We start from the raw sequence: 72,089 nt of genomic DNA, 5'->3' as shown, positions 1-72,089 counted from the left end.
CATTCTACGCTAACTGCTAACTCTGAAAGAGAAAAAATGTATGAAATTTGGTTCTCTATAGGTTAACACTCGGGTTTTTAGGAAACGAGTCATATACTCGGGTCCTGAAAACACTGGGCGTTACAGTTGTTATTAGAGCACTGACTAATTGGAAATGTTCTTATACAAACCCGAGTGTTAACCTATAAAGAACCAAATTTATAGTTAACTACTTGGAAATGATTCCTTACACATCAACACCCTGTACTTTTCAATACATGGGTGTTACCAAGAGGGTCTAAATCTGTTTACACGTGTGTGGAAACACACTTAGTTATCCTTACACATCAACACCTGGTAACTCTCGATCTATTCATCTCAACCGTCTTATACAACATTCAACCGTATAACAAGCCATCTATCTAATTGATTTTTAAATTAGTCCATCATATCTTTAGAACATTAGCCAACGAATCCACACGTTAGGAGTTGTCTTTGTTCACAGAGTAAGCTAATCAAACCATCCATCCTACGTCCTAAGGTCTGAATTAATAGATCCATCCTTCGTCTAACTTTAAAAACTCCCACAGATGTACATCACTTAATCATTTCGATTAGGCCACTTGATTACTAAACATTCTAATGACTTTCACCTAAACTAGTCTGAGAACCTTAAGAATCATCCCTGATTATATTTTGTAATAACCTTACCGTCAAATCTTCATAGATCGTAAAATAGCCTATGTATTTAGAAAATATGGCTCACTTACAAATTTAAAATAATCTAACCTTTCTTATCAAGCCCTACAGTAAATAAATGGCGTTGATCAAGATGTCAGCCATGATAAACAACTTAGACAATAATAATAATAATAATAATACTAATAATAATAATAATAATAATAATAAAGAATAGTAATATTAATAAAAATTAATATTGATATTAGTATATGGTTAGTATTATGTTATAAGGCTCCTACAAATGATCCACTAGGACCTTTTGACCGTTGATGCTCGGGTTGAAGTTGATCCGACTGTTGAATCAATGTAGTCGTCACTTAAAGGACGTAAATAAATTTGTATGGCCCACCTGATCTTTGGCCAAAGTTTCTTATAGGGCCCACCAAGTGGAATGAACGGTGTGGATCCACTAAAACATCACTATGGACCCCACTTTAGGGCAGTGCATGTACACAGTTCACACGCACTCGCTGTGCATTGGGCGGAGCATCTCGGTCAAGCAGCCGCTGACCGAGATTTCTCAAAAAAGAGAAATCCTCCCTCTCTTTCATGTTCGCAGCAAATGTAACTAACAACGTTCTTTTGATCGTGTTATGGCCCACTATCATCGACCGCTTCGCAGATCAGAACCATCTATCATGGCCAAATGATGATCCTGAACAAACCCTAGGTGGTCTCACATGCACACGAGAACCGGCGCAAATCGAACCTGGAAGCACAACATTTTCAAAAATGGAAACTGTTGCACAGTCAGCTCAGCAATCCGCGTGCCCTTGCACCCTTACATCTCAACCGTCCCTTGGAGGGTTATCTTAGCCGTCCATTCCATTTTCAGAGGCTAGGGTTTTGGGTAGAAAACCAACACCGGAAAAATAACTCTCCCCTGGCATTTTCTTCTCCCTTCAAAACCACCATACGAACCTCCTTCACACTTCAAAACCGCATTCCAGAAGCTCCCTACCACCAATCCAGAGCCTCCATTAGGATCGGATCTGAAGAAAACCCCTTCATTTGCAGCCTGCCATGATCGCCCTAGGCTTTCTTCCTCGATGGAGCAAGCTACTCTGCATCGAGTTTCGACCGAGTTCGGTCTGAGCCGGATGGGTCAAGACCAATTTCAGAGGTTGGCGAAAGTTTGAGAATAAAGAAAAAGGAGGAAAAGAAAAGGAGACGGTGCAGCGCCACACTACCTGCTGTTGTTGAGCTCGAGCCGAACCAACAGAGGTTGGGTCGGGTCAGTTCCTGGTCTGGTCCAGCAGTTGTTGGACTGTGCAAAAAAAAAAAGAGTAGAAGAAGAAGAAGAAAGGAGAGTGAATGAGAGAAAGAAAACGAGAAGGAAGAGAGGAGGAGAAACGAGGAAGAAAAGGAGAGGACGTTTGCCGTTGCACCACTTCGACTCGACTCGTTGGGTTGCAAGTTGGGTCTGATGCATCGGGGCTGAGTCTAGGCTGGCTCCAGCCACCCTAAAAAGGAGAAAAGGAAGAGAAGATAGATCGAAGAATGGGGTTGTTCAGCTCATGCAGATCTGCAGGGTCGGGCTTACCGAGTTCAAGGTGCATCAACTCGCTGGGTTGATTGAAATTCCTACGAGTTGAGTTGGGCCTTCACTGCTGATGCATGGTCTGTTGTTGGGTTAGATAAAAACTCAATCCCAACTGCATGCGTGAACACTGTTGTTAGTCTTGAGAATCTGACGAGTCGTGCAGCTGGTTCGGGCTAAGTTATGATTGTACAATTGTTGAGTCGTTGTTCCATAGACTCAGTGAGTTGTGTTGATTTTGTGCTGGCATGGGAAGTCTAGGGGTGGAAGAACCATGGAAGAGGGTTTCTGTGGAGTTTTTGTTGTGTTGAGATACCGGTATAGACCTTGGCTAGCTGTTTAGCAAGTCAGGGGTTGCTATATACACCGAGTTGGCTCGTGGACTCGGGATGAGTCACTGAGTCGTTCGGAGTTCCTTGGGCTTGGTCGAATCAGGGCAAGCTGATTGGACCCACCAGCAATGAACCAAAAAAACAGAATGAAAGAAAGAAAGAACGAAAGTAGGAGAACGAAGATAGAGAGAAAAGAGAGAGCGGTCAAGTTTACTTGGCCGAAACTCGACTGAATCGGAGGTCGAGCTGTGGGTCATTTCTGGTCCAGCAACCTTGCTGGATAGGTCAAGGGAGAAGAGAAGCGACGTGTTGGTTGTGCTGCACCACGCCTACCTGCCAAGTCAAACTAGATGGGTAAATCTCTAAACCTCCCCTTAGTTAAATCTATGTTCCATTGATCCAACCCACCTATGTTGCTAGTAGATTTGTAAGTTAATAATACGGTGTTTATTCTAATTTGTCCTTCAAGCTATCTAATGTGAATCGTTAGGGTCTAATGTAGGGGACTTGAGTTCTTCTAATCACCTCCAAGACCCATCTTGATTCGAGTTCAAGTGAACAATGAATCGATGGATGCAAGAAATTCTCACACCTAGGGTTCATTTAAGGAACCCCCAACTTGAAAAGTTGGGACATTGTTAACAATCGACCAGTCATGTGGGCTGAAGAGTTCAATCCTAAGGGCGCGCACACTTCATAGCAACACCAGTAGACGATTCAACTCTTAAGGTGATGATTTTTCCCCTTAAGCTTTCATTTTCCAAATTAGTTTAAGTTATAGTCTTTATTAAGAATCAAAATTGTTATCTCATAGCATGTGGCCTCTTACACTAGTATGAATTTTTAAGACATGATTTATACCTGATTTATGGTTGATATATAGTTGTGAACCATGATTGCATGTGAAAGTTACTTACATGATAACTCTCAATTTAATCGATTGTTCACATCATGACCTATTGTGATTATTATGCTTGACTTATGTCTGCCATGCCGTAACTATATGATTTCTCATGAATTGTTGTGAATCGTTTATGAATCTTTATTCACTACACTTACTAGTGGGCAACTCCCTCTTGTGTACATGAACCCATACTTAGGATGTAACAAGATGGGTTGTGGTGAGAAATGGACCCTCGATTTAGAGGTTACATGAGATATGAAACATTAATGTGGGATTTACCATCTATAGGGCATACGGATTTGACATTTGTCATATGTTTTGAGATTTGTCGACGTGACTTCAATGGCCTATACCATGCGATGGTGATCCCTTCTTATCGAATTTGAATGGCCACTGGTCGACAGGCGTCCATTAAGCATCCTAATATGGAGAAAACCTCGTGTGGGGATGGTGGTCACGGGACACTATACCTGAGCTGTCGGCCTACGCTGGGCGACGAGCACCGCTTGTGACCATTTTATTACTTAAATTGGCTGGTTGTAATTGGAATAATAATATTTTGGTTAATCATACATCCATAGCATATTGGCGATGACGGGTGGCTAATTCTTGATGCTATAGCACGTTCCCTTAGGATCATTGGGGTATCGTCTCGCTAGCTCCCAGACCACCGACTATCGACTTATTTGTCCGACTGGATGAGTATTCCCAGGTCAATGATTGCATGGGTGACGAGCCCAGTCCGACTGGATGAGCATTCCCAAGTCGATGATTGCATGGGTGATGAGCCCAAGTCCGACTGGATGAGCATTCCCAAGTCGATAATTGCATGGGTGACGAGCCCAAGTCCGACTGGATAAGCACCCTAGGTCGATGTGCATTCACGCATCCATGCATTTAAAAAGACCACATCATGAATTGTTTTAGTTGCCTTGTTGTTTTTTAAACTATGCACACTTAGTTGGCCACTCATCCATCAAATATATAACCGTACAGGTAGCGCATGTGACTTAAGTGACATTCGGGTTCAGACTTGATGAGGAGCACGGTACAAGTGCTAGGGATACATGGCTGTATTACCAAGAGAAGTTGCGTGATCTTGTGGCCCAAATTTTATACATTCTATTATTCTCTTGTGCAATTTATGTAATTCTTGTATTGGTTATTCCAGAGATATTGGTTTGTATAAGTCATTATGGGCAGCCTCTAGTTCATTCTAAATATAAATGCAAATTTTTCTTTATGTTGATTTGTCCATTCTACGCTAACTGTTAACTCTAAAAGGAAAAAAATGTATGGAATTTGGTTCTCTATAGGTTAACACTTGGGTTTTTAGGAAACGAGTCATATACTTGGGTCCTAAAAACATGGGGCATTACAAGTTCGTAAGAAGTCCAGAATCACCATCGTATCCAATGCCGATAATGAACTCGTGCCAACTAGAGTCACTACTAGTTGGAGAATGTGCATTAACTACAGGAAATTGAATACCGTCAGGAGGAAGGACCACTTTTCTTTGCCCTTCATTGATCAAATCTTAGAAAGGCTAGCTGGTCATTCTTACTACTGCTTCCTTGACGGGTATTCGGGCTACAACCAGATAGTGATAGCACTAGAAGATCAGGAAAAGACCACATTCACATGTCCCTTTGGCACCTTTGCTTACCGAAGGATGCCATTCGGACTGTGTAATGCCCCCACCACTTTTCAACAATGCATGATGAGTATTTTTTCTGACATGATGGGGCAATATTTAGAGGTCTTCATAGAAGATTTCTTTGTTTTTGGTCCATACTTCAGCGAATGCTTGAAAATTTAAAAAAATGTGCTAAAGCGATGTGAGGAAAAGAAGTTGGTACTGAATTGGGAGAAGTGTCACTTCATGGTTCGTAAGGGAATTGTCCTTGGACTATCATTTCGTCTAAGGGAATTGAGGTAGATAAGGCTAAAATTGATCTTATCTCTAACAAACCTCGATCCAAGAACATACGAGATGTGTGATCCTTTCTAGGACACACCGGGTATTACAGAAGATTCATAAAGGACTTTAGGAATCTCTATCATCCTTTATGTAATCTACTTCAAAAGGATGCACCATACGAGTGGACTGAGCATTGCCAGGAAGCTTAAGGGCATGTTAACCACTCCACCTATCATGCAGCCACCCGACTGGAACTTTCCTTTTAAACTTATGTGCGATGCGTCTGACTATGCTCTTAGGGTGATTTTAGGCCAGAGAAAAGAAAAGAAGCCCTATGTTATTCATTACGCAAGTGAAACGCTAAATCTTGCCCAAGTGAATTACTCTATTATGGAAAAAGAACTCTTGGCCGTAGTATTTGCTTTGGACAAATTGAGATCTTACTTGATCGGATCCAAGATCATTATCTATACTGATCATGCGGCCCTCAAGTACCTTCTTTCTAAGAATGATGCTAAGCCCTGCCTGATAAGATGGATCCTCCTACTCCAGGAATTTGACTTAGAAATTAAAGATAAGAAAGCAGTAGAAAACGTAGTGGCTAACCATCTTTCTAGACTTGACCACCGTGATTCCCTTGAGATGACACCAATAAATGACATGTTCCCTAATGAGCAATTGTTTAAAGTCTCCCAATCACCTTGGTTCACTGACATTGCTAATTATCTTGCCATAGGTTTCACGCCGACACATTGGACTACGCAAGATAAGAAGAAAATTTTCACTGAGGTGCACAAATTCTTCTGGGATGATCCTTATTTATTTAAATATTTCCCAGATCAGATTTTAAGGAGATGTGTGCAGACAATGAATACTAAAGTGTCATCTCCTTCTGTCACACTCAGGCTTGTGGTGGTCACTTTTCTGCCAAAAAGACCATGGCCAAAATCCTACAGTGTAGTTTTTATTGGCCCACTATGTTCAAGGACGCTCATGAGTTTTGCAAAGCTTATGAGAGTTGTTAGAAGTTGGGAGCATTGTCCTGTAGAAATATGATGCCTTTAAACCCCATTCTAATCATTGAAGCATTTGATTGTTAGGGCATCGATTTCATAGGACCATTACCCCAATCTCATGGAAATTTATGCATTCTATTAGCCGTAGACTATGTCACTAAATGGGTCAAAGTGATCCTGTGCTGAAATAATGACCATCAGACGGTCATTAAATTCTTAAAAGAGAACATCTTTTCCCAGTTCAGAATACCTCAAGCCATCATTAGTGATGGAAGTTCATATTTTTCTAACAGGCCATTCGCAAACTTAATGAAGAAATATGACATCTCTCACAAGGTGAGCACTCCATACCACCCACAGATAAGTGGACAAGCTGAGATTTCCAATAAAGAGATCAAACATATCTTAGAAAAGATGGTTAACCCTGACCGTATGGATTGGTCAATCCGCTTGACCGATGCTTTATGGGCTAACCGTACAACCTTTAAAACTCCCATTGGAATGTCTCCCTTTAGACTCATCTATGAGAAAGCTTGTCACTTACCAGTGGAACTAGAAATAGAGCCTACTGTGCTATAAAGAATTTAAACTTTGACTTGGACAACGCTAGCTCGCTATGCAAACTTCAATTGAATGAACTTGAGGAGATCCAGAATGATGCGTACGTGAACTTGAGAATTTACAAGGACAAGATGAAAGTATTTCATGACCAACATATTCTTCGAAAATCATTCATGCCAAGTCAAAAAGTCCTCTTGTATAATTCGCGGTTACATCTCTTTTCGGGAAAGCTCCGATCTCAATCGACCGGCCCATTCACTATTACAAAGGTATATCTTCATTTGGCAGCCGAGAAAATGAATCCAAACAATGGCAATGAATTCAAAGTAAATAGACATCGATTAAAGCTATTTGTTGAAACTTTCAATTCAGAGGACTTGTCCATACCTCTAAGTGATCTTGTTTACCAGGATTGATCTCCTAGTCTGATGGAGGTATAGGTAGGTTTAACGATTTCATAGGACTAGGGTAGTTTGCTTTATACTGTTTTAGGATAGTTTGCTTATACTTCGTTGAGTTTTGTTTCATGCTGACCCATTTTATGCTAAGATCCATAGAAAAGCTTCAAACTTCTTTCCTCCAGGTATTATCTTTCCATCACTATTCCCTTTCTTTTCATTGCCTCACTTGCATTACATCCCTATTTCTTATACATTGAGGACAACATAGATTTTTGTGGGGGGTGTGGGGGATTAGGTTACCTATTCAGTGTTTTTCTCAGTTTTGAACAAAATTTTTGCAAAATTTCTTAATATTTTAATTTGAACTCTGTTTAGAAGGCAATAAATTGTGTACTTAAGAATGCTTTAAATATGATGAGAAGTGAGACTAGATTTTAAATTGTTGGAGCTTGATCATCTAGGTAAAATATCACTCACAATTCTTACGTTGGAATTGATTAAGGATAAGTTCGAATATCATGTTAATTTAGATCGCAGGACATGTTCAATTTTCTTTATTGGAGTGTGCTTGAGTTTCTAATAGTTAATATGTGGATCATTGTTAGATAGTGAGAATTTAGTCTGGAGAACTTTGTCCACCTTAAGAGATAAAAAACCAGTTAAAAAAATAGGAGATCGGCAAAAAGGGCATAAAAAAAAAAAAGAATGACAACATCTTTGAGGGGAATGAAAAATGTCTTTGAAAAGGATGTAATGTCTGAAAAAAGAAATAAATAACAGTGACGGTCGATATAAAATAAAAAACTGGGAAAAAGAATGAAAAAGAGGATAAGTTTAGAATCAGTAATTGAGTTTTCAATTAATCTTAAGATGATGAACATGGCTAACATTATGAAACGAAAGTAGTCTTCTGAGAAGTAAATTGATTGTCGCCAAGCACATTGGAAAACTGGATATTTAAACTTCTATTCTGATTTAATTGATAAAGAACCTACTTGATTTATTGCCTAGTGGATTTGGCTGTAAGTTTTCAAATATCTCACTATCTCAATTAATGTTACTCATTCATACTTGATTGCACAAAAGATTGTTTTCTGAAAAAAGTTCTTAAACTTGAGATTGAAGATTTATTTTCGCATATTTTTCTCAGGACTAGCAAAATGCTGGTTGGGGGTTGTGTTAAGGGTCAAATATTGCATATTATTCCCCATCTATTTCTTGGTTTTAGAAACCTAATATTGCTTAATGGTCTATTTTACATGTGTTTGTGTTGCAAGGTGAATTCAAGAGCTTAGATTAAAAAGAATGCTAAAAGCATGGATTTAGTGCTCAAAAGTTACTAAAGCAAAGAATGGATCTATGGAGACCAAGATTAAAGATTTCAAGACTCCAAGATCCAAGAAAACCAAGTGGAGAAAGAAGTCGAAAGAACAAGCGCAGAAATCACAAAGACTGTGTCATTAAGAACCGTATCGACGATCTATTTGATGACATCGATGATCTATTCAATGACATTAAAACATGGTTGATGACATCGAATTTATGAAGGAAAATCGAGTTGGTTGCTGGACATATTGGGTGCTTTTATCGATCCATCGAAGACATGTTCGATGAATCGAAGGAAGGTGTTTAATGACATTGAAAATTGCTCGATGACATCGAATTTATTGAAGAAATTGAAGTAACTCGCTAGACTGTTTTGGACCCATTTTCGATGAATCGAAGACCTGTTTGATGGATTGAAGCTTAACTCGATGACATCGAAGGACGGTTCGATGACACAGAGGCTTACGCAGTGTGAAAGAAGAAAAAGTGCGACGTCTAGATTCAAACCCCTTTGATGACATCGAAGGTGTTACACGGTCTGCGTAAATTAAATCCAGTTTTGTGATTTTGCGGAACTTTGCCTATAAATAGGGGTTTCTCGAAACTTTTTAGGATATCTAGGGTTTGGAGGAGCAGAGTAAAAGGGGGGAGCCGCTTCCCAAGAATTCTTCTTCTCTTCTCCTTAGTTTTTAATGCTTTCTTCTAGGGTTTTTAATCCAATCATGTCTATGGTTGGTTAGATCCCTTAGCTAGGTTTAAGGGGTGAAGCTTGTTGCGTGATTGAGATATTTTTCCTGTTTAATTCTTATTATTATTGAACTCCTTTGATTCTAGTTTGATATTTAAGGAATACTTCTAGTGTTTAATGGTTTGTTGTAACTAAAATTACAATGGATCTGTGATAGCTTGAAGTATCTTCTTTTACTTGTTCGGAGTTTGTGAAAATAGAAAATCCTATTGTTCGCCATAGTCCCTTGGGCATGGCTGAGTGATGGAATCTTTTCTATCCTTCACAATTCTCCCATGGTGGTTATTGGATCGATATACCCTATTATCTACCATTGTCTCCTGGGCATGGTTAGGTGATGAAATCACTTCCAATCCTCACAACTTTCATCCGTTGAGAATTAGGTCAATGAAAGTTCAGATCAGATCTTATTGAATATCTTCCAATTGGATAGAATAGGACTCTAATTCCGATTGAGTGCCTTTAGTCAAATAAGGAAACATCCTAATAGCTGCAAGTGGATCCCTGGAAACCCTAGTTTCCTACCTTTAAATTCTTAATTTTCTATACTCATCATCTCATAATTAGTCTCTACTTTCCTGATTTAGGTTAGATCTTTTCCTAGTTTTGATTCTAATTACTTTCAAAATAGACACACAAGATTAGTTCTCATGTATTCGACCTCGGTCTCACCGAGATTATTACTACATCGTGACCCTACACTTGGGGTTGTGAACAATCTCTTCAAAAAGTTCGAAACCAAAGCCAATGTCGTAGCTGATGACTTCGAGTTAATAAATTTGGATAACCCCGAAGTCCCTAGGGAAGTATGAATCTGGAAATCCTTGCTGCCAGAATACAAGGAAAGTGGTAGAATTCCTTACTCCAAGACTGTCTAACTCTATGTTCTCCTATGAAGACATGACGGTGATCGATGAAGAACTCATTGTCCACCATTTTCCAATAAAGCCAAAAATGAAGCCAGTAAAATAGAAGCTCGGAAGAATGAAGCTAGAGCGGGCCCTGAAAGTTCACTACGAAGTCATCAAACAACACAACGTAGGATTCTTGGTAGTCTCTAACTATCCAGAATGGCTCGTTAACATCGTACCAGTACCAAAGTAAGATGGTAAGGTCTGGATGTGCATTGACTTCCGAGATATCAATAAAGCCAGTCTTAAAGATGACTTCCCCCTGCCATACATCAACACTTTGGTCGACAACACTACATGGCACAATATCTTCTCCTTCATTGATATTTCTTATGCTACAATCAAATCAAGATGGATGTTGAAGATCACGAGAAGACTTCATTTATCATGCCATGGGGAACATTTTGCTACAACGTTATGACGCTTGTTTTGAAGAATGTAGGAGCTATATACTAGTGAGCGATGATAGCCTTCTTGCATGATATGAACAACAAGGAAATGGAAGTATACGTTGATGACATGATCATTAAATCTAGGACAATTGAAGGACACTTTGAAGACCTGAAGAAGCTCTTCGACATGTTAGAAAAGTATGAACTCTGACTTAACCTTAAAAAATGTGTCTTTGGTGCAACCGGTGGTAAACTTCTTGGCTTCATAGTTAGTGAGGAAGGGATCAGGGACGATGAAAAAAAGACAAGCGCCATCATCGACACCTCCAAAGATAGAAAAAGAAATCCATGGTTTCCTCAACAAAACCCGGTACATCAGCTGCTTCATAGAACAACTCACTCCCATCTATGAGCCAATATTGAAGCTCCTTCGGAAGAATTCACATAAGGAATGGAACGATGAATGTCAAGCCACCTTCGATCATATCAAAAGATATCTTGTGATTTTCAAAATCTCAACTTTTCTGAAACATTATTATTATTTTATTCAAACTAAATCACTTGGTTTTTCAAAATCACAATTTTTTAAAACTTTTCAATTTTTTTTTTCAAAATCTCAATTTTTTTTTGTTTTTTATTTTTCCAAACTTTTGAACTTTTTTTTTTTTCAAAATCACATTTTTTCTAAACTTACCAATCTTATTTTTCAAGTGTTAAAATTTTGTCAAAATGTCAGTGTTTTTTAAATCTCATTATTTTTTTAATCAATATCAAAATTTTTAACCACTTAATTTGCTTTTTCAAAATATCAATTTTCCACCAAAATGTCCATTTTTTAATCTTAATTTAGTTTTTCCAAATTTTTAACAAAATCTCTCTTTTCTTCTTTTTATAAACCAAACTTTTTCAATTATTTTTTTCCAAAATACAAATTCTGATTATTATTTTTTTTCAAAATCTCATTTTTTTTCAAACTCGACAATTTATTCAAACTTCTCAAAATTTTCAACATGCCAAATTTTTATTTTTATTTCAAAAGCACCATTTTTTTTCAACCTTTCAAATTTTTATTTTTTATTTTTCAAAATGACATTTTTTTTTTCAAAATGTTGGTGGTTTTTTTTTTTTTAATAACTATTTTTTGTTTCTTAAAATCTCAATTTTTCTCAAACATTTTCAATTTTTGTTTTCAAATCATAAATTATTTTAACTTTTCAATTTTCTCTTTCAAAATGTCAAAAAAAAAAATTCTGTCAAAATATTGATTTTTAATCTCATTTTTTCTTCAAAATTTATATTCTTTCAAACTTTTCCATTTTCTTTTTTAAAATATTTTTTTTGAACTTCTCAATTCTTATAGAACTTTACAATATATATATATATATATATATATATATATATATATATATATATATATATATATAGGGAAAAGGTACTATGCACTCGACCTCACAAGACTGTCCCATGAGGTCGAGTTGTGTGGGCCCCACCGTGATGCGTTTCGAACATCTACCCCATCAGTCAGATGCACCATTCGATCATGGATCTAGGTCTCAAAAATCAAGTCAATCCATCACATGTGTGGGCCACACCACATACAGAAGTGGGGAGGGGCCGTGCACCATTAAAACATTCATAATCATTTTTTGGCCCACCGAGATGTGGTTTGCAAATCCAGCCCATCCATTATGTGTGTCCCACTTGGATGAGGGTTCAGACCAAGTTTCAGCAGCATTCAAAACTCCGGTGGGCCCCACCAAGTGCTTTTATATGTTTTTAGCATGTCTTCACGTGATTTTAGATGGTATGGCCCACCTGAGTTCCGTATATGGCTGATTTTTTAGATATCCCATAATTTAGAGGGGACCCATCAAATGCATGGTGTTGATGGTCGACACGCATCACGGTGGGGCCCACACAGCTCGACCTCATGGGAGCTTATCGTGAGGTCGAGCGCATATTACCTTTTCCCATATATATATATATATATATATATATATATATATTCAAAATACAAAATCTCAATTTGTTTTTCAAAAAATATATATTTTTTCAATGTTTTGAAAATTTTCACAGATCTTTTTAATCTTTTCAATTTTCTTTTTCAAAATATCATTTTTTTTAAATCAAAATTTTTTAAATGATCAACTTTATTAAAACTTTTTTTTTTTTTTTTTTTCATAATTGAGATTTTTCTTTTGATCACAATTTTTTAATATTCTCAATTTTGTTTTTCAAAATTTCAATTATTTAACAAAATATTGATTTTTTTTGTTGAACCTCAATTTTTATTTTTTTTTTGAACTTCATTTTCTAAAATCTCGATTTCTAATAAAATACTACAGATGTAGAGTGAGATTTTTCATGTGTATTACAAACCATTTAAATATCAATTTTAAAGCCAAAAAAATTATTAATAATTTCCACTCAATTGATATAAAAAGAAAAAGACCGATGTATTCAGTCAATTGGTGCAAAAATAATACTAGATATAAATAATTATGGTAAAACCATTGAAATTCTATTAGAAAACACTTTTGAGGCTACATTAAAACAAATTTCCACCATATTCTACAATAAATAAATAAATAAACAAAATCAGTGGGGGCAAATGTCAATTTACGACAGACCATGATCCGTCGCAAAAGCAAATAAAATCCGTCGGTAAACATTACAAGTTTGTTTTTTGGGAGGTATTTTGCAACGAACAAAAATCCGTCGTAAAATCTTAATTTATGACAAACTAAATCCGTTGCAAATTTGTGACGGACCACATCCATCCTAAAATCTCTCTTTTTTATTTTTTCTTCCATAGTTAAACCAAGCCTTTTTCTCCATCGCCAAATCTATAGCAAATTTGTGATTTTTACGATGGTACTAGCAAGTCTAGTCACCAAGTGGACATTGCAAGAACCCTTGAAAGTATACCTCTCTACTAGACATGCCGACATGTGATCTAAGCCGCTGTTAAGATGGGCCCTCGAAATTTTAATTCCTGGGCCAAATTTAAGGGTATTTTTGTTAACAAAAATAAATAAATAAATAAAATCACGGAATGTGGAAACTAGAAAGCGCTCTAGGTTAAGTGATGTTTGTTAATGTGGAACTTGGAAAGCCCTCCATGATTTTTTTAGAATTTTTTCGGTGAGAGAGGTCTAGCTTAATGGTGAATATGGAATGCACTCCGTGGATCCCTCAAAAAGAATATTGCTTCCAAATTTATCCTAGGCATGTTGCCAAAGATATTTTCTCTCTTCAGAATAGCTCACAACCCAACTTTTCACTTGTAAAACTTCTCTGGTCCCACCATGATTTTTTTATTAAATCCACACCATCCATCAACTTTTTCAAGATCATTCTAGAGCATGAGCCCAAAAAATGAGGCACATCCAAGGCTTAAGCGGACCACACAACAAAAAGCAGTAGGAATTGAACGACTACTATTGGAACCTTCCTAGGGTCCACTATGGGGTTTGATTTTCCATTTAACCTCTTCATCAGATTACACAGATGTAACGACCTTGGAATTTTTGTGCTAATCTTTCCTTAAGTAGTTGTTTTTGGGGTAATTAGCGCTTTACTCGATTGCTTGTGAAATTCGCATCAATCACTTTAAATTGTATCTGCATGGCTCTAAACGTGTAGATTAGTGAGCGCTACGTTACTCTGAAATCTGGGATCCATCGCTAAATCCAGTTGTTCTGGGGAATTTTTGGAAGATCTGGATCGGACCTAGACCGCGCGTCGAAAGTCCGATAGCGATGATCTTAGGCTGTTGCGGTCACCGAGTTGGGCTTGATCTTCACCTCGAAAATCAAGTCGATCTGATGTTCTGGGTCGATTTGGTTGAGCTCGGAGTGAAGAGTGTGAGAACGGTTGGAATTTAATAAGCTTTTTATGAAATCTGAGTCGTGTCGCTTGCGCGACGATTTTAAGCTATCTCAATCCGTTGGATTTCGACCCAATTTCACCCTCTGATCAGGATGGTTGGCCCAGGCATATCCTAGTGCTTGTGGACCTGATCGAGTTTCCGTGACCGTTGAATTGAGTGTGGTCCGCCACGGCTGATCTGAAGAGTCGGTCGGTACGAAAACTCAGCCTGACCCAGATCCATGGTCAGTGAGCTTAAGTCCGACCTTTCGTGGTTATAAGTCCACCAGAAGTGCTTCGTTGGATCGAGAAAGGCGTACTTTGGTTATAACCTAAGTATACCTTGACCCTGGGGTTATTTCCATCATTTTAAGGTCTATATATAGTCCTTAAACCCTAGCTCTCATTTCCATACGATTTTTCTCTAACCCTAGCTTGGAAAGAGAGTGGAAAAGAGAGAGTTAGTGAGAGAGATTGGTTGGTGAATCACCTTGATTCTTCCTTGTTCTTCTTCACCTTTGAATCTTCACTTTGAATCGTTCCTTTGGCGATTCTGAGTTCTTTTGGGGTAAGTTAACCTAACCCTAACCTGTGTTAGAGCTTAGACTAGACTTGGTATTGTTGTATCTCATTTCTATCCTTATTTTAGGGTATTCTTACGCCGTTGACGAAGACAACTCGTCTAAATCAGTTCGGCGGTTCTTTCTTTGCTTAAGGTGCGGACTTTAAGTGTATAGGTTATGGTTTTCAAGGCTTTCAATCCCAGTTAGTGATTTATTCTTGTTATGGATGAGATTTCACATGTAAAATGTTATGTTTACATTGCTTTCCTGATATGCATGTGCTATATTGAGATTTGTGTATTTTAAGTGTATTTATAAAGTACCGTATACGTATAAAATACGCACTTGTGTTTGCCATGATTATTGGTCATGTATGTATGCTAGATGCATGTATGACAACTCCTTGGGAAAAGGAATTGTCTAAGTGCACGTATTTCAACATGCGTCATGTATGTTGTTCCATGTATGCTAAGTGTTTGTAGAAATGCATGAATGATCTACGTGTAACTGATTACACTAAATGCAGGCGTTGAGAAGTGGTTCTCAATACTTCTATGGATGCGCATGATTTCCTTTATGCATTTACATTCCAAGTTATTTAAATTCAAGCATCTCCTATGCTTACATTTATGTTAAGTTGATATTCTTCAGATGTGTATGTAACATGATTTGAGTTATTGTTCCATTACTGTTTTACATTCCATATGAATATCTGTAGTAGTGTAGGATATTTGGGACTATGCCTTAGTCCAGGAGATCGGTAATTGACCCTATATTCCTGGTTGAGATTGCTTTCGCCACGTAGGACGTATTAGACGAACCCGAGCCGTATTAGAGTTGGCAGCAGTGGTTTGGCCACGCGGAGTGTTTGCGCACTCTATGTCGTTCAATTCAACGTGCGCTCGTGCTAGTCGAGTTCGTCAAGTAACCCGATTGTCCGATGTATGTTAACCATGTATGGACGCTACTGCTTGAATCTAGGGTACCGAACTTACCAGTGAAATCCTAATAACCATGGTACCTGATCCGTTAAGACTCATGAGCCGGACATGGTGGTATGGGACACCGTGGTCGAGCTGTCGGCCTACGTTGGGGTGACGAGCCTCCCGTAGTGACCAATGAGCAACTAAACTCGTGAGCCGATTATGGTGGTATGGGACACTATATTCGTCGTCGGCCTACATTGATTGGTGACGAGCCCTTTGTAGTGACCTCGAGCATACCTGGATACCGCAAGGAGGTGACGAGCCGATCGTGGTAGTAAGGGCATGAAAGGCGTGCATTGATTGGTGACGAGCCCTTTGCTACGACCTCAAACATAAAATCGTATGAGATGTCTAGGATTGACGACCCTAGTATGGATCATTGTTTGGATGGTGATATGAGGAAGGTATCTTAGCTTCCCAATCTGTTGTGTGAAACGGACTAATAACAACTAGGTAATCATATCCATGCACAGCATTGCATGTGCTTTGTAGATGTGGCGCACTTTGAGGCGATGTCATGCGTAACGTAAGATGAAGACGCTGAGGGTGTACGCGTGAGGGCACGCATCATATTGCATTCATACTTGCATTAACAAGAGTACTTAGGATTTAATTACTTATCCTGCTTTATCATTACTGTTTGATTGAACTGATAACATGTTAACCAGTGCCTTATTGTTCCACCGAGTTGATCACTCACTCCCACGTTCGGGCGGTGTTACACACCCACCGGACTCTGTTAGGCCCCGATGTTGCAGATGTGGATGCGACGTCCGAGGCAGAGCGGGAGATGACGATGAGGCTGGCTTCTCCTATATGCAGTTTTGAGACGGGTTCTAGCGAGCCTCGTGCTTGCGGGATCTATGGGATTACTATTTTGGGAATTGAAATGATGTAACTTGTACTTATAATTTTGATAAATAACACTTTTACACGATCTGGTTGTATATGTAATTCAGGGACTTACACTTATACACATATTTTACTATAAGTCTTCCGCTTGCTTTATTCACTTATCCCTGAATCATATCTGCGTTTTGGCTTAATCTATCCCATGTTTATGTGCTAATACAGTCAACATACATCATTCATTAATTATGTTGCATAAGTGATGTTTTGGAACTCGGGAGCTGAGTTATGCTCGACCCCCGAATTTCAGGGCGTTACAAGTTGGTATCAAAGCATGATCTGGATTAAACCGGACCTGGGTTATGGTCACACACCGCACGTTGTCGCCACTAGAGTGTATTTGGGTGCGGGTCTATCATCGCTTTGTGTTTGTGCTCCGTAGTTTCTATCGGCGAAAGTTTCCTGAAAACCTTTGCCGAGATCGAGTCTGTACTCCTACCTGATCACACACAGCGACCCGAAATCTTTCCTAGACCCTCTATTAATGAGTGTAGACGGTCTATCTTCCTTTTTTTCATCTTTAAATCTTCCAGAAATCGCTGTTTGAATCAGATTTCTGTCAGAATGACCCGATAGGCTTCAAACTACACAAGGGGCCAATCGGGGCATTTTCTGTGGGACCCAGGGGGGGAACCACATCATTTGGACCAAGGAGGACCAGGAGGACCTCGCCAAATCGGCGAGGCATCGTCGATATGTCCAGAGACCGGCGATGCCATCGCCGGTTCGGCGAGGGATCGCTTGTCGGCGAGCCAGGCGGGCCGGGCCGACGCGGGCCGATCGTCCCTAGGCTCAATGTGGCCCACCCCTCCACGGTTTTCATGTTAAAACCCTTCCTTTCATCTATTTCCTTCACAACACCCACCTCCAAGCTTTCCTTTTCTTCCAAAACCTCTCCAAACTCTCTCAAATCTCTCCCAAATCTTCATCTTCCTTCCATTTTTGTGCAAACCCATCACCCCATTCTCAAATCTTCTATTCCATTGCTGATTTCTCCATCTTTCCCTCTCATTTGAGCCCTTTCATTCCCTTTTTTGGCTCATAGTTGTGTGGAAGCTTCACCATCTTCCTATTTCTCTCTTTCTCTCATTTCTCATAGCCCTCTTTGAGATTGTGACAGCCATCTTTTCCATTTCTTCCCTTCTTTCCTTGATGGGGAAGAAGAGAGCGCCCGTGGATGAAGCCGGGCCGAGCCGCCCAACCCGTGCACGGAGGCTGAGAGGTGCCGCCGCTAGCACGTCCGCCACGCACGAGTTCCAGACGAAGCGGGACCTCGATCCTCGAGCTCCTGTCAGTAGGACCTTGTTGGCGGAATTGTCGCATGGAGTCTATGAGGGGCGTAGAGTCCTTTTTGAGGCTCATGTTGATCCGTGGCTCTTGGAGAGTTCTTTTTGTTGGAGCGCCTAGAAGGGGCCGGTTGGGGTCCCTTGTTCGAAGGCGAGTATCGCGCGAATGCTAGCACTGTTCGGGCCTTCTATGCCAACATTCTGGAGCCTTCGCTGGATCCTCTGCAGTTCAAGATTCCCTGTGGTAGCGGTCGAGTTGGAATTGTCAATGTTGCTTTGATATCCCGACTCTTGAAGGTGCCACTTGGGGAAGTGCATGACAGAGAAGAATGAAGAGGGTGCGCGAGAGGGATCGTCGCACCCGATCCTTGTGTGGTCGTCTGGTTGAATGGCACCCTAACAGAAGCCTTTAGCATCCAACATGACCGACGACTTCCGCTTGCTTCACCACATCTTTACGTTCAATGTGTATCCGGTGGAGCAATCGCAGTGAGTGTACGCCGATGGTAGATTTTCTATATCGATGGGGCAGGAGCGAAGTTGTGTGTGCCGACGTACGTCTGCGTTAGATTATTCTCATCGATCGTTCGAGTAGAAGGACCGAGTATCATACCATTGGAAGACTCATTTGCAAGATCGCACATGAGTTCGGCTATAGGCTTGGAGCCGAGAAGCCGGTCCTGTTCGCCATATCAACTTGAGGACCCTTAAGCCGATGGAGGTTGGTTCTGTCGGCTTGCCTCTGAGGGTGAGCCGGGTCTGAGAGTGGTGATGATGAGAGTTATGTTGAAGGTGGTCGGAGTCTGAGGAAGAAGCAGAGCAAGACGAGGAAGAGATTGAGGCACAGATTCGAGTGATCGCTCTCCTCCCGTGGTGCCAGAGCAGAGCGCAGATCAGAGATGCCTGTCTTACGCGGCTTGAAGAAGGGCAAGCTGCTTTACGCCAGGAGATGGTTGATCTTCGAGGCTTGGTTAAGCACAAGTTTAAGAAGATGTCCCGGACTTTGAAGTCTATCCTGTGTTGCTTGCAGGATAAGGGTGCTTCGCCTCCATCTCCTGATTCCGACGAGTAGCTGTCATCGTGGCCGTCTTTGCTTTGTTGTGTTTTTCTTTCCGTGTGTAGCCGTTGTTGGCTTGTAGTTGGAGTTGTTGTAGTGTTGTAGCTGTTAGTGGTTGTAGTTGTTGTGGTTGTTTGAAGTGTTAGATGTTGTTATTTTCATGCTTTCCTAGTCGTGATTCATGTATTGCTGCACTACTTGTATTGCGACGATTTTGGTTAATGGAATGCATGTTGTTGGCCCTTTTTGTCGCACCACTTTATCACTACGATGTTATTATGGGTATGGATTGGCTCACGAGGATGCGAGCTGAGATTGATTGTGAAGCGAGATCAGTGACGATCCATGGACCTGAGGGCGAGATTGTTACTTTCCCAGTTCAGGTCAGTTACCCTATTCGTATTGATTTTTATTCTTCTCTGTTGGAGAGTTCGGCCGAGTCGGCGTTGGTTAGTACGCCGGTAGTTCAGGAGTTTGAAGATGTGTTTGAGTCGATTCCTGGATTACCTCCTCAGCGTGAGATTGATTTTGCTATCGATCTTATGCCTGGTGCGGCGCCCATTTTTTTACCCACCTATCGGATGCCTCCGAGTGAAATGGAGGAGTTGAGGAAGCAGATAGATGGTTTGCTAGAATTGGGTTTTATTCGGCCCAGTGTGTCTCCTTGGGGAGCACCTGTTCTGTTTGTGAAGAAGAAGGATGGTTCCTTGCGATTGTGTATTGATTATCGCAGTTGAACTTCTGGTAATCGTGAAGAATAAGTACCCCTTGCCCGGGATTGATGATCTGTTTGATCTTGAAGGGGGCACGGTACTTCTCGAAGGTTGATCTGCATTCAGGGTAATCAGTTGCGCGTCAAGGATGGGACGTGCAGAAGACCGCAGGACTAGTTCCGGCCATTATGAGTTCCTTGTGATGTCGTTCGCTGACGAACGCACCGGCCGTGTTCATGGATCTCATGAACAGGATTTCGACCATTTCTGTTTCGATTCGTCATTGTATTTATTGATGACATTTTGATTTATTCGACGAGCCGGCGAGCACGAGGAGCACTTAAGAGCGGTTTTGGGTACTCTTAGGAGCATCAGCTTTTCGCACATTAAGAAGTGTGATTTCCGGAAAGAGGAAGTCAAGTTCCCGGGACATGTGGTGTCCAAGGAAGGTATAGCCGTCGACCTTGCCAAGGTAGGTGCAGTACAGGAAGCCCGGTTCGGTTATCGAGGTGAGGAGTTTTCTTGGCCTTGCAGGCTATTATCGACGTTTTATTCAGGACTTCTCGAAGATCGCCAGACCGTTGTCGCAGCTGACACGGAAGGATTTGAAGTTTGCTTGGAATGAGCAGGCGGAGTTAGCTTTTCAGGAGCTGAAGGATAAGTTGACGTCCGCCCCTGTGCTAGTAATGCCAGAGCAAGGGGTTAAGTATATTATTTTTACTGACGCCTCTCGCATTGGTCTAGGTTGTGTCCTTATGCAGAAGGACAGGGTGATTGTTTATGCTTCGCGTCAGTTGAGGAAACACGAAGAGAATTACCCTACGCACGACCTGGAATTGGCAGTTGTCATCTTCGCATTAAAGCTTTGGAGACATTACCTCTATGGTGAGGAGTTCGAGCTCTTTTGTGACCACAAGAGCCTTAAGTATATCTTCACGCAGCGTGATTTGAATATGAGGCAGCGCAGATGGATGGAAACATTGAAAGACTTCAAGTTCGATGTTTCTTACCATCCTGGTAAGGCGAACCTTGTCGCAGATGCATTGAGTCGCAAGAAGGCTATTGAGTTTGCGGCTCCGTTGATGATAGCAGAGTGGGATATGTTGGAGTTCGTGCACGATTTTGAGCAGAAGCTTACGGTGGTTGAGCCGTATGAGGTTATCGCACACATTCGTGTACAGCCCGTTATCGACGAGAGGATCGTTGCAGCTCAGGCAGATGATGAGCTTTTGGTGAAGATGAGGCGGGTTGGTACAGATGGGAACTCCGACCGGAGTGTTAGTTCGATGGGGGCCTACGTTTTCGTGGCCGGTTATGTGTTCCCCACATCCCCTGACTTGAGACGTGAGGTTCTCGAGTTAGCCCATAGTTCTAAGCTTGCGATGCATCCAGTAGCACGAAGATGTATCAGATATGAAGAGGTCTTATTGGTGGGACAATATGAAGGTCCAGATTGCTGAATTTGTTTCTCGTTGTCTCACGTGCCCGCAGGTCAAGGCAGAGCATCGCCGACCTCCTGGGTTGTTGCAGCCCATAGCTGAATGGAAGTGGGATTTCATCTCTATGGATTTTATTTTTTGGTTGCCGAGGACGAGAAAGGGATTTGACTCTATTTGGGTGATCGTCGATCGATTAACGAAGTCGGCGCATTTCTTACCGATCAGAGTCACTTACTCTGCAGACAAGTTGGCTAGGTTGTATATCAAGGAGATAGTGCGTCTGCATGGAGTTCCCCTGGAGATTGTGTCTGATAGAGACACGCGTTTTACATCTATCTTCTGGACTCGTATCCAGGAAGCAATGGGTGTGAAACTGAAGTTCAGCATCGCGTTTCATCCGCAAACAGATGGGCAGACGGAGCGCGTGAATCAAGTCCTGGAGGATATGTTGCGAGCTTGTGTTTTGGATTTCAAAGACAGTTGGGATGATTGTCTTCAGTATGCAGAGTTCGCGTATAATAATAGTTTCCAGGTGAGTATCGGCATGGCTCCCTACGAGGCGTTGTATGGTCGCCCGTGCAGAGCACCACATTGTTGGGCAGAGATTGGTGAGCGTAGTTTGCTTGGCCCGAAGTTGTGCAGGTGACTTGAGAGAAGGTTGACATCATTCGACGCCGACTTCTGACAGCCCAGAGCAGGCAGAAGAGTTATGCTGATACGAGGCGTCGACCGCTTGAGTTCGTAGTGGGAGATCATGTTTTTCTGAAGGTCTCTCCTATGAAGAGAGTTTTGCGGTTCGGTAAGAAGGGGAAGCTGACGCCGAGATTTATTGGTCCATTTCAAGTTCTGGATCGAGTGGGAGCGGTAGCATACCGCCTTGCTTTGCCCACACCTCTTGCAGGCGTGCATAACATATTTCATGTTTCTATGCTGAAGAAGTACGTTCCTGATCCTTCGCATATTATCAGTTGGGAGCAAGTGCAGTTAAGTGAGGATGCCACTTATGTACTGCGACCGACGCGTATTCTGGATAGGAAGGAGCAGGTACTGCGTAGCAAGGTTATCCCTCTCGTGAAGGTGCTATGGACGCATCATGGCGTAGAAGAGGCTACTTGGGAATCTGAAGCTGAGGTCAGGAAGACCTACCCTCTGATCCTCGAGGATTATATGAAGGTATGAATTTCGAGGACGAAATTTTCTTTAAGGGGGGTAGATTGTAACGACCTTGGAATTTTTGTGCTAATCTTTCCTTAAGTAGTTGTTTTTGGGGTAATTAGCGCTTTACTCGATTGCTTGTGAAATTCGCATCAATCACTTTAAATTGTATCTGCATGGCTCTAAACGTGTAGATTAGTGAGCGCTACGTTACTCTGAAATCTGGGATCCATCGCTAAATCCAGTTGTTCTGGGGAATTTTTGGAAGATCTGGATCGGACCTAGACCGCGCGTCGAAAGTCCGATGGCGATGATCTTAGGCTGTTGCGGTCACCGAGTTGGGCTTGATCTTCACCTCGAAAATCAAGTCGATCCAATGTTCGGGTCGATTTGGTTGAGCTCGAGTGAAGAGTGTGAGAACGGTTGGAATTTAATAAGCTTTTTATGAAATTGAGTCGTGTACGCTTGCGCGACGATTTTAAGCTATCTCACCGTTGGATTTCGACCCAATTTCACCCTCGAATCAGGATGGTTGGCCCATGCATATCCTAGTGCTTGTGGACCGATCGAGTTTCGTGACCGTTGAATTGAGTGTGGTCCGCCACGGCGATCTGAAGAGGATCAGAGCGAAAACTCAGCTGACCTAGATCCATGGTCGGTGAGCTTAAGTCCGACCTTTCGTGGTTATAGGCCCACCGAAGTGCTTCGTTGGATCGAGAAAGGCGTACTTTGGTTATAACCTAAGTATACCTTGACCCTGGGGTTATTTCCATCATTTTAAGGTCTATATATAGTCCTTAAACCCTAGCTCTCATTTCCATACGATTTTTCTCTAACCCTAGCTTGGAAAGAGAGTGGAAAAGAGAGAGTTAGTGAGAGAGATTGGTTGGTGAATCACCTTAATTCTTCCTTGTTCTTCTTCACCTTTGAATCTTCACTTTGAATCGTTCCTTTGGCGATTCTGAGTTCTTTTGGGGTAAGTTAACCTAACCCTAACCTGTGTTAGAGCTTAGACTAGACTTGGTGTTGTTGTATCTCATTTCTATCCTTATTTTAGGGTATTCTTGCGCCGTTGACGAAGACAACTCGTCTAAATCAGTTCGGCGGTTCTTTCTTTGCTTAAGGTGCGGACTTTAAGTGTATAGGTTATGGTTTTCAAGGCTTTCAATCCCAGTTAGTGATTTATTCTTGTTATGGATGAGATTTCACATGTCAAATGTTATGTTTACATTGCTTTCCTGATATGCATGTGCTATATTGAGATTTGTGTATTTTAAGTGTATTTATAAAGTACCGTATACGTATAAAATACGCACTTGTGTTTGCCATGATTATTGGTCATGTATGTATGCTAGATGCATGTATGACAACTCCTTGGGAAAAGGAATTGTCTAAGTGCACGTATTTCAACATGCGTCATGTATGTTGTTCCATGTATGCTAAGTGTTTGTAGAAATGCATGAATGATCTACGTGTAACTGATTACACTAAATGCAGGCGTTGAGAAGTGGTTCTCAATACTTCTATGGATGCGCATGATTTCCTTTATGCATTTACATTCCAAGTTATTTAAATTCAAGCATCTCCTATGCTTACATTTATGTTAAGTTGATATTCTTCAGATTCGAATGTACCATGATTTGAGTTATTGTTCCATTACTGTTTTACATTCCATATGAATATCTGTAGTAGTGTAGGATATTTGGGACTATGCCTTAGTCCAGGAGATCGGTAATTGACCCTATATTCGTGGTTGAGATTGCTTTCGCCACGTAGGACGTATTAGACGAACCCGAGCCGTATTAGAGTTGGCGGCAGTGGTTTGGCCACGCGGAGTGTTTGCGCACTCTATGTCGTTCAATTCAACGTGCGCTCGTGCTAGTCGAGTTCGTCAAGTAACCCGATTGTCCGATGTATGTTAACCATGTATGGACGCTACTGCTTGAATCTAGGGTACCGAACTTACCAGTGAAATCCTAATAACCATGGTACCTGATCCACTAAGACTCATGAGCCGGACATGGTGGTATGGGACACCGTGGTCGAGCTGTCGGCCTACGCTGGGGTGACGAGCCTCCCCGTAGTGACCAATGAGCAACTAAACTCGTGAGCCGATTATGGTGGTATGGGACACTATATTCGTGCTGTCGGCCTACATTGATTGGTGACGAGCCCTTTGTAGTGACCTCGAGCATACCTGGATACCGCAAGGAGGTGACGAGCCGATCTGTGGTAGTAAGGGCATGAAAGGCGTGCATTGATTGGTGACGAGCCCTTTGCTACGACCTCAAACATAAAATCGTATGAGATGTCTAGGATTGACGACCCTAGTATGGATTACTGTTTGGATGGTGATATGAGGAAGGTATCTTAGCTTCCCAATCCTGTTGTGTGAAACGGACTAATAACAACTTGGTAATCATATCCATGCACCGCATTGCATGTGCTTTGTAGATGTGGCGCACTTTGAGGCGATGTCATGCGTAACGTAAGATGAAGACGCTGAGGGTGTACGCGTGAGGGCACGCATCATATTGCATTCATACTTGCATTAACAAGAGTACTTAGGATTTAATTACTTATCCTGCTTTATCATTACTGTTTGATTGAACTGATAACATGTTAACCAGTGCCTTATTGTTCCACTGAGTTGATCACTCACTCCCACGTTCTGGGACGGTGTTACACACCCACCAGACTCTGTCTTAGGCCCTGATGTTGCAGATGTGGATGCGACGTCTGAGGCAGAGCGGGAGCTGGATGACGACGAGGCTGCCTTCTCCTATATGCAGTTTTCAGACGGGTTCTAGCGAGCCTCGGTCTGTTGCGCGGGATCTATGGGATTACTATTTTGGGAATTGAAATGATGTAACTTGTACTTATAATTTTGATAAATAACACTTTTACACGATCTGGTTGTATATGTAATTCAGGGACTTACACTTATACACATATTTTACTATAAGTCTTCCGCTTGCTTTATTCACTTATCCCTGAATCATATCTGCGTTTTGGCTTAATCTATCCCATGTTTTTGTGCTAATACAGTCAACATACATCATTCATTAATTATGTTGCATAAGTGATGTTTTGGAACTCGGGAGCTGAGTTATGCTCGACCCCCGAATTTCAGGGCGTTACAACAGACTTGTATGTATGGAAAACAAAAACATCAACTTGTTTAGAGCCTTCTGTGGCCCTAAGAAGTTTTCAACAGTAGGTTCTAAATTCTCACTGTTTCCTGTAGTGTGGCCCACTTGAGCCATAGATCTGCTTCATTTCTGGTTTCTTGTCCTAAAATGATCTTGCAAAATGAATAGACGGAGTGAATTTACCACAAACATGACGATGGGCCCTACCTAACATCCTAACACCAGAAGATTCTGCGAAAGGCTTTATCCGAAAATTCAGACACTCTCGGTAATGAAAGCTGATTGCATGGTGTGCCACATACCACCGATCTGATGTCAACAAGTTATGTGGGGCCCCCCATGACATATGTGCTATATAAAAAATGTCCATCCATTTTGCAAGATCATTTTAGTGCATGAGACCAAAAAAGCGGCAGATCCAAATCTCAAGTGGACGACACCACAAGAAAACTAGTGATTGAACGCTCACCACTAAAAAATTTCTATGGCCCATTGTAATGTGTATTTACCATCCAAACTATTGATTACATCACATAGACCTGGATGAAGGAAAATCACAAATATCAGCCTGATGAGAGACTTCTATGCGGCCAAGAAGTTTTTAATAGTCGATTACCACTGTTTCCTGTATTATGGTCTACCTAAGATTTGGATCTGATTACCTCACGTCTTCAAACAAGAGATGGGCAAATGTTTTACGACAGGTTGTTTTAGACTTCATACTTAATTTATAGACTTCGGCATTTTTTTTCCAGACAATTACCAAACGAGTTTTCGAATTTCAAATTCAAGCTTCACACTTTAGATTCAACAAATATGCCATGAGACACAATGAAGACGGGTTAATGGCAGAGAGAGGGCGAGAAGGTTAGGGACATCTTTTTCCTGTCCGCAAACGATGAGACTTGCGACTTCGAGATACGGCCGGAGCTGATTTCCATAAAAAAGGTAATGAATCAGAGGTCGGAGCTGCCGTCCGTAAACAAAGTAACAATTCTGAATGGCAGGTTTTATTTCGGAAGAAAGATAGGGTAGATCGCATCGCTCCACATTCAAGGGTTTTTGCAGGTAACCTGACCTTCGACATTTGTGAGGAAGATATTAATCGCATTTTTGGTAGGCTTGGAGAAATCTTGGTCGTTTCAATCCCTTGGGAGAAGGAAAGGAACAGATCCCGCGGATATGCCTACATATATTTTCGCTATGAGTAGGATGCCCTAAATGCTATTAACACATTTCATGGGCGTCGAATTGATGGGAGGAAAATCACCTTAGAAAAAGTGAAACAGAAGTCAATGTCGACTCCGATCCCAGATTTACCGAGAACAAAGGGTCAGGTCAGTGCTTCACCAGGGGTTTCAAATCCTCAGAAAATCATTTCTTCGGCCAGAAGATCCTACGCTGATTCCCTCAAGAACAGCAACCAAAACCCCCAAAACCCACAATCCCACTTCAATCCTCCTTCTCATTCGGGGAATCTCACCGTCTCAACTAATATCCACGAAGTTAGAAGGCTACAGGTAGAGCTATCATCAGCCCTCATATGTTCGTCTAGAGACACTTCTATATTTATCTCTCATATCTCAGATACCTTCTGCCATTCATCTTTCGCACATCAGAAAGTGGATATCTGCAAAATATCCCCGGTGCAATTCATCATCAAATTCAAATCCAGGCAGGAGATGACTGCTTTTGCCAAATATTCAATCCTTCACAAGAACATGAACCTCATCGAGGTCGCCACTTGGCATCCGGAAGCTACCCACTCGGGCAATGGGAGGTGGATTAGACTTTTTGGCGTACCGGCACACTCCTAGTACCTTGCAGCTATCGAGGACCTCGTGAATACATATGGGAAGGTGATTCAAATCGATCATGCTGCTAGATCTGCTGCATTTCAGGCATTTGCACGAGTCCAGGTTGTTCTCAATCCAGGGGTTGATTTTCATAGCTTACGTTTTCTCAAGGTGGATGATCGAATTTTTCCTATCTCTGGGATTATGGAATCCCTTCAGGTCGACTGGGGTAGATTGGTCAACCCTCAGCTCCCCAAGGAGTCCACAAAATAATGGGTTTCCAAGACTTTCCATAACAACCAACTCAGCGATTTAGGTCCCCCACCATCTGTTTGCACAAATGCTCCTATGAATCCTCCTCAGCCCCCTAAGACATTACCCTTACCCTTTCCCTCACCTCCACCCATGCCCATGGTTGGTGATATTTCCATGAACCTATCGCAGCTTCCCCCCCACCCCATCAACCCTCCTCGCCCAGCTAACCATCTCACATGCATACCACCTAACCACCCCTCCAGCCACCCCTGTACATCATGCCTAACTTTATCCCCACACCCTAACCTGCCCTTTCCATCGTTCTCATTCCCCAGTCTTCAGCCCTCCCATCCTTCATTGCTAACATAGGCATTGAATTCAACCCTACACCTTTTGGCCTTCAAACCCCAGGTGACAATGGACCAGTTTTCAATCAGCCTCCTCAGTCTGATTCCTATAATGATAAGGTTTCTGAAACCAGCTATACGGGTGTTACTCCAGACTATGACCCCATCATGCAAGTGCCACCTCTGGCCTCGACCTTTACTTTTCAACAAGGGGACATCAACCAACATAGATCATTGCCTTGCCTCTACTTGTTGCCAATCATGCTCTCCAAGAGGCAACCTGTTCAGCAGACAACAAACCCAGGCAATGATCCAGATTCTGATTCCCTTCCTGGGTCAATGCAACAACCAGTCAATGCATCTACTCCTTTTACTCCTGATGCGGGCCTCATTGATCTGGAGCAGAGGAACCACGATCGGCACTCACAACACCATAGGGCAGACCTGCCTTTGTCTGCTAAGAAGCTAGCGTCAGGCCCCAGATTAAATGGATCCAACCACAGTTAGAAATGCAAACACAGCACCATCAATTTTACTGAAGACAGGCAGAGGGATAGCACTCCTCCGAGGGTCACACTAAAGGATACGAGTAATATGAATGGCTGCTCTCGCTCGGTGGGCAACTCCCTGATTAAATTTTAAGATTTGCAGATTGCGCCCAGTCCAAAATTCAAATGCAGAAGCCTCCCTCACTCTTACAAGCAGCTCATCCGTGATGTGGAACTTCTTCCAGCAAAATACATTGTTTCGTCTGACAATAGAGAGGTTTTCCAACCCCTAGTCTTGGAAGTGGATTTATCACCATACAAATTTAAAGTAGGTGAGAATATTTTCCAAGCCCCTAATGGAATAAAAGGCAGTGACAATGATACTATAGTTTCGTAGGATTTTCAGGCAACCTTCATCCCAACCAATCAGTCCCCCCAGGAAGCATGCCAGGGAACCGGAAACATGGCACAAACTATCTCAAAACCTCCATCCAAGAGAGGAAGGAAAAGAATAGTGGTTAAGAAAATAGTCAAACCAGGAACAAGGCACACATAGGAACAATGGGGAGAGCAACTAAGAAAACTTAAGAAGAGGGACATCAGCGCAGGTGAAATTTTTTTTCATGGATAGTGCAATCTTTTAGAATGCTCATGGTGGGGTAGCTAATACAGCTACCCTCAGATAAGCAGCTAGAATTGTGAGACATCATAAACCTCTATGACTGGCGATTTTGGAACCTATGGCTCAAGAACATAAACGAACCTCTGTGGGGCTCAAACTGGGTTTTCATTCATCTATATCAAATGCGGAGGAAGGTGGAAAGATCTGGTTCTTCCACAACAGCAACCTCAACGTCTTAATTATGCACAAATCAAATCAGGTGATGACTGTCCAACTGCAAATTCTAAATTTAAATTTACTTTTCTATCTATCCATTGTATATGTAAAATACTCTAGAATGCAGAGGAGACCGCTATAGACAGATCTTTTGTCCATGGCCATGAGCATTTCGGGCCCATGGGCAGTGGGCGGCAATTTCAACATTGTCCTATCCACTGTAGAAAGACAGAGTAATAGGAATCAGGATTTGGGCAGCTACACGGAATTCACAGATGTTATGGAATCTGCAGGATTGATGGATGCAGGTTTCAGCGGTAACAGGTTTACTTGTAGCAATAATCAAGCATGCAACTCGCGAGTTTGGGCTCGCCTAGATAGGGTCTTATGCAATGGCACTTGGATTAATGTTTTCCCCCATTTCCAAGTCAAGCATCTCCCTCGTGTTAACTTCAACCATTATCCTTTGCTATTTCTTTTTCCCCCAGCAATGCCATCCTTCCCGAAACCTTTTCGTTTTCAGCGAATGTGGACCTTACATCAGGAGTATCCAACTGTCATCTTGCAGGCCTGGAGGGAAGATCTCTCATATCAGCCACTTATTAACCTTATGCTCAAACTGCGGAAGGTTAGGAATCATTTGTGAGATTGGAACAAATCGGTTTTTGGCAACATTTTCCATCAAATCAAATCAGCGGAACAATCCATTGTCTTCATGGAGGAACAGGCTCAACAGTTATAGGATTACAGTCGCGAAGAGCTTTTTGAAGCCAGGAAATGCCTGGATCGTTCGGAGCTGGCCAAAGAGATTTTCTAGAAACAAAAGTCCCGTATTAATTGGCTCCATGAAGGCGATCAGAATACAAAATTTTTTCATTTGTCAGCCATTAATAAGATCAGGATAACTCAAACTGATGAAATCCTACTAGATTCGGGTACCAAAATTTCTGATCCCAAGCAAATTCAAGATGCAACGATTTGGTATTTCTCCACGCTGTTTAAGTCGGAACCTACATTGATTCAAGCTAGCATCTTCGATTCCATCCCGCCGTCCCTATCTGAATCTGATAATGAATTCCTGATGAGATACCCCTCATTGGAGGAGGTTAGAAGTGCAGTCATGTCCATGCCAAGCGACGGGGCCCCCGGCCCCGATGGTATGTCGGGGGCCTTTTTGCTAACAGCTGGGATATTATCGGCCTGAATGTCCATAAAGCTGTGATTAATTTCTTCCACGATGGAAATTTGCCACGTTCTTTCACGGCCTCTCTCATTTGTTTGATCCCTAAGAAGGCAGCCCCTAAAGCCTTTTCTGATTTTCGCCCTATAAGCCTTTGCAACAGCATTTATAAAATTATTGCCAAAATTATTCCTGACAGATTGGCGCTTATCCTTCCCAACATCATTTCCCAAGAACAAGGACCTTTTGTTCGAGGTCACTCTATAGCGGGAAGTGTAGCTTTGGCTTAAGAGATGGTTAAAGAGATAGATAGAAAAGTCAAAGGCCGGAATATTATCCTGAAGTTAGATATGGAAAAGGTGTATGACCGCCTAGAGTGGGATTTCCTTAAAAGGGTTCTGTAGTGTTTTGGATTCTCTCAAAGCTGGATTCACTTAGTAGAAAAGTGCTGGAGTAACAATTGGTTTTTAGTCAGTATTAATGGATCCAACTGCGGTTTCTTCATGTCTACCAGAGGTCTCCGGCAAGGGGATCCTCTTCCCTGAGCCCTTTCATCCTAGCAGCTGAGGTTTTAAGTAGAGGGTTTGCCAAACTGTTTCTCAGTCACAGCTGTATTCCGTTCAAGTTAAAACTAGGATGTGAATAGATCACTCACCTTCTTTACACAGATGACACGGTTCTCTTCTTTAATGGTGGCAGCCCCTCTGTCAAATGGTGACAGATTTCATCTCCACATACCAAATGGCATCAGGTGAATGTATCAATTTCCATAAAAGCTACACTCATCTCCCTTCCTCAATGCCGATCAATAGAATTAGAAGCATCCAAAGGCTAACTGGTACCCCCACTTCATCAGTGCCCTTCATTTACCTCGGGATCCCCCTCTTTAAAGGCAGGATAAGCGTCCCTCTGTTTCGTCCTCTGTTGGAAAAAATCGAAAAGAAAATTCATGGGTGGAAGGCTCGTATCCTTTCTCAGGTGGGTAGGTGCATGCTTATTAACCATGTCCTCTGTGGAATGCCTATACACGCCATGTCGGCGGCCTCGATTCTAGCCCAGATCCTTCAGAGATTGGAATCTAGTTTTTCAAAGTTTTTTTGGGGTTGGCAAGAAGGAAAACACAAATGTCACTAGATAAAGTGGAACAAAATCTCTATGCCTAAAGAGGAAGGTGGCTTGGGTATCAGAAAACTTTGAGATGTTATGGCTGACCTCAGATTGAAGATAGCCTAGATAGCTAAAGTTCGTCCAAATAGAAGTTTGTGGGCTGCTTTCATTGTGTCGAGATATGGCTCTCTGTCGGATGATACGACGGGCACATCTAGGTCCTTGCTCTCCCCCATGTGGAAACATATTCTGGCACTATCCCCGGTTCTTGATAGCCACATTCTATAAAAGGTGGGATGTGGCTCCCTGAATTTATGGCGAGAGAACTGGACAGGGAGGGGGCGCTTAATGGACTTGATAGGTCAGCCGATCCCCACTGATCTGTTACACATGACAGTTAGCAATCTGATCTCCACTGACGGCATCAATCCTCGATCTCCAGCTCTCAACCTTCTTCTAACGGGTATCAAGGAACACATCATACACTCCAGTATATGCTTGTCGAACCAGCCAGACCGTTGCATCTGGCCCATCCATCAGACTGGCTATTACTCACTTAAGTCAGGTTGGACAGTCTGCAAATCTGCAGGGTAGGTTTTTAACTCGGCCAAGCGAATTTGGCATCAAAGACTCCCCAACAAAATCTCCATTTTCACTTGGAGGCTGTTCCACCAGGCCATTCCCACAGATGACAGGATTCAATCGAAGGGTAGCTCCCTTGCATCCAAGTGCATATGTTGCATCAGTGAGCAAAATTTCTCTCCTCATCCGGAGACGCTGGACCACCTTTTCTATTCTGGGGCGATTCCACCACTGTCTGGATAGAGTTCATGGATATTTTCGGTATCTAGCTCTCTTCTCCTTCTTCAACCATGGATCTCTTCTTTTCATGGTGGAATCCCACACATACGGGTAAAAAAACAAATCTTCTTCATCGCATAACTTCGTGTCTCATTGTTTGGAAAATCTGGAATATGAGAAATTCTGCCAAGTTCGATGGGACCGTCCTTTCCAGCAATAAGGTCATCAGTAATGTCAAATGCCTGCTGGGGAGGATCTTCCATGATTCCCATGTTTCGAACCCGATCGCTCTCCACCTTGGTCTCTACCACAGGCCCATTGCGCCCATTTCTAGTCATGTAGTTAAGTGGTCCAGACCACAGGCTGGCAAGGTAAAATTTAACATTGATGGGGCTGTAGCTGGTAACCTCGACCCGTGTGGGGGTGGTGGCATTTGCAGAAATGCCAATGGTAATCTCATTTTTGCTTTCTATTCGGGCTACGGACAAGCATCAAACAATATGGCCGAACTTCGAGCCCTTCATGATGCGATGCAACTAAGTATAACGCGGGGATTGTAGGATGTGCTCATTAAGTCAGATTCCTCCTTTGTGGTGGATACTTTCAAGGGGACATCGGGCCTTCACAGGAAGTGGGATTACTGGATGTCGAGAATAAAAAAGCTGCAAAAGGAAGGTAATTTCTCTATTTCTCTTATTCCCCAGGAAATCAATGGTCCGACGGATGGGCTCGCTCGCTTGGGAGCGGCCAATCAGGGATCTTTTCTGGCCAATTAGTGGGCTGATCTCCCTAGTCTGATCAGGGGGTTTGTTTCCTCGACAGAGCGGGTATAGGAGCATTAAGGAAGAGCTACCTTCTGTTTTCCTTTTTCCATCGTCCTTTTTGTATAGACACATGATAGGCGGTACAGGGCCTCTTTTTCTCTGCCCGTGTGCACCTAAAATCCTTCCCTGTAATTTTGTTGATGATATGAATGAATTTTCTATTTTTTTATTTTCTATTTTTAAAAACAAATATGCCCTGAGAGTGATCCATTGATCTTATGTTACGCAACTATGTTGGATATAAACCTACAGTAAGATCATCTACACCAGTTGGCATCAAGACGAGCAGATTAAATTTAGCATGCGAGGAAGTAGCACAAGTGCAATTAGCAGGCCTCTCCACTTTAGAACCAAATGCTTTAGCAGGAATTCCTAAGAGAGGTTTGCATATAATACATACCCACGTACCCACGTATTGCATTAAGAAACGTTGGGACTTTAGCTGTTGAATCTGATTTATCTTCTGATTATCCAAACCGGTTATTTGATGGGTCTCACTTTGTACTGTGGATACAATAAATGAAAGCTCCTATTTTGGGTCGTTTCAAACCTTTGATAATTTGGCTCTTTAGATTTGAACGTGGACGTCACAATGACATCAAATAACCTTTTTATAACCAAAGAGTTTAAAAACATTCAAGCTAGAGCTGTTTTGGCGTCAGTCATTCTGGGGAACCTTATCACGTAAACGGTCTGTCTGGTCAATGAGAAGAATCCAAATCTAACAGCTAAAGCCTCAGTCGTAATAAGGTAGCCACTGAACCTCGGTATCATATGGTGGCATGTTTCCACCAGCCGATTGCATCTTAATTGATTATCTGAACTGTTCATGTTCTGGACTTTATGCTACCCAGGCCTTCATAAGGAGCATTTGTTGAATGAATGATTCGATGCGAAGATGAACATTTTTTGGTCATATTCAAATCCAAGAATCAAAGGTCAAAATTACCGATGAAGCACGATTATAAGACCATATATAGTATCTAAACTGTAGTTAGGAGACATGAATATGGTTCAGGTCATTCCAAGGATGCAATCTAAGGGTGGGAACCTGCCACCATACTGGCATGGGGCCGAGCACGAATCCTATCAAAGCCTTCTAGCGAACCTATATTTTGGAGGGGTGGAAACGGCTGTCCACAGGTCAATTGGTCCAACCTGTTTCTCATGCAGGTTCGGGCCAAGCAAAATGGTAATAGGTTGGGATAGGGGTAGAAACATTGCCCGTTTTAAGTAAATGAGTTGGGCTCAGGTTTAACCCTACCCAACCTTTATATTTTTTATTTTCCTATCCAACCTGACTGTTGAGATGAGAGAGCTGGACCAGGCCAAATGACCTAACCATAGCCAGCCCAAAACCCAAATTAATCGAAATTATAGGCCACAAGTATAGAGACATCTACATGATGTACGTACGTTTTTATGTATTCACTAATTGGGCTGAGCTGGGCATAGCTTTCGCCCCATATTACATTCTTAAACCTAGGTGCGATAATGCTGGGTTGGGTCCCGTCCGGTTTGGGCATGAGAAATTTTATGTGGGCAGGTTGAACCACAGGGTAATGGGATGCAGGCCGCTTCGGAGCTTGAATTACTTGGCCATTTTAATAAATGGGTGGGGCTTGGACTGACTTTGACCCTCCCTGAACCTGACCCTGACCCTGACCCATAGCCACCCCTACTCGTATGTCCATTAGTTAAAAGGTCACATCCTTGGATCACGGGTTGCGGCACTGTCTGGTAATGTCACATCCTTCGATCATGTGTTTCGGGCCCAAAACGTGGACACAGTTGCAGCGTTGTCTGGTTATGTCACATGTGGACTTGTAACTGCTTCTTTTGTCATCTTCCGTTTGTTTGTTTGAGTCGGTATTTTTTGGTACTTTTATAGTCGGCTGGCTCGAAGATGCTCATCCCATCAAGGAATGCTTATCGCAGCTGCACAGCTAAAAGGAACGAAGTCACGCGCACTGTGCATGTGCCACAGTTGCCCGCGCGCGCCAGATCTTGCCTATTCATCAAGTGGACACTTAGTTAAAACATGTTCTAGTACAAGATACAGGGCAGTGTATTCTTAAAAGGTGATCCCTATGTGAACAGGAAGCGGACAGCAATAAAATGATAATCAATGGTTCACATGTGAACCGCCCAGATCTTCCACACATGAGCCACTTGGGCATATGTAGCGCGCTTGTATGGGATGATAGTATGAGCTTCCTTCCATTAAACACGTGATAGGACCCACTGAGGTCGCACCGTTTTGCCTCAGACAACCTATCTAGTGGGCCTCAATGTGGGATGACATGGTCCAAATATCAGTCACGCACTTATCCAACTGCCCTAAAGAAACAGAACATTGTTTAGGCTTTGGCTTCATCTAAGACTTGTCAGATTATTTTATACGTATAGAATATTTTATTGAAACCTAATCAACTTAATTAATCAACGGTTAATCCGGCATTGTTACATTTGTCGAGTTATATGTAGATGCTAAATTAATATTTTTTGTTGAACTTCTTTAATGCAAATATTATAATATATATACAAGGGACCGTTTGGCATTGCATGCATCTAGAAAATGCATTGTTGAATAACAATAAATAATATCTTTAAATCATTTATTGAGTATCACTGATTATTAAAAATAGACATGTTTGAAAAAACAAATGAGAAATAAATAATCCTACTCACGAATCAAAGAAGAACCCATTTTGACAATAAAGATACCCACAATCAACAAAAACTTTCCATAGATGCACTACAAGAAAAATGACCTTTACCGGCGGCCAAAACCGCTCCTAAAAGTCCAGAAACCATTGGTAGAAGAATTCGCTCTGTATCTTGTACCGGCGGTATCTATTTTTACCGGCGTTTTTAACGGCCGCCGCCAACAGTCGACTTTGACCGGCGCAAACTATACTTTACTGGTGCTTCTGTGACTGCCACTAAAAACTATAAAAGCACCGCTAATGAAGCGCCGCTAAAAACTCTTACAAACGCCGCTAAAAACTGTAAGAAAATGCCGGTAGAAGTGATGAGAAATGCATGTAAATTTGGTTAGAGACGCCGGTATAAGCTTTGAAAAAGCCAGTAAAAGTGCTCATAATAGAAATTCCTACTGATTCTTTACTAATCCTTTCACACAAATTCCTGTTGATTCTAACTAATCCTTTCCTATAATTGCTGTCATATAATCAAATCTCCATCGATCTAACTATCAAAAACCTATGATTGAATGACAAGAATTTGAATTATCCAAAAATCTAACATTCAACAAAACAATTAATGGTCTATTTAAAGTTTTCAAAACAAACTATAAATGTCTTCCTTTCCTAGCCTTCCACATGAACTGTTTCAGTAAGGTCCCCTTCTGGACCGATCATATGTCTTCCTTTCCTAGCCACATCTTCTGGCAAATGTCTACAACACCAACCTCACTGGCCATGATCACGTGTCCAGTATGTGTGATGTAGGCCCTTTTCTTGCAATGAGCCTAAATTCCTCCTTTGGAAGTTTCCTTGCAATGGGCTGAGAAGCATAGCTAATTCGGTAAGCGGCACAGCATTGGGATTATATTGCTTGGAGCTGTAGAGTGCTGCAGAACCAGGCTCTCTATTTGTTGAAGACTTGAACCTTTATAAACAATCAAGGCCCATGATAAATAAGAAAATAAAAGGACAATCAGCTTCACAAGTCACCTCTATAGTTGGGAAAGTGTCACAGTAAAAAAAAATTGCCATTGTATCAATTGGAACTTTTCTTCTCTTTTCTTTCTTTTTTCATTTCCTTCTTTCTTAATGATTTGCCTTCAATTGGAACTTCAATCACATTAATAAATTGTCATTGTATCAAACTATGTGGTGCTACAAGGCTTACAAGCACCACAATACAACCCCTACTCAATTGCTTGCTGGAAGGTATTGCAAATCATAAGCAACAAAGGAAACAAAAATTGGCCTTGTAAAAGAAAACCAGTAAGAAAAACACACCAAGTATGAAAAAGTTTAAAAAGATAAAAAAACAAAAGTCATCACCTGATATTCTTGAAGTGGATTTCGTTGCTAGTCAGGCATGTACAGGAAGCATCCAAAACCTGAAGAAATAAGAAAACTCAACAGTCAGAATGTAGATGATAAATATGATTGATTCAGTTCATTCATATTCGTAAGATTCCATTAATTTACCTTAGGGGCCGTTTGGCCGGTCAGATTGGAAGAGATTAGAAGTTAAATCCTGGGATTGGCTGGGCGTGCCAAACAGAGTCGGTAATCTGATCCCAATCCCATGGATCTTAAGACAATCCACTGACAACACCATCATTACCTTTAAATCCCATCCAATCCACCCTAATCTGTTCAAATTTGCCTGGGACATGTTTGGTTCGTGGGATTGGAAGGGATGGGAAGGTTTAATCCCCGGATTGGCTAGGCATGCCAAACAGACTGGATATAGCAATCCAGGGATACAGGCTGGATGTATGTATGCTTGCGCGGATGGATGGATGAGGTGTGTTTGTGAATGTGTGTATGCATGCATCATGATGGATGGATAGATCCACAATTTTCTCCATGTTTCCCTGAGTCAACGATATGTGCTTTTAGGCCCCATTAAGGGAGAATTTTTTATTCCTAAATATGCAAACATGCATCTTAATATTCAGTTAGAAAAAAATCTAGGCTTGTTTTTTGAAAGGTCAAAAGATATTAGTACCTAGATGCATGGTGCAAAAACAATTGTCTGACTGGCACTCATTTGATTTGATGCACCAGGGCTGATGATATATTTTGACAACCCAAAATGGTTGGAAAAGATTAGGGCCAAATTACCTTGTTGGACAGTGCATATGCAACAGAAAACTGAGATTGGTTGTTGATGACAGGGAATGAAGAATCGCCAATGCAATCCTTGTTCTAAGAAAAATAAGAAACTTAAGTATCATGCAGTTCATGCAGATTCACAAACTGTTAAAAGAAAGCCAGCTAAATGTTTTGAGAGAGCAGCTGAGACAGCAGCCACATTTATTTATTTATGGGGACTGGACTGCCAGTGCCAACAAGGGACCAAGGCAACAATTAGAGGGAAACAGCGCATCAACTTAACTCGCAAACATAGTCCAATAACAGTTGCCATGCTGCAATATCTTAGCTGGATGGTTGGAGAATGGGATTGGTTTTCGATACCGAAATCAGAACCTGTACAGTGAAATCAACATATATATGCACCCATCAACCACTCTTTGAACTGCCAAACACACCCTGTGTCACGCCCCAGACTCGGTAACCGGATTCACAAGGAACCCGATGGCTGGTTCTAGCCGCAACAGCCTCCGTAGTACCCCATTCTCAGCTCCTGAAGCAGGTTCCGATCCTGGGATCCTACAAGGAGGATTTCCATAACAATATAATCATTTCCAATACGAGCATACCCAAGATCATAACAAGTAAATCTAAGAATAAAAAAGGCACATATCACAAAATCCACTATGAATTTAAACTTTTACAAGTTTACATAAGGTCTAAAAGGACATACATAAGATAATAGAAGAAAGAAAGGAAGGATGCAATACTGGGTCCTCAAGCTCAGCTCTAATCCAAACTCTGCCACTGCGACACCTGCCTAGGATCTCCTGCACGCATCAATCGTGCATAAGCTTATAGAAGCTTAGAGGGTGGTGTAAGTGTGTGATAATAGTGCACAGAAGAATAAATAGGAGATACAGGAAGGAGACATGCTCAATAAGAATATCACTAGCCTTACCAAGGCTTATCATGAATATGATGCAATGAGTACTGGACGCCATACCAAGGCAATGCATGAAGGGGCTTACATAACCAATACTAATGCGATGCAAGTAATGCCAGTGCTTATAACCAAACCGTATGTCAAGTATATTTCCAATCATAAGGAAATCACCAGGGTCCATTATACTGCTGGATGACTGCCACTCTACAGACCCCGCACAATCAAACGAGCATAAGAGACCTCACTACCCGCCTGTGGACAACCAATCACCAGCAAGGCCTGACGGTAGCGGACCTATTCACGAGCTGGTCAGACTCAGCCTAGCAATGCCCTCTTACATCAGGCGAGTAAGGCCACACCCCTATCCAACCGACTACACGACAGTGGGAGTCGCGGCCTAATGGTATAAGGCCCTCGTGCGCTCATATATTCCACCCGGTCACGGCGTTGGAGCAGATCCTTGGTACCATGGAAGTTTTGGGAATTTCACCCATGGGCATCCTATACACCCGGTATGCTCAAGTAACATTTTCGGTGTCCAAACATGGTCATCCACGATGTATCTGTGGAGGCTACAACCCTGATGAAGCAAGGGTGATAATGCTCATATATTATGCAATGCCAGATGCATGAATCACACAATCAACTATGCATCAATTCCAAGCATCCAACATGCTCAAGAGGGAATATTATGTCCATCGAGAAGACAGCATGCAATGCCCAATGGCACAATCATAACCACACACACAGTGTCATCCAAGCATACAATGATGCACATGGGTCATGAAGATGGGTCAAGGCGCATCATGCGGCGATATACAAAGTAAATTACATTCTTCCTATCCAAGAAGGAACCAAGACTAGGTACTTAGACAATATCCGTAAGGAATCCCACCTCTAGTGGGGGCCCATTTACCTGGGGTAACCCACGAGACAAAGCATACAACTACGGGTCTAAGTAATATAGAAATGAGCCTAGCAATTGTCTAAGATAAGTATCCAATCACTCTTAAATACAACTGGACCTAGAGGGGTCCATAATGGGGACGTTTAACCACCATTCTCCAAAAAGGCATATCAACCATGAACTATATGGATAAAAGGCCCAAAGCCTATATTTAAGATAAAAATAAAAGTAACCACATACATATATTCCTCATAATAGGTCATAAAAAGATATAATACCACTTTTAACAACATGGGCTCTAAGAGGGGAATTAAGGCCCAAGGCCCAATTCCCAATGGCCATAGAATTCAAGCATTAAGTTGGACTTGGTGGGCAGCCCGCGTACACAATATACTGCCTAAAAAAATAGGTTTAAGTTTGGATGAAATGGGCCCCACTATATCAGCCCAATAACTAGCAATTTAAGTGGGCAACCGAGGGCCCAATATTATCCTTACCTCAGCCCAAAGGTCCATCAAAATGGTGGAAGTCGGCTCAATCTATGGTTGGGCCAAGCTGGGATATCCCTACCCAATCTGGGCTCACTGGATGTCCCAAAATTCTGATCTTAAGATGGGGTCCTCATAAGATCACTAAAAGTGACCCAAAAGAATGCACTGATTAAGCCCAAAGACTATAAGAAAGCATAAGCATGTGACATGCACACAAGTTCTCAATATGGTGAGCCCCACAGCCAAATAAAGTTGTAACCATAAAATTGTACATCGAAGGTCCTTTAATAAACTTTTGGCCCGTTTAACTTCCTGGTCCTGCTAAGGTCCAGAAATTAGTTGACTATATGGAAATAATCTCATGAAGGCCAACTATACTCACTGGGGGACCCCACCAGATGGAGAGTGTGTATATATCATGAAAAGATCAAGGGGGCCTGCTACTAGATTGTGAGTCCAGCAGCAACTCAAGGCAGAGAGTGCTTCCACAATCGGGCGATCCAAGGCTTGGACGGCCTGGACCAAACATGCATTAAGGTAAATTCCACATATATGCACATTGAGCCTTAAATAAATAGCCTAAGGTCTATGGTGGGCCTTTAACCACCCATAGAGAAACCTATGAGCTTACCTTAGGATCACCCAGGAGGACATCCAACCTCAACTAGTTTCCAAGAGGTAGCTCACCACTACCCATACAATGAAAGATCTAAGGCCTAAGCAATGTGTGGACTAGTAGGCCATACACCAAGCCCAACTCATAGGCCATATAGTGGGCCCTCAAGTAAGGTTTGGGCCCAACCACAAAGGTCATAATTCCACATATTGTGGTGGGCTTCATGGGCAGCCCAGTAATTCATTTACATGGGCAAGTTTCACATTTAACACAAGTGAGTTGGGCCTCACTTTTGGCCTAAGTACAGGGTCAGTTTAGTGGGCAGCCAAGGGCCCGACTTCTTGTGTATCATTGCCCCTAAGCCCATTAAATAGATAGGAGAGTATAGGCCCAAGATCAATGGGCCTATCCAAAAGAACTGAGTCCACAAGGCCTACTTGCTAACACAAACATGCATATACTATATCACATAATGGGCCCTAAAGAAATGACCCAAAACAAAAGTCATCCAATTCATACATTATGGTGGGCTTGAGGGCAGCCCATAAACCCAAGAATACACATAGCCAAGGCCTATACTGACAGTGTGGGCCTTGCCACATCAGCCCAAAGACTTAGCAAGGCCCTCCACACTATACATTTATGTGGGCCCCGCAAGTCAGCCCATAATTAAGCATTTCGTGAGGGCATCACGGCTAATAAATACACACGGTCAGCCTGTAGACGGCTCGTTGGGCCCGTGAAACAATAAGGTTAGGCCCTATACGATCTTGGGCTCAAGAAATAGGTTTCCAGCCCATTGGGCCTATAAACTATCCAAAATCTGGTTAAGGCTAACTCCCAACACAACCACAAAGGTGAGCCTTAAGAGCCACTAATTACGGCAAAAAATATCTAAGGAAATAAGGCAAGGAGTGTGTGCAATACTCCCTTAAATCTGGTGGGCTACAACAGCTCCAAAACAATCAACTATGGAGCAAATTTGGGCCCCTTGTTGGAATTCCAGCCCACCCACTTCCTGGGCCTGCTGGAATCCAGAAATTTATTTAATTCAGATGGGTTACTAGCCCATGGTGACCCACACATATCACAGTGGGAGCCACCGGATGAGAGGGGAATGCACAACACACATTAGAAGTGGGCCATGTCGCTGGAATCCAGGCCCAACAACAGCCCAAGGTAGGGGCGTCTCGTGGTGGGTAGTCCTACGGGCCTGAGTATCTGGCCCAAAACTGACCCAAGTTTGCAGGCCACACCACGGTCAGTACAGGGGCCCGATGGCCATGAAAATTTACAAGATAGTCCTCCCATAGGTGTACCACGAATTCTCAAAATTTTGTGATTTTTGGACGGTCAGAAGTATTTTAATTGATTTAAATAAAACAGACCATCAAGAAAATCTGGTGAATCGGGACACCTGAACGTGGTGAGCCATTCCAGAACTTGTCACGGTGTGCAAGGGGATCCATTGGCCCCAAAAATTTGTAGGTGAGTCCCACCATGGGTGGACCACCTGCCTGTAAATTTTCGTGATTTTAGGATACTCATAAGTATTTAAATTAATTTAAATAATACAATCTATACAGGGTGAAAGATTGCTGGAATATAACTGTCATGAATTTGGGCCATCCAATGGGTGGGTTCTGGGCCTCCAAAATTCTTGAAATTTGGACCCAAGGTCCCTCATCAAGCCTAAAACAATTTGGGATCTAGAAATATGGCCCACCTTCTTAGAAATTATTTTTTTAATATTATTTTTATGGGACTATGCTACTGGACTGCACAGCAGAAATTTCTGGCAGTCCATTATGTTGGCCCACCCTTTTGGATGCCCAAATACAATTATTTGGCCCTGAAATTGTGTGGATAGGTCCTAACATGGGTGGGACACCTCCCTACAAAAATTTAGGATTTTTGGGATAATAAAAATATTTGATTTAACTCATGCAATTTATGGACAGCAAGGTCCAGATTTTTATTTTCCTGCTGCAGCAATGCTACTGTCCCTGACTTTAGTACCCCATTTGAGTGGGCCCAGGTCTATGTAAATTTGGAAAAATGCAAGGTTAACCTTCCTATACAAGTATACAATAAGGTGGGGTCCACAAAGGTGGCCCACCAATTCAAAATCAGGCTGATATTTATGATTTTCCAGCAAACAGTGTGGCTGGACAGTCAAGAAAAATCTGGACCGTCCACCCTCCTTGGCCCACCCTTTTGGGTGATCAAATAGGGACATTTGAAGGTGAGGTTTAGCATACTTTTAGGTTGGGTCCACACCTCAAAGAGAAGTCTAAGAAATCAGGAAAAAGGAGACCATAGACAAGGCCTACAACCCATACATTATAGCATAAAAAAAATTCCAACAATTTAGACAGCAACATGTTACTGTTTAGATCAGCCCAAAAAAATTAATAAATGGGAAATAAATCATAGATTCCACAAGGTGGGGTCTACCTTGATGTGTCACACAACTCCCAGGCCCAACCTCTCCCCAAGAAAATCCATAAAATTAGGCCCAAAGGCTTTCCAAATCTAGCAGCAAAACTAGGCAGCAGAGTTGGGCCTGGGTGTCCAACAACTTGGGCCTGGATGTCCCAAAAAATTTAAAAATTCTGGTTGCATGGCACATCAGGTGGGCCACATAATCATTACATCCAAACCACAGAAAGGGGAAAAGAGAAGAAGAAATGAAATCTCATCAAGATGGGGTCCATGGAGAATGGCCCCATTAAGATCACATGCATGCAAGAGATGGCTAAAAAAACCTTATCCAAGGAGTGGTGGACCTTCACCATTGATGTGGTGAGTCCTACACTCTCCATATGAAGCAACAAAAGATCTATGAAAATAAGAACCATGTAATCTATCCTACATGCTCACCCACTTGATGGATCTTCAAGATTCTTCAACCACCATGCTCCTTAAGCTTCAAGGAAGGAGGTTCAACGGTGATGATGGATCTTTGATGGTTAGATCTAGGGGGAAAGAAGAGGAAAGATGGCTGGAAAAGTTCAGCAATGGAGGACATTGGAGGGCATTTGCAAAGAGGAGAAGAGAGAAATGAAGAAAGAGAGAGGGAGATGAGAGAGTTTTTAAAGTTAAAATGATTACTTTCTTAGAAAAAGATGAGTTTTGAAAAGAGAAAATAATCATTGCTCATGGGATAGGGTGGCTCATCATTGCCTAGAGAAGCTAATCTCATCATGGTTTTCTTAAGAAAAGAAGCCATCATTGCTAGGCTAAAGGTGGCTTACATGGGGAATAGTACACATGGGGAAATGTGTAATCAGGTGGGTCCCACCAAAAATGCAATCAACGGTCCAAATAATGCGCGGCCCATAACTTTTGATGGACACGCCGGATTTATGCATGAGACGCGACGCTGGAACCACGGCGACGATGCGGTCGCAATGGCATAGGTCTTGGGTCAATCCGAGTCGAGTCTACGTGACCAAACTCAAGGGTGACCGCAATCACTATCCGAAGGTCGTGGGTCGCCAAAATTTGACCGGTAGGACCGCGAGACCAAAATACATGAGATGCATACTCACACACACACATGCACACATGCGAACTCGGGTCAGGTCTCACAATCCTTCCCACCAACAAAGAAATTTTATCCTCGAAATTGACAAAACTGAGACAACAAAATGCATAAGCATCCTCGTATATATCAATCGTCAATCAAAAGAAGGAAATGCAAGAAATACAAGCAATCAATCATCGAACAAATAGGGATAACGCTCTTTAATCTCGGCCCAACAACTAGGAGATCTGCGCGGTCTACCATAACGTGCCTTAAAAGGAGTCATGCAGTCTCACTATCTCCTCAATAAACATCTTGCAAGCCGATCCATAGACCAGGAAGCACGCACTGGAATGAAATGAGCCGACTTCGTCAGACGATCAACGATAACCTAGATGGTATCATGCCCGTGCTGAGTCCTCGGTAAACCTGCGATGAAATCCATCGATATGTGCTCCCACTTCCATTCTGAAACACTCAACAACTGTAAGGGACTAAGGGTGTAAGATGATCGGCCTTAACACGCTGGCAAGCATCACACTCGGCCACAAAACTAGCGGCTAGGAAAAAAATACTGGCTTGACAACAAAACAAGCTAACAAGCTCAACATCAGCAATACAAAACTATTCAGTGGGCAAGAACATCTCACCAACCAAAATGGAACATAATAATATCATCGGCCTAACACAACGATCTTTCCAAAAATGTCGATACTGAGAATCCTCTATGACAGACTCTAATAGCAATCTGATCAAACAAAAGCCCTTGGATACAAAAGGGGTACGATGCACCAAAACACAAGACATACATACGGAGACAAGAAAAATACCCACAACGACTCCCCCAATAACTAAGGGTCCTGCGAAGTCGCGCAAAATCAAGCTTGAGGTGGCTGGGGAGGTGTCTGTCCCCTCTACATCTGCGGTCTCTGCTATTGTGGACGTCTACACTGTGGCCTCGGCTGCTGTCAAGGTCTCGGTGGCGGGAGCCACTGTCGCTGCTGCAAGGGAAGAGGGCACTCGCGCCTCTGATGCCCTGTCTGCCCACATCCATAGCAAATGCCAGTAAATGCCCTAGAAGAAGAAGCTGCTGCATGCGATGCTAATGCTCTGGTGGCTCGATAAGCTATGCACCTCTGCTGTTGTCGACGCTGCTGGGAGCTACCGGAGGGAGCCTGCCTCTTCCGGCCTCTCCTCTGATCACAATCCCTCTGCGAACTAGTCCACTTGGCCTCGCCCTGAAGTAGAAATATCGCTAACGGAGCTCGCTGCAGAGTCGAATCTAGCAAAAGGGGACTCGCACGCTCCTGTTCTGCCTGACCGGGCATCTCAGGAACGGGTTGACGAGTCTGAAGAACATCAGCGATGACCTGCATCAACTGCTGGAGATGCTCAACTCCTACAGGAATCGTCAGATAAGCAAGGGTAGCATTAGCCTCTGGCAGAGGCATAGGTATGGCGGGAACCTCAGGAATAAGTACGATGGGCTCCAGAGGGGAAACAAGAATCTCAGATGATGGAGTAAAAGTCACTCGGACCGCCGGAGGAGAATGAGAACCATGTCCATGGGCACCACGGCCACGGGCGTCATAATCATGGACACCTCGACTAGACGACATGGTCTACAGAAAGAACAAAGGTAATGGAAACCTAGGAATTAGAATCCTTGAAGGCTCAAACGGAATGAGGGAAATGCACTCGGGACACTACTTGTCCTAAGATTGCAACAGATATGTAATGTTATCCCTAGTTATTCTAAAATTACTTGCTATGCTCTGATACCAACTCTTGTCACGCCCCAGACTCGGTAACCGGATTCACAAGGAACCCGATGGCCGGTTCTGGCCGCAATAGCCTCCGTAGTACCCCATTCTCGGCTCCTGAAGCAGGTTCCGATCTTGGGATCCTACAAGGAGGATTTCCATAACAATATAACCATTTCCAATACGAGCATACCCAAGATCATAACAAGTAAATCTGAGAATAAAAAAGGCACATATCACAAAATCCACTATGAATTTGAACTTTTACAAGTTTACATAAGGTCTAAAAGGACATACATAAGATAATAGAAGAAAGAAAGGAAGGATGCAATACTGGGTCCTCAAGCTCAGCTCTAATCCAAACTCTGCCACTGCGACACCTGCCTAGGATCTCCTGCACGCATCAATCGTGCATAAGCTTATAGAAGCTTAGAGGGTGGTGTAAGTGTGTGATAATAGGGCACAGAAGAACAAATAGGAGATACAGGAAGGAGACATACTCAATAAGAATATCACTAGCCTTACCAAGGCTTATCATGAATATGATGCAATGAGTACTGGACGCCATACCAAGGCAATGCATGAAGGGGCTTACATAACCAATACTAATGCGATGCAAGTAATGCCAGTGCTTATAACCAAACCGTATGTCAAGTATATTTCCAATCATAAGGAAATCACCGGGGTCCATTACACTGCTGGATGACTGCCGCTCTACAGACCCCGCACAGTCAAACGAGCATAAGAGACCTCACTACCCGCCTGTGGACAACCAATCACCAGCAAGGCCTGACGGTAGCGGACCCATTCACGAGCTGGTCAGACTCAGCCTAGTAATGCCCTCTTACATCAGGCGAGTAAGGCCACACCCCTATCCAACCGACTACACGACGGTGGGAGTCACGGCCTAATGGTATAAGGCCCTCGTGCGCTCATATATTTCACCCGGTCACGGCGTTGGAGCAGATCCTTGGTACCATGAAAGTTTTGGAAATTTCACCCAGGGCATCCTATGCACCCGGTATGCTCAAGTAACATTTTCGGTGTCCAAACATGGCCATCCATGATGTATCTGTGGAGGCTACAACCCTGATGAAGCAAGGGTGATAATGCTCATATATTATGCAATGCCAGATGCATGAATCACACAATCAACTATGCATCAATTCCAAGCATCCAACATGCTCAAGAGGGAATATTACGTCCATCAAGAAGATAGCATGCAATGCCCAATAGCACAATCATAACCACACACACAGTGTCATTCAAGCATACAATGATGCACATGGGTCATGAAGATGGGTCTAGGCGCATCATGCGGCGATATACAAAGTAAATTACATTCTTCCTATCCAAGAAGGAACCAAGACTAGGTACTTAGACAATATCCGTAAGGAATCCCACCTCTAGTGAGGGCCCATTTACTTGGGGTAGCCCACGAGACAAAGCATACAACTACGGGTCTAAGTAATATAGAAATGAGCCTAGCAACTGTCTAAGATAAGTATCCAATCACTCTTAAATACAACCGGACCTAGAGGGGTCCATAATGGGGACGTTTAACCACCATTCTCCAAAAAGGCATATCAACCATGAACTATATGGATAAAAGGCCCAAGGCCTACATTTAAGATAAAAATAAAAGTAACCACATACATATATTCCTCATAATAGGCCATAAAAATATATAATACTACTTTTAACAACATGGGCTCTAAGAGGGGAATTAAGGCCCAAGGCCCAATTCCCAATGGTCATAGATCCATGCATTAAGTTGGACTTGGTGGGCAGCCCACGTACACAATATACGGCCTAAAAAATAGGTTTAAGTTTGGATGAAATGGGCCCCACTACATCAGCCCAATAACTAGCAATTTAAGTGGGCAACCGAGGGCCCAACATTATCCTTACCTCAGCCCACAAGTCCATCAAAATGGTGGAAGTCGGCCCAATCTATGGTTGGGCCAAGCTGGGATGTCCTTGCCCAATCTGGGCTCACTGGATGTCCCAAAATTCTGATCTTAAGATGGGGTCCTCATAAGATCACTAAAAGTGACCCAAAAGAATGCACTGATTAAGCTCAAAGACTATAAGAAAGCATAAGCATGAGACACGCACACAAGTTCTCAATATGGTGAGCCCCACAGCCAAATAAAGTTGTAACCATAAAATTGTACATCGAAGGCCCTTTGATAAACTTTTGTCCCGTTTAACTTCCTGGGCCTGCTAAGGTCCAGAAATTAGTTGAGTATGTGGAAATAATCTCATGAAGGCCAACTATACTCACTGGGGGACCCCACCAGATGGAGAGTGTGTATATATCATGAAAGATCAAGTGGGCCTGCTACTGGATTGTGAGTCCAGCAGCAACCCAAGCCAGAGAGTGCTTCCACAATCGGGCGATCCAAGGCTTGGACGGCCTGGACCAAACATGCATTAAGGTAAATTTCACATATATGCACATTGAGCCTTAAATAAATAGCCTAAGGTCTATGGTGGGCCTTTAACCACCCATAGAGAAACCTATGAGCTTACCTTAGGATCACCCAGGAGGACATCCAACCTCAACTAGTTTCCAAGAGGTAGCTCACCACTACCCATACAATGAAAGATCTAAGGCCTAAGCAATGTGTGGACTAGTAGGCCATACACCAAGCCCAACTCATAGGCCATATAGTGGGCCCTCAAGTAAGGTTTGGGCCCAACCACAAAGGTCATAATTCCACATATTGTGGTGGGCTTCATGGGCAGCCCAGTAATTCATTTACATGGGCAAGTTTCACATTTAACACAAGTGAGTTGGGCCTCACTTTTGACCTAAGTACAGGGTCAGTTTAGTGGGCAGCCAAGGGCCCGACTTCTTGTGTATCATTGCCCCTAAGCCCATCACAATAGATAGGAGAGTATAGGCCAAGATCAATGGGCCTATCCAAAAGAACTGAGTCCACAAGGCCTACTTGCTAACACAAACATGCATATACTATATCACATAATGGGCCCTAAAGAAATGGCCCAAAACAAAAGTCATCCAATTCATACATTATGGTGGGCTTAAGGGCAGCCCATAAACCCAAGAATACACATATGCAAGGCCTATACTGACAGTGTGGGCCTTGCCACATCAGCCCAAAGACTTAGCAAGGCCCTCCACACTATACATTTATGTGGGCCCCGCAAGTCAGCCCATAATTAAGCATTTCGTGAGGGCATCACGGCTAATAAATACACACGGTCAGCCTGTAGACGGCTCGTTGGGCCCGTGAAACAATAAGGTTAGGCCCTATACGATCTTGGGCTCAAGAAATAGGTTTCCAGCCCATTGGGCCTATAAACTATCAAAAATCTGGTTAAGGCTAACTCCCAACACAACCACAAAGGTGAGCCTTAAAAGCCACTAATTACAGCCAAAAATATCTAAGGAAATAAGGCAAGGAGTGTGTGCAATACTCCCTTAAATATGGTGGGCCACAACAGCTCCAAAACAATCAACTATGGAGCAAATTTGGGCCCCTTGTTGGAATTCCAGCCCACCCACTTCCTGGGCCTGCTGGAATCCAGAAATTTATTTAATTTAGATGGGTTACTGGCCCATGGTGACCCACACATATCACAGTGGGTGCCACCGGATGAGAGGGGAATGCACAACACACATTAGAAGTGGGCCATGTCGCTGGAATCCAGGCCCAGCAACAGCCCAAGGTAGGGGTGTCCCGTGGTGGGTAGTCCTACGGGCCTGAGTATCTGGCCCAAAACTGACCCAAGTTTGCAGGCCACACCACGGTCACTACAGGGGCCCGATGGCCATGAAAATTTACAAGATAGTCCTCCCATAGGTGGACCACGAATTTTCAAAATTTTGTGATTTTTGGACGGTCAAAAGTATTTTAATTGATTTAAATAAAATAGACCATCAAGAAAATCTGGTGAATCAGGACACCTGAACGTGGTGAGCCATTCCAGAACTTGTCACGGTGTGCACGGGGATCCATTGGCCCCACAAATTTTTAAGTGAGTCCCACCATGGGTGGACCACCTACCTGTAAATTTTCGTGATTTTAGGATACTCAGAAGTATTTAAATTAATTTAAATAATACAATCTATCCAGGGTGAAAGATTGCTGGAATATAACTGTCATGAATTTGGGCCATCCAATGGGTGGGTTCTGGGCCTCCAAAATTCTTGAAATTTGGACCCAAGGTCCCTCATCAAGCCTAAAACAATTTGGGATCTAGAAATATGGCCCACCATCTTAGAAATTATTTTTTTAATATTATTTTTATGGGACTATGCTGCTGGACTGCACAACAGAAATTTCTGGCAGTCCATTATGTTGGCCCACCCTTTTGGATGCCCAAATACAATTATTTGGCCCTGAAATTGTGTGTATAGGTCCTCACATGGGTGGGACACCTCCCTACAAAAATTTAGGATTTTTGGGATAATAAAAATATTTGATTTAACTCATGCAATTTATGGACAGCAAGGTCCAGATTTTTATTTTCCTGCTGCAGCAATGCTGCTGTCCCTGACTTTAGCACCCCATTTGAGTGGGCCCAGGTCTATGTAAATTTGGAAAAATGCAAGGTTAACCTTCCTATACAAGTATACAGTAAGGTGGGGTCCACAAAGGTGGCCCACCAATTCAAAATCAGGCTGATATTTATGATTTTCCAGCAAATAGTGTGGCTGGACAGTCCAGAAAAATCTGGACCGTCCACCCTCCTTGGCCCACCCTTTGGGTGATCAAATAGGGACATTTGAAGGTGAGGTTTAGCATACTTTTAGGTGGGGTCCACACCTCAAAGAAAAGTCTAAGAAATCAGGAAAAAGGAGACCATAGACAAGGCCTACAACCTATACATTATAGCATAAAAAAAATTCCAACAATCTAGACAGCAACATGTTAATGTTTAGATCAGCCCAAAAAAATTAATAAATGGGAAATAAATCATAGATTCCACAAGGTGGGGTCTACCTTGATGTGTCACACAACTCCCAGGCCTAACCTCTCCCCAAGAAAATCCATAAAATCAGGCCCAAAGGCTTTCCAAATCTAGCAGCAAAACTAGGCAGCAGAGTTGGGCCTGGGTGTCCAACAACTTGGGCCTGGATGTCCCAAAAAATTTAAAAATTCTGGTTGCATGGCACATCAGGTGGGCCACATAATCATTACATCCAAACCACAGAAAGGGGAAAAGAGAAGAAGAAATGAAATCTCATCAAGATGGGGTCCATGGAGAATGGCCCCATCAAGATCACATGCATGCAAGAGATGGCTAAAAAAACCTTATCCAAGGAGTGGTGGACCTTCACCATTGATGTGGTGAGTCCTACACTCTCCATATGAAGCAACAAAAGATCTATGAAAATAAGAACCATGTAATCTATCCTACATGCTCACCCACTTGATGGATCTTCAAGATTCTTCAACCACCATGCTCCTTAAGCTTCAAGGAAGGAGGTTCAACGGTGATGATGGATCTTTGATGGTTAGATCTAGGGGGAAAGAAGAGGAAAGATGGCTGGAAAAGTTCAGCAATGGAGGACATTGGAGGGCATTTGCAAAGAGGAGAAGAGAGAAATGAAGAAAGAGAGAGGGAGATGAGAGAGTTTCTAAAGTTAAAATGATTACTTTCTTAGAAAAAGATGAGTTTTGAAAAGAGAAAATAATCATTGCTCATGGGATAGGGTGGCTCATCATTGCCTAGAGAAGCTAATCTCATCATGGTTTTCTTAAGAAAAGAAGCCATCATTGCTAGGCTAAAGGTGGCTTACATGGGGAATAGTGCACATGGGGAAATGTGTAATCAGGTGGGTCCCACCAAAAATGCAATCAACGGTCCAAATAATGCGCGGCCCATAGCTTTTGATGGACACGCCGGATTTACGCATGAGACGCGGCGCTGGAACCACAGCGACGATGCGGTCGCAATGGCATAGGTCTTGGGTCAATCCGAGTCGGGTCTATGTGACCAAACTCAAGGGTGACCGCAATCACTATCCGAAGGTCGTGGGTCGCCAAAATTTGACCGGTAGGACCACGAGACCAAAATACATGAGATGCATACTCATACACACACATGCACACATGCGAACTCGGGTCAGGTCTCACACCCTGGAACCTATATTTCATGAATAGTTTCTAACATCTTACATCAGAAAGTCATTCTGGCTACATTTGGCTCATGAGCATTTCACAGGCATAGAAAAACAAATTTATGACTTTAGAATTTCTACTCTTAGGCTCTTAGTAGGTTTCTGTAAATTATGAAATATGAAGAAAAATCTCTTTAGTGGCAACCAAATGTACTCTAAACTAATAACCATTAAAGCAGAATAAAATTATATACATACAAATACAAATAGGCATTATAGGATGATCAATAGAAGAAACATCATGTCATGTTCCACCCACCAATGGTATAAGCATGGCCTGCCTTTTAGTAACCTAAACATCATGTCATTATAGGATGCCCATCAATGGTATAAGTGTGGCCAGCCATTCAGTTCAGTTAAGCATCCGAAAAGCTCCCTAAGCTCATGTAACAGAGGAATGAAGATGTAGATTTGGGGGGGAATTCCAGAGGAAAAGGGGAGCTTGACATTACCTGTTGCATTATTTTGGCAAATTCGGAGCATAGAGCTTTCTGTCCAGACTCATCAAATATCTTAACCAGTGCTATGTCCTGTAAAGCCAACAGTGTTGTCTCCAGCATGTCCAGGCCTGCTTGATTGGCAAAGGTGAAGACCGGTGGTGACTGCCAAACAAAAGCAAAAGAAATTCATCTCTTAGGGATCTTTCATAGACCTCAAACCAACGACAAATGAACAATTAAATGAAGCATTTTCTGTGCCAACTTAGCAACCGATAAATGGGAAAAGAAAAAATGACAGGTCCATTTTAATGGCCAGCAATAATGTTCAAACTAACCTGGAATTTATTCCCTTCCGCCACGACTATGAGCTCTGTCAAACAGGAATTTATTGCATGTATAGGAATGTTGTAACAAGATTTCTATGTGCCTGCATAGAAATCTTGTTACTTTGATGAGATTGACGTTAAGCAAAATTTCATAGAAAGGGAATGCTAACAAGCACTTTAAAGCAAAAGTTGGTCAATAGTGTTAGGGTCTAGTTTTCTACTCTTTTTCTTTCCTTCTTATTTCCTTCAATTGGGCTTACTAGGAAAAGAAAAAGAAAAAAGAAATGTGTATGTAGCTTGGTGACCTCTGCTCCTTTTTGTGCATCTTGAAGTTGTATCATCTGTTCCTTTATAGAAGCCATCTTAGTGGGCCAAGACTTTGGCCAGCTCACCTAAAAATGTGACAGACCCTAGACTGAAGTGGGCCATGCCACAGGAAAAAGTGATGATTGACCTCTTATCATTGAAACCTTCCCTAGGGTCACTGAAGTTTTGTATCAGTTTAATATTTATGTTTTCTCTTCATCCTTACGTGTATAATTGAAACTGTATGAACAGTTTGGATGTCATATAAATATCATGGTGGGCCCAAGGAAGTGTCAATGGTAAGTTTTTTCATCCCCACAGTTTTGTGGCCCATTAGAGTTTTGGATGCATTCAATCCCCACTGTTTCCTGTGGTGTGGCCCACTTCAGGTTTAGATCTGCTTCATTTTTAGGCTCATGCCTTAAAATAGGCTGGCAAAATTGATGGACTGCCCAGATAAAAACACATAAATTATGGTAGGGTCCATGGAGCTTTGACATCAGCTAGCTGATAGGTGATTAGGTCACTAACCAAGCCACATCTCCATGATAGACACCATATGGGGGCCATCTCTGCAATACTGTATGCAGAAGTTATTCATGTCGACCAAAGCTTGTTCACATCATCGCCCATGGAAAACGTTTTCACCTACTGAAAGTTGATAATATGAACTCCTTGCAGCGATCATATAGGCATGTTTTCTAGGTAAAGGCAAACTAAAGCGTGGATACTGAAAACTAAAGGGGATTATTGTAAGTGCTATACTTTATATCCCTGTTTGTTGTCAAATTTGTGATGACAAAATCTCTGTTATGTTTTATATAACCTGCTTAAGTGAAGCTCTCTCAAGGATCAACATACATGAACAAGCTAAGCTCACATCAAGCAAAGCTCTCAAGTACAAGACTCAGGATCTTGAATGAAAGAACTGCTCACAAGACTCAAGCTGAAAAGAAAAAGAAAGTACAAGGCAAGACTCAAGCTGAACTCAAGACTCAAGTTGAAACTCAAGCCACTTTCATGATTGAGCTACTTCAAGGTTTAGTCTACATTAAGACTTCAAGGCTCATTCTTCATGGTCTCTTGTTTCAATGTCCATACTTCTTGATTGAGGTTTGTTTGACCATAGGATGACCTTAGAAAGTAGGTCATTTCGGATACATAAGTCGAATGTTATTTTACATGTGATTGGTCTGTTCTTCGACCAGTCTTAGGTCTGCTTCGACTAGTCCTAGACTTGCTTCGACCAGTCTAAGAAAATCCTGGATCGATCGTAAGTTTGTTACAAATTAGGATAAAATCGTAGCCTTCGACTAGTCACGGAATGCATTCGACCGATCGTAGGAAGCAGTGTTTACGCATCTTCGACCGTCGTAGAATCTACGACTCGAAGTCCAACGGGTCTTTGCGGACCTACGACCCGTCGAAGGAAACCTACGACCGATCGTAGGTGACCTACGACGATCGTAGGAGGGCTACGACGATCGTAGAACGGTCAAAGCATATCCCGCCGGATTTTCAAATATCTGTTAGAGCTTGACTAGTCGTAGAGCACTCTAGACCATCGAAGACCCGATCTTTTCACCTATAAATAGAGCACGAATCTCGGAAGAAATCATCGATTTAATTATAGTATTCAAGCCAATCTTCGTCGAACTTCGAGAGATAATTTTGTGCTCCATCTAAGCTAAGTGTGCTTATTTAATATCTTCTTTCCTTAGCTTTATTTTAATTGATTTTGTTTCTTATATTCCAATCGATTTGATAAAGAGGAATTGTTATTCCCTTTCTTTGGAATCAAAATCAATTAAGGCAAGCCCTGTTTGGTTTAATTTAAAATCAATTAGAACTAGAACCATTGTAATCGAGTACTGGACATTGAACTTGGACATTCAATCATCTACTTTGATTTGGTTCTACCGGGCTGCTACAACGAAGAAGATATTCAGGTATTTTACATATTGTAAATTCCTTTCTATTATTTTGGTTTCTTTCAAGATTTGCCAGAAAAATCTTGTTATTTTGGTTATCTGAGGAGAGCCAGGAAAACTCAGAAGTGGGGGTTTTTTTAATTGTGTAAGCCCACATACAAAGACACAATTGTAAGGGTTTTGGGTGAACCTGGGAAAACCTATCTTTAGTGAACGCTAATATCCCCTGTGTGAGGATATTAGGAGTGGAGTAGCTTTTTGTGTGGCTGTTGGATAACAGTTGGTGAACACACAGGTGAACCACTATAAACCCTTGTGTTGTGGTTGATTGTTTTACTCTTCTAATTTTTATTCTTTTTGTGGGATGTATGTATGGTGGTGAATGTTGTAATTATTTCAAGCTTTGTGAGAATGTTGTAATAGCTTAGAATTTACTTTCTGCTATTCCTTTATAAGTTTGTTTTTCAATTTCATTTTGAAAGTTGTTCCAGCAAGGTTGCCCTGCCATTTTTATGGTGTATGGCTGTCCCTAGAACAATACATTTTTAATTACAAGTTATTTCAATTCAGTTTGTATTTCTTTTTATATTCCTCTTCGATTTGAGACTTGATACAAAGACCTTTCTAGAAATAAGGTTGTCCTACCATAAACTCTGTTTTTGGTGTAAGGTTGTCCTTAGAACAACGTTTGTATCAACCTCTCAAGATCTGAATTTTGAGGTCATTTTAATTTACTGCATTGTAATTTACTTTGGCTATCATTTTCTTTATTATTCCGCTGTTATAAGTTTTTATTTGGCATTGTCCTATTCACCCCCCCTCTAGGACATATAGCTTGGCCTTTTCAAGTGGTATCAAAGCCTAATAGCTCCTTTTAATTCTTGGATTTAATTCCTGAGCTAACGATTTAAGCTATTTAAGATGTCAAATTTTGATAGCCTTTCAGTCACTAGGCCTCCACCCTTTGATGGCTCCAACTATGCTTATTGGAAAGCCAGAATGAGGATCTTCCTCAAATCAATGGATGAAAATGTGTGGCAAGCCACAGTGACTGAATGGAATCCTCCTATCATGGAAGTTACTGGGGTTGATGGTTCAAAGTCTATGAAAACCACACCATATTACCAATGGACCACCCTTCAGAAAAGTGAGAGTAGTGCAAATGCTAAAGCACTAAATGCAATTACTTGCGCACTATCACCGGATGAGTTCAAAAGAATCATTTCTTGTGATACTGCAAAGCAAGCTTGGGATACATTAGAAATGACACACGAGGGTACTACAATTGTCAAAAATCTAAAGTCCAACTCCTCACAACCGATTTGAATAAATTCATATTGAGGAAAAAGAGATGTTTATGGACTTTTACACTAGATTGAATGACATTGTAAACTCAATGTGGGGTCTTGGCGATAAAATCCCAGAAAGTAAAGTATGTGCAAAAATATTACGCTCACTTCATGAACGGTTCAATTCTAAAGTAACCGCAATCCAGGAACTTCGTGATACGGATAATATGAGGGTTGAAGAACTAGTTGGTTCTCTACAAACCTACGAGTTAAACTTTAAAGCTCATAAAGGTAAATATATCGCGATAAAATCTTCTAAATGTAATTCAGAAGAAAATTCTGATTCAGAAGATGATATGGCTCTTTTGGCTAAAAAATTTTATAAGATTTTCAAAAGCAAGAAAAGGGTTGATTTTCAAAAATCAAATGACAAAAAGAAGTTTAGACCCAAATCTCGAAAATCTTTGAAAGATAGTCAATGTTACAACTGTCTAGAATATGGGCACTTAGCAAATAGATGTCCTAAAAGGGACAAACCCAAGAAGAAGGGTATGTTGGCTACATGGGATGAATCATCTGATTCTGAAGGTACTTCTGAATCAGAAGATTCTGAAATTGAGTCGGGCAATGAGGTTAAAGCTCTTATGACTCTAGCCAAATTCACATTTTCAGATAATGACTCTACAAGTGAAGAAAATCTGAATAGTGAATGTGAAAATGAAGATGATCTTCAAGATGCTTACAATGCCCTATATAAGGAAAGTTGTAAAATTGCTGTCAAGCTTAAACTTCAAAAAGAAAAGTTTTCTAAACTCAAAAATTGTTTTGAATCGCTTGTCTTAGAAAAATCACAAATTTCAGATAATTTTGAAAAATCAAAATGCGATTTGGAATTTAAAAACTCTCAAATTGTTGATTTAAAATCTGAAATTGAGAAACTTAAAACTGAAGTTTCCTCTCTTCTGAGTTTAAAGGACACATGGAAATATGCCCAAGGTGATCCAAAGTTAGAAAAATTGTTATCCGAATCAAGAAAATGTGGCGATCGATCCGGGTTGGGCTATGATAAAAATCAACCTCCTAAATAAAAATATACTCCTCCTATATTTGTTAAAGGAGAGTCCTCAAACTCAAAAGGGAAAAGTACTTATCAAGATTTTTCTAAAAATTCAAAAACTTTTCAAAAACCTAGAAACAGCCATATCAACTTTAATCAGAATCGAAATCCACTAGCTGAAAAGATAGTTGATTTACTCAAGGAGCTATTAAAATCTAACTCTATAGGTCATTCCTACAAGTATACACAAAAGAAGACCAACTATGTTCCTAAACCCAAAACAGTTATGAAATGGGTTCCTAAAGTCACCTGCTTGGTTGCTCACACTGCTTTCAAAGCAACAAGTCATTCAAAGTGGTACCTAGACAGTGGATGCTCCAGGCATATGACAGGTGACAAAGCTTTATTCACCGATCTGAAAGATATGACTGATGGGTCAGTCACATTTGGTGATGGTAGCAACTGCAAGATAATAGGCCAAGGTACGGTTCAACTTTTTAATCTTCCTGTGTTTAAAAATGTTTTATATGTTGAAGGCCTAAAGCACAACTTGCTTAGTATATCACAAATATGTGATAATAACCATAATGTTCGGTTTTCTAATCAAAGATGTGAGATATTAAATAATAAGGGTCTGTAATATTAACTGGACATAGAACGTCTGAAAATTGCTATATTATTAGTGAATCCGGCTCATCTAATCAAACATGTTACATGGTCCATACAGACGAGACTGATTTATGGCACAAACGTCTTGGACATGTACATTATCGAAATTTATATCGATTGAGCAAACGAGAACTTGTAAGAGGTTTACCCAAACTTCAGAAATTAGATAAAATATGTGGTGAATGCCAGATAGGCAAACAAACAAAGAACTCACACAAAAAGGTGAATTCAAATACCACATCAAGACAACTCGAACTTCTCCACATGGATCTGATAGGACCTACCAGAACAGAAAGTCGAGGTGGGAAAAGTACATCTTGGTAATAGTTGATGACTTTACCAGATTCACTTGGGTAGTCTTCTTAAGGGATAAATCTGAAACCCTTGAAGAAGTAAGAAAAGTTCTCAAAAGGATTCAAACTGAAAAATCCTCTCAAATCAGTAAGATTCGTAGTGATCATGGATCTGAATTTGAGAATAGCAATTTTGAGAAGTTCTGTACCGACCAAGGAATATTACATGAATTCTCTGCTCCCAAAACTCCTCAACAAAATGGAATTGTAGAAAGGAAGAATAGGGTGCTTCAAGAAATGGCTAATGTCATGTTGAATAGCATGAAGCTCTCTAAAAATCTTTGGGCTGAAGCAGTCAACACAGCTTGCTATATTATTAACCGAGTCTACACACAAAAAGATAATAATAAGACGGCTTACGAATTGTGGTTCAATAAAAAGCCTACTGTTAAATACTTTCGAGTTTTTGGCGGCAAGTGCTATATTTTACGTGATCGTGAAAATTTGGGAAAGTTCGATACGAAGAGTGATGAAGGTATTTTTCTAGGATACTCTTTAAACATTCGAGCTTATAGAGTCTGAACAAAAGGACTGGTGTGATTCAAGAATCCATCAATGTTGTCATTGATGATCATTTAAACACACCAACTTCTAATTCAGATAATGATGAAGTACTAATCATTGATAAACCTGATACTTCATCAATTCTGAGTTGAGGACTGATAAAGATCATCCAACCACACAAATTCTTGGAAACCCTCTCACCGGTGTTCGCACCGTAGACAACTTGAGGATATATGTAATTATGTATGTTTTACATCCCAAATTGAACCATCTAACGTAAAAGAAGCGCTCACTGATGAAATCTGGATTGTTGCGATGCAAGATGAACTCAACCAATTCATAAGAAATGATGTTTGGTATCTCGTACCAAGACCTAAAGATAAACACATCTTTGGAACAACATGAATTTTTAAAAATAAGTCGGATGAATGTGGAAATATAATTAGAAACAAGGCTAGACTGGTGGTACAAGGTTATACTCAAATTGAAGGGATTGATTTCGATGAAACCTTTGCACCAGAGCACGTCTTGAATCTATCAGACTATTTATATCCATTGCATGTTTTAAAAAGATAAAGATCTATCGGATGGATGTGAAAAGTGCTTTTCTAAATGGCGATTTACATGAAGAAGTCTATGTTGAAGAGCCAATGGGTTTTGAAGATTCCAAAAATACTGATTATGTGTATCGGCTTAAAAGGCACTTTATGGATTAAAACAAGCACCTAGGGCATGGTATGAGAAACTAACGAAATTTCTTTTAACTCATAATTTTCAAATGGGATCTATTGATAAAACTCTGTTTGTTAAAAAACAAAATGATCATATCTTAATGGTACAGATTTATGTTGATGATATCATTTATGGATCAACTTATACTGACTTGACTACTGAGTTTGCAGATTTGATGAAATCACGGTTTGAAATGAGCATGGTTGGGGAATTGACTTATTTCCTTGGATTGCAAGTAAAGCAACAATCGAAGGAATATTCATTTCTCAATCTAAGTATGCCTTGAATCTAATCAAGAGATTTGGATTTGAGAATGGCAAGAATTTCGATACTCCTATGAGTACTACCACGAAACTATCAAAAGACTCTAATGGTAAAAATGTTGACTCAAAACTTTATCGGAGTATGATTGGTAGTTTGTTATATCTAACTGACTAGACCAGATATTTCTCTAAGTGTTGGTATTTGCGCAAGATATCAATCGATCCAAAAGAATCTCACTTGATTCTTTGTCAAGCGAATTATTAGATATGTCGCAAATACTATTGTAAATCTCGGTCTCTGGTATCCTCATGAAACCAATGTTCAATTAGTTGGGTACTCTGACTTGGCTGGTAATCTAGATGATAGAAAATCAACCGGTGGTGGTTGTTTTTCATTGGAAATTGTCTAGTTTCTGGTTTAGTAAGAAACAAAATTCTATATCACTTTCAACATCTGAAGCTGAATATTGCAGCTGGTAATGCATGTACACACTTGTTTGGATGCAACGAATGCTAAGTGATTATGGAATTAAACAGATTCTATGTTATTACATTGTGATAATTCCAGTGCGATAAATATTTCAAAAAATCCTATTCAACATTCTCGTACTAAGCACATTGACATTAGATTTCATTATATAAGGGAATTAGTAGAAGAAAAAGTTATATCTCTAGAATATATTCCTACTGAAGATCAACGTGCTGATATTTTCACAAAACCTCTTGATAAAAGCAGGTTCAAAAAGATGAAATTTGATCTTGGCATGTGCATTTTAAATTGATAATTTATGCCTTCTTGTATAATATTGTATATATTTGCTAGATTGTATTTCAATTTTTGTTTAAATTGCAAGATAATTCATGCTATCTCAAATGGTACTCAGATTTGTTTGCCATCCTTATTCTGTCATTTCATTCTTCAGTTTCGACTCCATCCTGGTCATAGTGACATTCCATTTGCATACTTTATGACTGTATTGGCTACTCATATGTTAGTCGATATGCCTGTTGATGAAGCACCAATCCATCATCTGATCTTCAACAATACAAATATTAATAAGATGAAGTTGGATCTGCTTCCTGAACAAGGTGGTGGTGTTGATGGTGGTCCTGAAGAAGCCGGTGTTGATATTAATATGGATGATATTTTTGAGGAACTGGATTCTGACTCTGCTAATGATCCAGATTTTGTACCATCTGATGTTGATGCACGTTTGAGTGCATTAGAAGATAAAGTTGAGAATATTAATGTTAAGTTGGAGAACATGTCTATTGCTCATGATTTGCAATTCAAATACATGCGCAAATATCTTAGGCGCCTGAACAAAGGCATGCACCAACTTGATCCTTCTATTCCTGCTCCATCTTCAAGTTCTAATTCTGACTAGTTTCTATGAGACTTTTGGTATGTAATAACTTTATTACTTTGCTCTTGTTTGCTTGGGTATGAGTTAGATTCTATTGATGTAATGCTGAATATATGTGATGCTATCTTGAGTATCTCTATGTCACTCTGAATATTTCTTTTGCTATACTCTCTTACTTCCTCATATTTCCTCTCATGACTTCCTTTATTTAGTTCTCCTTTGTCATATTGTGACAAAAAGGGGGAGAATGGTTTGTTCTTAATGTGATTGTGTGAGGGGAATAGCAGTGGTTATGTTACCCAGGGGGAGTTAGGGGGAGTATAATGTTTGATCTTGTTGAATGTTGAACCTGGTTGAATGTTAAATGTTGAATATTGATTTGCATGTATTAACCAGTTGATTTAGTTGATTTACTTTTGTTTGGTTATGTGTTTTGTCACTAATTTGACAAAGGGGGAGATTGTAAGTGCTATACTTTATATCCCTGTTTGTTGTCAAATTTGTGATGACAAAATCTCTGTTATGTTTTATATAACCTGCTTAAGTGAAGCTCTCTCAAGGATCAACATACATGAACAAGCTAAGCTCACATCAAGCAAAGCTCTCAAGTACAAGACTCAGGATCTTGAATGAAAGAACTGCTCACAAGACAAGACTTGAAAAAGAAAGTACAAGGCAAGACTCAAGCTGAACTCAAGACTCAAGTTGAAACTCAAGCCACTTTCATGATTGAGCTACTTCAAGGTTTAGTCTACATTAAGACTTCAAGGCTCATTCTTCATGGTCTCTTGTTTCAATGTCCATACTTCTTGATTGAGGTTTGTTTGACCATAGGATGACCTTAGAAAGTAGGTCATTTCGGATACATAAGTCGAATGTTATTTTACATGTGATTGGTCTGTTCTTCGACGACTAGTCCTTCGACTAGTCCTAGACTTGCTTCGACCGATCTAAGAAATTCCTGGATCGATCGTAAGTTTGTTACAAATTACGGATAAAATCTGTTAGCCTTGGACTAGTCCGGAGACTGTTCGACCGATCGTAGGAACAGTGTCGACTGCATCTTCGACCGGTCGTAGAATCTACGACTCGAAGTCCGGCGTTGCAGGACCTACGACCGGTCGAAGGAAACCTACGACCGATCGTAGGTGACCTACGACGATCGTAGGAGGGCTACGACCGATCGTAGAACGGTCAAAGCATATCCCGCCGAATTTTTCAAATATCTGATTAGAGCTTCGACTAGTCGTAGAGCACTCTAGACCAATCGAAGACCTGATCTTTTCACCTATAAATAGAGCACGAATCTCGAAGAAATCATCGATTTAATTATAGTATTCAAGCCAATCTTCGTCGAACTTCTGAGAGATAATTTTGTGCTCCATCTAAGCTAAGTGTGCTTATTTAATATCTTCTTTCCTTAGCTTTATTTTAATTGATTTTGTTTCTTATATTCCAATCGATTTGATAAAGAGGAATTGTTATTCCCTTTCTTTGGAATCAAAATCAATTAAGGCAAGCCCTGTTTGGTTTAATTTAAAATCAATTAGAACTAGAACCATTGTAATCAAGTACTGGACATTGAACTTGGACATTCAATCATCTACTTTGATTTGGTTCTACCGGGCTGCTACAACGAAGAAGATAATCAGGTATTTTACATATTGTAAATTCCTTTCTATTATTTTGGTTTCTTTCAAGATTTGCCAGAAAAAACTAGTTAATTTGGTTATCTGAGGACAGCCAGGAAAACTCAGAAGTGGGGGTTTTTAATTGTGTAAGCCCACATACAAAGACACAATTGTAAGGGTTTTGGGTGAACTGGGAAAACCTATTCGTTAGTAAACGCTAATATCCCCTGTGTGAGGATATTAGGAGTGGAGTAGCTTTTTGTGTGGCTGTTGGATAACAGTTGGTGAACACACAGGCGAACCACTATAAACCCTTGTGTTGTGGTTGATTGTTTTACTCTTCTAATTTTTATTCTTTTTGTGGGATGTATGTATGGTGGTGAATGTTGTAATTATTTCAAGCTTTGTGAGAATGTTGTAATAGCTTAGAATTTACTTTCTGCTATTCCTTTATAAGTTTGTTTTTCAATTTCATTTTGAAAGTTGTTCCAGCAAGGTTGCCCTGCCGTTTTTATGGTGTATGGCTGTCCCTAGAACAATACATTTTTAATTACAAGTTATTTCAATTCAGTTTGTATTTCTTTTTATATTCCTCTTCGATTTGAGACTTGATACAAAGACCTTTCTAGAAATAAGGTTGTCCTACCATAAACTCTGTTTTTGGTGTAAGGTTGTCCTTAGAACAACGTTTGTATCAACCTCTCAAGATCTGAATTTTGAGGTCATTTTAATTTACTGCATTGTAATTTACTTTGGCTATCATTTACTTTTAAATTCCGCTGTTATAAGTTTTTATTTGGCATTGTCCTATTCACCCCCCCTCTAGGACATATAGCTTGGCCTTTTCAATTATAAAATCAGATGTCAAGGACCTCATTTTACAACTTAAATGTGTATAATAATGGAGAGAAATACCAATTCTACCATTCCCAGGAAACATAAAAACCAGGGAATGAATTCCCTAGCAACCAAACATGCCCTACGGGGCACTTCTTGCATTGATATTTTTCCATCAATACTAAGAGTGCACAATGCCCTAGGCAAGTGGCAAACATAAACTTTAGGAAAACAAGCCTTAACATGTTGGCAACGGAAAGCAACCCTTTAAATCTCACATGACTATGGTAGGTTATACAAAGAGAAGCTCAGCAACATGTTGATTACCAACCTTTGGCAAAAAGTAAGGAAAACTAATTCAAGATAGAGAACTCACAATTTTGAACTTCTCCATGTTGGCCTTAAGACAACTCTCTAATTCTGACATTTTCCCAATGCCATAGCTATTCGCCAAGTCAACGTAAGGCTGCCATGAAGAAACATTTTTTTAGTGTATTAAACTTAAACTTAGTTGAATACTATCACAAAACACATAAAATGGAAGAAAATGACACAACTCACCTTGACGCCCTTTTCCCTTCTCCTTTACCCGGGCTTGGGACCGGCAATGCAAGAAGTTGCATTGGCAGAGTTAAAAAAGGGCTTAAGCTCCATTTGGTTTGAAAAAAAATTATATTCCTAAAGATTGAGTTGATGACCAAATGGAGCCTAAGACTTATATGAAAATTTACTAAAAGTTAAAAGTTATGATAGGAACTCTTACCCTACAAATATGATGACTAAGTGACCACATGTAAAAAAAAGAAAAAAAAAAGAAACAGAAGAGATTAAATTAAAGACATGCAAATGCAAAATTCAAATCACAAATCATAATCTTATAAAACTAAGATTAAATTAAAGAGATTAGATGAGTTTAGATGTGCCCTCTATAATTAAACTAAGATAAAAATAAACTATTTAGATGTGTCTAACTCAATCCAATAGTCTGAAACCACAGATCCCTACTACCCCCACTTACAAAAGATGTTTACAGTTCCAAATACTTAATAAAAACTTCTCTCATGTAGTCATCATCCATTTCTGTCTGCAACCTATAAAAAATAACAAAAATAAATCAATTACTATTCACAATCTCATACAATAAGTTCTATTGCTTAAATAATAGTAATAATAAGATAAAAAATAAAAAATAAAAACTTACCATACATAAAGTAGTGGGCTAAGCAATACTCATTCCAATTGCATCCCCAATTGTTTTATATCGTCCATGAGTCCTTATCAAATCCTCATCACGTACCATTGCCACTTGAACAGATACTTCCCAGAAACCAACTCCAAGTTTTTGCACCCCTACTTTTGTCAATGGATCCGTGCTCAAAACGGTTCCTTTAGCTACAGTATCCCCAGGCCTTACAATACTCTTAAGAAGAACTTGAGTCACATTAGTGCAACTCGTAGAATTTCCCTTATTCACCAAGTCTCTCTACAAATGATAAATCAATGTCAATTCTTATATGCAGCTCGAACTATGTATAATTGAAAACATATTACACATAAAAATATACATGTATATATTATAATTACCTGAGGGGTTGGAACCAAGTGGCTTGATGATGAGGAGGGTTGGTTCAAGTTGGGATTAGCTGAAACACCTAATAATGTAGCTAGATTAATGCTTGGATTCGTTATGGTAGCCATCAATGTTGTCATAGTTTCTCTTAGTGAAGATATTTGAACATCTTTATCAGCCATAGTTTCTCTTAGTGAAGATATTTGAGCATCTCTATCAGCTATAGTTTCTCTTAGGGAAGATATTTCAGCATACAATTCCTCATATTGTTCATTTATCTTCTGAGCATTAGAGGTCATCCCTTTGGACTGGATACTATGGGATGTTGTGCCCCATATATCATAAGGAGAGGGACCAAACCCGTAAGTGCAGACACGGCCATGTCGTTCGTCACCCATGACTTCCGAGAATATATCTTTCCTCGCAGTGTTGTTATGTGAAGCCTTTGGCTGCTATGAAGTTCGTTCATTTAATTGTTCCTACAATTAAAAATCACCAATTTAGATTTGATATTGCTAAAAGATTAAACAAAATAAGAAGATACATATACATACCATTGCTCTTGTTGAGGCCTCATCCACAGGCATCCCATTCTTGTGTCTATGTGTCAATAAGAACATATCTACTTGGGTCAAATCCTCCCCATTGGCCCTCTTGTTTCTCTATCATTATTTAAATAAGTTATATATGAGAAATAGATTGACATCAAATTATTAGGTGATTAATAAAAAATTACCTCTTCTTCACATATTCGCGCAAAGCTCTTCATGTCTGCAGCATGGCCAATGCGTTGTTTTCTCTGATTTTTCGTATTTATCTTATTACGGACCTAGAATGTGACACATCAATAGAGTAATTTATGAAATTTTAGCTTAAGACAGTTGTGTAATTTCATAACGTGAAGGTTTTAGTAGCTACTCATCACATACCTTTCCCTCTTCAGAGTTCCAAAACTCAATGAGGGCCTTTCACTGATCCATATGGACACGCTCATTGAGGTCTGCTAGCCGCGCCTCATCATTATCATGAGGCGAGTAGTGGAATTTCTTCAGTTCGCACTTCCAATCCCTCCATTTTTTTCCAATCGACATCAACACCCAAGATTTAATCTCTTTATCAAACTGAAACTTGGACTACATCACATGAACAAAGTAGACAATCACATATTGAACAAAGAATAAATAATAAAATAATAAAATACATAAAACAAATCACCATTACCATGACAAGTTCATACATATCATCCTTCTTCTCGTTTGGCACTACCCTCCAATTAGAATATATAAGGGGTGCATAATCCCCATTACGTGCTATTGTCCCCAAAAAGTTTGTCAGCTTGCTAACATTTTCATTAACGGGCTGCCTTAGATTGTTGGTGGTAATAAAAATGCGTTTCCCTTCACGCATGTTCCAAACTTGATGGCATCGTGCGGGGCCTCAACTCCTCTTCGTGAACAATAAATCTGTTGAAAAGAAAAATGCACATAAATAATATGCAGACTTGTATAGTTCATTAGCAAAAAATACATTAAATTTTTAAGGATATTAGAACCAATGCATAACATACCACTAAAAGTATCCTCTAATGAATTAACTGTCTGGTGTGGATCCTAAGGCAAACTCTAGGAGAGACCCGCCGTAGGCAGGGGAAGCTGGGGATGAGAAGGACCCACTGTAGACTCGGGCAACAAAGGCTAGACTGGACCCGATGTAGCTGGGGAAGGCTGGTACTGGGAGGGACCCGCTATAGGCTGGGGCAACTGAGGCTGAGAGGGACCCACATCAGTCTCGGGTAGCTGAGGTTGATTGTTGCCACCAGTCACAAGGCTTATCGGTAGCCTAGTCATGCGTTTAGAATGAGCACGTTTCATGTCTTAAGAAGAACCTGAGTCACATTAGTGAACAGATGCATGTTGATAAGAGGATTCAATTTTGAATAAATAAATAACAGAACCATATGAAAAAAGACATTTTAATTTCTATTTCATACATTAGGAAAACATGGTACTTAAGAAATCAATTATTGTACAAAACGTTGTCTCCAATGGGATCAGATAACTCAGTATCATCTATTTGTTCTTCTACCATCAGCTGGGTGGGTGGTAAATATGTGACAATTGTTGTACCATCGACATCTGTCCTTTCCCAGCTAATAGTGCCATCACTCGGGTCCTCCAAACATTGATCATCGTAGGGTGACATGCCTAAGAATGTATCAATATCATCTACAGACTCTTGCCCATGCATCTCAAATAAGTCTCTACGTTTCGTCCTCACTACAACATGCCAATCCTTCTCGATGAGGTCTTGTACATAAAACACCTGCTCAGCTTGAGATGTAAATACAAATGGTTCATTAGACAAATGCTGACCTGTATGGCATAATCGTTTCAAATTCACAAGCGTGAACCCCAACCAATCCTTCTTAACATCCCTGCCTTGAGATCGAACATCAACCCAATCACACCTAAATAATACAACCTTCTAAGTACCACAATATTCCAGTTCTATGATGTCCGTCAGTACACCATAGTATGTTACATCTCCTGCAATGGGATTTCTGTCATTGGCACTTACGAAGCTTAATGTCTTTGTAGTCACAACAACTCCACTATGTTGAGTTTTTCTTTTTTTCTCACGATCTTTGGTGTGAAATCTGAAGCAGTTTACAATAAAACCTTTATATCTTCTTGCCATACTAGGACCCCGAGCTAGCCATCTACGGTCTTCTGAAACCTGCTCATTCCTTTCATGGTGCAACTGTTCAACCTATTCAGATACCAAAAATATTCATTCAAAAGCTCATGTTTGAATAATAATAAATAAAAAAAACATGCACATGTCCTTAAACTTATCAAATTGACTACTTACACGATCATTAAACCATTTATAAAATGTATCATTATGAATGCATTCTATGTCCCTTGGCCGTGCACGACGATTCAACCACTTAACAACATTCATATGTTCTCTGTAAAAGTCATTAGTTTTAACAAAAAAAAGAGTAATTTTATCTATGTATAAATTAAGTCCTATAGTTGGCTTACTCAAGAAATGGGCTGAGTTCATGGCAGTTAAACAAGACATATCGATGTGCCTGTGCAGATGTAACGTTATCCAGTACACAATCCTCAGACTTCCCTAATGCACGACCTACTAGTGGGAAAATAGAGGATTGTTCTTTTATAACAGTGTTACCTTAGTCATCATTCTGTATTGGCCGATTGAACTTTGTCTCTGTACCATGCAGGTACCTCGACCAGAATGTTAAGCATTCTTCTGCCAAGTACTCTTCCGCAATTGATCCTTCGGGTCAACTACTATTATGCACATACGACTTTAATATGAGTAAATATCTATGATCACCAATATTAAAAAGTTTAAAAATATATGGTCGATTATCATGACTAGCATAGTATGGCAAATAATTTTAATTTCTAAACATTAACACACACCTTTCAATGGGGTACATCCATCAATATTGTACCGGTCCAGCTATTTTTGCCTCACCCGCTAAATGAATGGTCAAATGCACCATAATATCAAAAAAAGTTGGTGGAAAGATCTTTTCTAAATGACAAAGTGTTAACACAATTCGAGATTCCAATCGGTCAAAGTCTCTTACTCGACCAACTTTGGAACATAATTCTCTAAAGAATCCGCTCAATTCAAGTAAGATTGAGGTTATGTTCTTAGGTAATGTTGTTCGTATCGCAATTGGAAGTAGTTGATGCATCATAATATGATAGTCGTGGCTCTTGAGTCTTGAAATTTTGCACTCTTTGAGATGCACACAACGTGAAATATTGGCTGCATAACCATCTGAAACTTTCACCCGCTTTAAGATTTTGTAAAAATCATCTTTCTCACTTGGTGACATAGTAAAGCATGCGGGTGGCAAATATGTCTTGTTAAATGAAAGTTGTTTTGGGTGTAATGTTTGTCTTATACCCATATCTTGTAGGTCAAGATGTGCCTTTATACTATCCTTTATTTTCCCTGCAATATTCAACAGCATCGCAAGCACATTGTCACATACATTCTTTTCAATATGCATCACGTCCAAATTATGACGCAATAGATTATGCTCCCAATACGACAAATCAAAGAAAATGCTCTTCTTTTTCCAGTTATATCTTTCTTCCTCATTGTCTTCTCGTCTTCTCTTATATCCATGACTGCCTACAGTCTTCTTCCCAAAGGTGACATTAATTCCCTATATGGGCCACACATCATAACCAAATAGTGGAGTTGGTGCCTTGCCAAATTCTTCTGTGCCATCAAAGGATCTGCTATTAGTTCTAAACTTATGATCATGTTCTAAAAATCGACAATGACCCATATAACAAAACTTTTGACCATGTTTTAACCATTTAGACAAAGTGTCCTTATTACAACAAGGACAAGCGAGACATCCTTTAGTGCTCCATTCAGACAAGTTTGCATATGCAGGGAAGTCATTGATAGTCCACAACAATGCCGCACGTAATCGAAACGTCTCATTGCTTGAGGCATCATAGGTGTCTGCGCCAACCTCCCACAATTCCTTCAACTCATTTATCAAAGGTTGCATATACACGTCAATGTCATTACCGGGTCCATAAGGGCTAGGAATAAGTAAGGACAACATGAGATTAGGTTGCTTCATACACATCCATGGTGGTAAGTTATATGGTATCAGAATAACAGGCCATGTGCTGTGAGCAATACTCATTATCTTGAATGGATTGAAACCGTCAGCTGTTAACCAAAGTCTAACATTACGACCGTCCGAAGAAAAGCTTGGGTGGTTGTGGTCAAAAGTTTTCCACGCTGGGGAATCAACAGGATGCCTTAATATTCCATCGTCGATACGTCCTACTTCATGCCATTTCATAGAGGAAGCTGTTTTTGATGACGTAAACAACCTTTGAAGCCTTGGTTTCAAGTGAAAATGACGCAATATCTTAGCTGGAATTTTTCGATCCTTTGCAGATGAGGAAGATCCCTCATCATCTGACTGATGTTCAGCCATTTTCCATCTGGAAGTACCACATATAGCACATGATTGCTCATTGATGGCCTCCTTCCAGTACAACATACAATCATTAGGACATGCATCAATTTTGTTATATTTGAGGCCTAACTCCCCAATAATCTTCTTGGTTTCATAGAAAGACTTTAGCAACATTTCACCCTCGGGAAGAGCCTCCTTCAACAATTCAAGTAACATGGTGAATGATTTATCACTCCATCCACCAAGGCACTTTATGTGATATAGTTTCATAACGAAAGAAAGCTTAGTGAATTGCTTACAACCTGGGTACAATTCCTGATCAACATCTTCTACCAATTTGAAAAATTGTTGTGTTTCACTATTCTGTCCCTATGTAGGTCCGTACGACGTGTGGCGCGCATCACTCTCTTCACCATTTATATTTGAAATACCGAACACGTCATGTAACAATCCGTGCATATCATCATGTGGATCTGAATTATCACCTATGACAATTGTGGTAGCAGGCATGGAAGAAGACGTAACCTCCCCATGGAAACACCAGTAGGTGTAACTTGTATTAAATCCGTCACACACGATATGATCATATGCTACTTCTCGAGACACCCATAAGTTATTGTTATAGTTCTTACATGGACATTGGATCCTCCCTCTATTACTTGCATTTGCAAATACAAAATCTATAAATTTCGCAGCTCCATTTAAGTATGCGTCACTGACCCTAAATCAGACAATGAAATTAGAGGATATGTCAAAAGAGCGCATCTTGACCACTAAGCCACAACATCTAAAATGAGAAGTTTCTAAATGGATACCTTGGCAGATGAATCCAACTCTTATCCATAAGTATCTTCCTTAGCCACTCAGACGGGTTAGTGAAAATACACTCTGGGCCTGATAAAGCTTCCTAATATAATTTAAACAAGCCCCATTATCATCCGTTCATTTAGCAAAGGAAGCTAAGTTACAATAATAACATGTCCCCCTAAAAAATAAATCCTCCAGGGTATATATATATATATATATATATATATATATATATATATATATATATATATATATATATATATATATG

At 40.9% G+C, this 72,089-nt stretch overlaps 3 protein-coding genes and 2 long non-coding RNA genes across 5 annotated transcripts; 1 reads left to right on the top strand and 4 right to left on the bottom strand.

Moving 5' to 3' along the window:
* The first annotated feature begins 29,783 nt into the window (after positions 1–29,783).
* Positions 29,784–30,272, top strand: LOC131226823 (uncharacterized). The gene has a single exon (XM_058222548.1). The coding sequence runs from the start codon at positions 29,784–29,786 to the stop codon at positions 30,270–30,272; it is 489 nt and encodes a 162-aa protein (XP_058078531.1).
* A 6,535-nt stretch (positions 30,273–36,807) lies between these two features.
* Positions 36,808–64,935, bottom strand: LOC131230083 (uncharacterized). Its single transcript, XM_058226005.1, has 3 exons — positions 64,825–64,935; positions 37,573–37,631; positions 36,808–37,171 (listed from the first exon to the last, which is right to left on the bottom strand). The coding sequence occupies exons 1-3, from the start codon at positions 64,873–64,875 to the stop codon at positions 36,973–36,975; spliced, it is 309 nt and encodes a 102-aa protein (XP_058081988.1). The 5' UTR covers positions 64,876–64,935; the 3' UTR covers positions 36,808–36,972.
* Positions 38,616–64,829, bottom strand: LOC131230099 (uncharacterized). Its single transcript, XR_009163829.1, has 4 exons — positions 64,803–64,829; positions 53,519–54,341; positions 53,196–53,345; positions 38,616–38,730 (listed from the first exon to the last, which is right to left on the bottom strand). It is a non-coding gene; the product is annotated as an uncharacterized LOC131230099 (long non-coding RNA).
* A 360-nt stretch (positions 64,936–65,295) lies between the features above and the next one.
* LOC131230072 (uncharacterized) lies at positions 65,296–66,230 on the bottom strand. The gene is made up of 3 exons (XR_009163803.1): positions 66,033–66,230; positions 65,650–65,931; positions 65,296–65,539 (listed from the first exon to the last, which is right to left on the bottom strand). It is a non-coding gene; the product is annotated as an uncharacterized LOC131230072 (long non-coding RNA).
* A 632-nt stretch (positions 66,231–66,862) lies between these two features.
* Positions 66,863–67,458, bottom strand: LOC131230056 (uncharacterized). The gene is made up of 2 exons (XM_058226003.1): positions 67,240–67,458; positions 66,863–67,151 (listed from the first exon to the last, which is right to left on the bottom strand). Exons 1-2 carry the CDS (start codon positions 67,423–67,425, stop codon positions 66,987–66,989), a joined length of 351 nt encoding a protein of 116 aa, XP_058081986.1. The 5' UTR covers positions 67,426–67,458; the 3' UTR covers positions 66,863–66,986.
* Between the last annotated feature and the right edge of the window lie 4,631 nt (positions 67,459–72,089).

The sequence above is a fragment of the Magnolia sinica genome, chromosome 2 (assembly GCF_029962835.1).
Source record: "Magnolia sinica isolate HGM2019 chromosome 2, MsV1, whole genome shotgun sequence".
Classification (NCBI taxonomy): domain Eukaryota; kingdom Viridiplantae; phylum Streptophyta; class Magnoliopsida; order Magnoliales; family Magnoliaceae; genus Magnolia; species Magnolia sinica.
This window is presented reverse-complemented; position numbering and strand designations above follow the sequence as displayed.

Coding starts and splice junctions, on each gene's coding strand:
- LOC131230083 (XM_058226005.1), bottom strand. CDS start 64,875: ATGTCAGAATTAGAGAGTTGTCTTAAGGCCAACATGGAGAAGTTCAAA. Junction 37,632..64,824: donor ACATGGAGAAGTTCAAAATT/GTGAGTTCTCTA, acceptor TTATTTCTTCAG/GTTTTGGATGCTTCCTGTAC. Junction 37,172..37,572: donor ATCCACTTCAAGAATATCAG/GTGATGACTTTT, acceptor TTGTTTATAAAG/GTTCAAGTCTTCAACAAATA.
- LOC131226823 (XM_058222548.1), top strand. CDS start 29,784: ATGGCCATGAGCATTTCGGGCCCATGGGCAGTGGGCGGCAATTTCAAC.
- LOC131230056 (XM_058226003.1), bottom strand. CDS start 67,425: ATGCGTGAAGGGAAACGCATTTTTATTACCACCAACAATCTAAGGCAG. Junction 67,152..67,239: donor ATATGTATGAACTTGTCATG/GTAATGGTGATT, acceptor CATGTGATGTAG/TCCAAGTTTCAGTTTGATAA.